This window comes from Lactuca sativa, chromosome 8 (genome assembly GCF_002870075.4).
Source record: "Lactuca sativa cultivar Salinas chromosome 8, Lsat_Salinas_v11, whole genome shotgun sequence".
In the NCBI taxonomy this organism is placed as follows: Eukaryota; Viridiplantae; Streptophyta; class Magnoliopsida; order Asterales; family Asteraceae; genus Lactuca; species Lactuca sativa.
This window is the reverse complement of record NC_056630.2, coordinates 109571218-109643306: the sequence shown is the minus strand read 5'-3', so window position 1 is coordinate 109643306 and position 72089 is coordinate 109571218. Positions and strand designations below refer to the sequence as shown.

General features: G+C 36.4%; 4 protein-coding genes across 7 annotated transcripts; 1 reads left to right on the top strand and 3 right to left on the bottom strand.

Moving 5' to 3' along the window:
* The first annotated feature begins 17171 nt into the window (after nt 1-17171).
* LOC111893164 (uncharacterized) lies at nt 17172-21577 on the top strand. Its single transcript, XM_052767117.1, has 8 exons — nt 17172-17894; nt 18627-18719; nt 18942-19031; nt 19161-19528; nt 19704-19826; nt 20481-20737; nt 20836-20989; nt 21105-21577. Exons 1-8 carry the CDS (start codon nt 17702-17704, stop codon nt 21306-21308), a joined length of 1482 nt encoding a protein of 493 aa, XP_052623077.1. The 5' UTR covers nt 17172-17701; the 3' UTR covers nt 21309-21577.
* Nucleotides 21422-31353, bottom strand: LOC111893163 (endoribonuclease Dicer homolog 3a). Of its 3 annotated transcripts, none has more exons than XM_023889226.3 (25): nt 30931-31353; nt 30792-30836; nt 30519-30702; nt 30127-30270; nt 29821-29955; nt 29660-29729; nt 29058-29122; nt 28823-28954; nt 28583-28735; nt 28377-28506; nt 28166-28271; nt 26482-26674; nt 26077-26237; nt 25787-26005; nt 25439-25701; nt 25068-25342; nt 24283-24808; nt 23961-24199; nt 23613-23822; nt 23042-23521; nt 22692-22964; nt 22224-22550; nt 21959-22136; nt 21767-21881; nt 21422-21688 (listed from the first exon to the last, which is right to left on the bottom strand). In XM_023889226.3, exons 1-25 carry the CDS (start codon nt 31026-31028, stop codon nt 21487-21489), a joined length of 4923 nt encoding a protein of 1640 aa, XP_023744994.1. In that variant the 5' UTR covers nt 31029-31353; the 3' UTR covers nt 21422-21486. The 3 variants fall into 3 exon arrangements, with proteins under 3 accessions (XP_023744994.1, XP_042752816.1, XP_023744995.1); XM_042896882.2 differs by having other exon boundaries at nt 29836-29955; XM_023889227.3 differs by having other exon boundaries at nt 21767-21878; nt 30931-31352.
* Nucleotides 31354-44450: 13097 nt separating this feature from the next.
* Nucleotides 44451-48601, bottom strand: LOC111893160 (uncharacterized). Of its 2 annotated transcripts, none has more exons than XR_002850824.3 (4): nt 48400-48601; nt 47185-47815; nt 44899-47072; nt 44451-44813 (listed from the first exon to the last, which is right to left on the bottom strand). XR_002850824.3 is itself a non-coding variant. In XM_052766004.1 (4 exons), exons 2-4 carry the CDS (start codon nt 47729-47731, stop codon nt 44810-44812), a joined length of 2658 nt encoding a protein of 885 aa, XP_052621964.1. In that variant the 5' UTR covers nt 47732-47815; nt 48400-48601; the 3' UTR covers nt 44451-44809. The 2 variants fall into 2 exon arrangements, 1 of the variants encoding a protein (XP_052621964.1); XM_052766004.1 differs by having other exon boundaries at nt 44966-47072.
* A 5749-nt stretch (nt 48602-54350) lies between these two features.
* LOC111893162 (polyadenylate-binding protein-interacting protein 7) lies at nt 54351-57641 on the bottom strand. The gene is made up of 6 exons (XM_023889225.3): nt 57352-57641; nt 56053-56823; nt 55536-55977; nt 55336-55406; nt 55085-55209; nt 54351-55012 (listed from the first exon to the last, which is right to left on the bottom strand). Exons 2-6 carry the CDS (start codon nt 56725-56727, stop codon nt 54694-54696), a joined length of 1632 nt encoding a protein of 543 aa, XP_023744993.1. The 5' UTR covers nt 56728-56823; nt 57352-57641; the 3' UTR covers nt 54351-54693.
* Nucleotides 57642-72089: the final 14448 nt, after the last annotated feature.

The window sequence follows — 72089 nt, the reverse complement described above, 5'->3', positions numbered from 1 at the left end:
ACGACACATCGTATTGTGTTCTTGCCCAAAATCCAACATAATATTAACACATATTATATATATATATATATATATATATATATATATATATATATATATATATATATATATATATATATATATATATATATATATATATATATAGGAATAAGTTCATGTGAGAAAACATTTTAAAGTGAGAACATGAGGACAAATATCAACAAATCAATATATATAATTTATTAATTAAAAAAATTATGTGACTTGGGCATTTCGGCTGTGCACATTATATTTAATGATAATTCAATGTTAATTTCCTACGATTATGGAAAATTTAATATTCTATAATTTACATAATAACAAACAATCCAATTAGAAACTAGTAATCTTATGATTTCCACGTTTCAAGCTTGTGTTATACTGTATCCATTTTCATCTTCAACGTGTTTTCCATTCAACCTTGTTCTCCATTATAAACAAGTAATTGTAATTCATAACAATCCATTTATGGATTTGTTATTCCCCCGCATACCTTCAAAACAGAATATATTCGCCTCAATACAGAATATTGTATCATGATTTTTATGTACTGCCAAAACTTCATACTCAAAATTACATACACTCTTGCATTCACTGTCAAATACTTGTTACTCAACAACTTCAAATAAATAAAAAATACAGAACCCCTAATTTCCAAATTAAAACATTCGCGCATATATATATATATATATATATATATATATATATATATATATATATATATATATATATATATATATATATATATATATATATATATATATATATCCTACTTAATAAATGAAGATCAATTTTGCCATTTGTCCTTCTCTCATAAAATTAGTCATATGTCATTTTGTCATAATTTAAGATATATTTATTTTCCACTTGTCATTACTTTAATTTTCATTTTCAATATATCATTAATTTAGTTTCCATAAATTAAACCTACCATTATGACTATTAATTTCAAATTCAATTTCAAATAAATTTACAGTTTAAACCTTTATGTTTAACATTTTGTTATAATTAACCCGTTTAGTACACACTAAACACATAATTTTAATTTATTTATTTTTTGCATGTTTTTTTTCTGATAATTTTCACTTATTTCAATTTCAAATTCAAATAAAATTTCTATTTAATCGTTCGTACTTAACATTTTGTTTTAATCAACCCGTATAATATACGGGTCTCACAACTAGTATATATATATGCTACAAAATTTGTATATAATCAAAACCCTGAGATTCCAAACTCAAAATAAGCTTCATCAGCTGATAACTTCACTTATATTTGAAATCTCAACAAAAAAATTTCACAAAAACCTTGTTTTCATAAACCCTAATTAGAATTCTTCAATAAATAAAAAAAACAAAACCTTTATATTACCTGACTCAATGAACAACACATCGACTTCACCAAGATCAACATTGAAAATCCGTTAAAGATTTTGTCAATCCTTGCTAACGGAATTAAAAAATATTTGGGGAGATTTTTGTGGGAGTGATTATCAAACGTACGTTTGACTTCTGCTAGAGTTACCTTCATTATCACAAATGTCATTTACATAATTACCCTTAAACGTCTATAAATATGTATAGAATATATTTTTATATTTAAATCATTATAGAATACAACTAATATCTGGTTCATTCATCGTTAATTAAAAAAATCTAGGGGATGAATTGTGTCCTCATATTTTCACTTTAAAGTTTGTTCTCACGTCCCATATATATATATATATATATATATATATATATATATATATATATATATATATATATATATATATATATATATATATATATATATATATATATATATATATATATATATATATATATATATCGTTTTGTATAATTAATCATGAATTAAATAAATTAATGGCTAGTTATCTTATTTCCGCCATGTATTTTAGGTTTTAATTGATTTTTTTTACATTAGTGAAAAGTACAACATCATATGACGTCATATTCTTATTATATAGAAGATTATATTAGTATGCCTATAGCTAAAAACACATCATGATTATATATGATTGTCACCCATGCTCAATAACCATTACAATTTCTAAGTCAAAAACTTTTTCTTTTGGTTTGTTTGCGTGAAATGTCAAAACACAACAAAAATCAACCATAACAATAAATATGTAGAAAATGACTCAATTTGGTGTGCACTTTATTTTCGTGCAGTGTACCGTAACACCTGGTTTTTAAGACATTTTTAACCATTATTAAAATTAAATAAAAGATAATAAAAATAAGAACCAATAGTGTAATTAAATAATATTAACAGTTCAAATATAAACATCGGGTCATATTTTAGGAAATTAGGAGTTGGTTTCCTTAAATTAGGAAAAACTAGGTGAAGCCTCATTTAGCTCATTTAACTTTTTTGGATTAATTTTTGAGTAAATTACACGAATGGTCCTTGTGGTTTAGGGTAACTTACATGTTTGGTCCCTAACTTATTTTTTTAACTTGGAAGGTCTTTATTGTTTGTTTTTGTTACGTGTTTGGTCCATGTCTTACCTAAACAAATTATTTTCCCCTTGATTTTTTTAATTTATTTAAATAAACACACCCCAACTCCACCCCCTCGCCTTACTTTAAATAATTGTTTTTTTAAGTAAAACAGGGACCAAGCGTGTAGCAAAAACAAACAGTAGGGACCTAGCGTGTAATAAAAACAAACAGTAAGGACCTTCCGAGTTAAAAACATAAGTTAGGGACCAAACGCGCAAATTACCCCAAACCATAGGGACCATTCGTGTAATTTACTCTTATTTTTTGTTATTAAATAAGTTCGGTAGGGTAGATTTAGTAAATATAAAAAAGCTAGTCATTAATAAAGGTTATATTTAGGGCCAAATGAAGAAAATAGAAAGTTTGAGGACCATAAGTGTCAAGTTGAAAAAGTTAAGAATATAAACCCCCGAACTCCCTTATATCTTTCTCATAACATGATTGGAAGACTGGAGAGTGAGTTTGGAGTGATGATATTGTAGATAAAAAGTGAATTAGTGAAACGTCCCAAAAATACGACCCAAAAATTTCGTTTTTCAACATAACCAAAAACCATAATCTGAGTGTCATGTCATGATGTATCTCAAAATAATAATAAAAACACTATACGGAAAACTGTATCATATCCATGTTATATAAAAATCAAGAACCAATCAACTCCCAGGATAAAAGCTGAAACTGTGGTGTGTGCGATGCCATCATCCCGAGCTCCTCTCTCTACAAGCGGAAGTACCTGAAACCAAAACCGAAACTGTAAGCACGAAGCTTAGTGAGCTCCCCCAAACTACCACATTCCATACAATACATATAAATCACATACTGGGCCTTGCCCACTGCATCAGACCGAGGTCTGGAACTAGCTGCATCGGACCGAAGTCCGGAACTGACCGGGACCTTGTCCCCTGCATCGGACCAGAGTCCGGAACTAACTGCATCGGACCGAAGTCCGGAACTGACTGCATCAGACCGAAGTCCGGAACTGACTGCATCGGACCGAAGTCCGGAACTAACTGCATCGGACCGAAGTCCGGAACACATAACACAAATATGCTTGAATCACAAAGACGTCAAGCCAGCTAGCTACTACATCAAACTAAAGACCGGAACTACTGATAATTACACGGGCCGACATTGTGGCCGTAGACCCGTTCCTACTAAAGGGAGACTCACCTCGTGAACTGGCTGCTGAGTGAATAACTCTGAGGGCTAACTGCTGCTGCTCCGGTATCTCCCCGGCTACAAGTTCATAAACATACTCAATCAAATACTAAACACTGCACTGGGTAAAATGACTCTTTTACCCCAGGTCAAAGTCAACTCTCAGACAAAGTCAACCCATAGTTGACCGGACTCGCCGAGTTGGGCCGCCAACTCGCCGAGTCCCTATTCTCACTCCACGACTCAACTCGCTGCTACTCGTCGAGTATGGCATCGACTCGACGAGTACTCTCCCGATCCAAGAACTCAGACAATCTTCATCCGACTCGCCGAGTCCTATGAACAACTCGACGAGTTGTTCTTGAGCTTAAGAAGATTGCCTTGGACTCGCCGAGTTGTATGAACAACTCGCCGAGTCCCTCCATCACTGAGTCTACTCTCAACTCGCTGAGTCCACTCTCTAACTCACTGGATCCACTCGACACTGATAAAAATGAAGGAATCGGGGACTCGCGACCCAACTCGCCGAGTCGTTCTTCCCGACTCGCCGAGTGGCCGCCATGCAACTGATTTTTACTCGATTTTGTTTGAATCCAACACATACAATTGATAGATCTGAGTCCAATAAGCTGATTTACCACGTAAAGTTTCCAACTTTACGTGTACAACCTCATGAATAAAGGAAATAAGGCTAAAAGATGCACAAAATGGGTAGATCTATGGTTAATATGCAAAGTAACTCCAAAAAGGCAGAAGATCTGGGCTCTACAACACCCAATCATTCAGATCTATAGATATCTCGACTTATTAAAGCATCCATGCACACATAAGGCTTGGAACAAGCATCAACTAGATCCTAGGAGGGCTCTAATGGAGGTTTAAAGCATATAACAAGAGGGAAAATCCGAAAATACCTCAAATAACTCAGATTTGCCCTTGGATCTTTGCACTACACCTCTTCTCCTTGCTCCTTGCTTCTTCTCCTTCTTCAAACCTTCACAAAATGGCACAAAACACTTAGCTCACACAAGGGAGGATTAGGGTTCTTTCTCACAGAGTTCTCAGGGTGAGGGAGGCGAGAATGGGGCTATAAGGTGACTTAAATAGTGGGCAACCCGGGGATTTAGGGTTTCACCCAGACGGATGGACTCGCCGAGTCAGGGATATGGACTCGCCGAGTCCCCGGCTCACACGTGCTCGAAGTCGCGACCCTACTCGGCGAGTCAGGCTATGAACTCGCCGAGTCCCTCTTGCAAAACTACAAAATAAATACCAAGGAATTACCATACCGGACACGGGTCGTTACAATTAGATGCTTAATTGAAGCTCTCTTGAAGCATTTACACTTTAATTATCAAAAACATTCATTGGTGTTGCTTGATATCAACTTCTTGAGTTGTTTTGACGTTCATAAGCTAGATTAATGAAATGGTAATCTATGATATAATGGAACCGATGATTAAATTAGATTAGAACTGTGCTTTGGAGTCTCATACCTAATAGAGGAATTAAAAAATAAGGCTAACAACTTCTAATTTGTAAAATGCATGAGTTCAAGCTAAATTTGGAGCTCATGAGTTCATTTTATGATTTTAAATCTAAATTCGCATATACATATGTTTGATTAGTTGGTTTATCAACCTATTTCACTAATTTAGTTTGAAGTTATTGTGACATCCCCAAAATCACGGCCAGAAAAGACCGGTTTGTTTATGCTTTGTTTAAAAATCAGAGTTACATTTTAAATGAAAGTGTTGCGGAATTTGTCCCAAAACAAATATATGATAAAGATTTATCAAAAGCATTTCCATAGAAATGTATTTCATTAAAAGACTTGGGATGTCATGTTCGTACAGATCAAAAGCATAAACAGTACAATATAAGCCTTACTACATTATTTCATATCTACAGGCCTATATCCGTAATCCCTCGTCCAAAACATCACACCTATGCTCATGCGCCACTACCTGTAATACATAAAACTGAGTGGGTCAGGCTTGGGAGCCTGGTGAGCACATAGGGTTTTCAACCCACAATAAATAAGTTTATTAATTTCATCAATCAACAATAACCCAATTACCCGTTCCCGTTATCCTCACTTTACGTCCCTAAACACCTATCATAAGGGACCTAGCCTAAGGATCATCATCGGGACGGACACTACTACTAAGGGGATTCCTCAGCAATAAATGTCCTAAAGGCAACCATGTGGGGGATGGAGTACACCGGTGAACACGTCGTTCACAAACACCTACAGGTTGCGAGCCTGCTAGTGTTCCACTGGACTGTCTAGAAGAGTCCGTGGTCGTCATCCATACTCCGCTAGATGACAGAAACAACAACATCAACATCGAGGCCTCTCATCATTTTATCACACATCAGCTATTACATCTACCCATGTTTTACCCCAACATTTTCGTAGATATAAAATACATATACAGTTTAAATCATTGAAAACATGTATAACAATGTTCATCCAGCATAGATAGCAAGTATTCAGATAATATGCACACATAGAGCGTAATTTATATAAAATACTTCATATCTATGTGTAAGCTGAAAGTAACTATGCACTCACCTGAAAGGTGGTGACTCAGCACTCGGACAGCGCTTCGATACTCTCAAAACGATATTCCTTCGATAAAACCTAGTACCAACACCACTAGGGTTTAGTCTAACGATAACCGCGATTAATTAATAGTCTAGCTATTATTATTATTATATAAGCGTTAAACGATACTTATATAACCCATAATAATAGCCCAAGTACTTATTATAAGGTCCTAATAACATTACTATATTAAAACGTAAGCTAAACTAAAGATAGGTTAGGCGTAGCTCACTTACAGCGAGTTTTCTCGAAAACCGGGCTTCGCTGGAGCAGCGTTCCCGAGCCGAAAGGCTCTTTTCTCGGGACTCCGGGAGCCTCGGGGATTCCTTCAGGTGCTAGGGGGTTTACCTAGGCTTTAGGGGGCTTAAGGAGGCTTAGAGAGAGAGTGTAGAGAGAGAAAGAAGTGGGGAAAGGTGTGAGAAATGAGAGAACCCGGCACTTCTATTTATGGGTGAAATCCTGACGGACTCGCCGAGTCGGTTCACTGACTCGCCGAGTCAGTGCCACGTGTCATCATCTGATGGCTTTCCTTGGGGAGAAAGCCTTGGCCCATATTCAGCCACGTCACCCCTTTTGCAGCAGCACTCTGCCAACTTCTAAACCCCGTAAATTTCGCATACGAGCTCCGTTTTCGACGTTCTTTTTTTCCACGCGTAGGTAAAAACAAGATCTACAACTTTCATTTAGACTCCGTCGGCTAATTCTCGACCGATCTCAAATTTAACAGTAAGAGGCGTTTAGACTGTTAAATGACCGCGAAGAATTCATAACTCCTTCATACGAACTCCGTTTTCGTCCATCTTTTTACCGTTGAGTTCCTATTAATGAGATCTTCAACTCTCATTTAGGTCGCGTAAGCCAAAAACCGCTCGAACAAAAATTCGAGTTTCGGGCCGTGCACTGCTAAGCCGAATCTTAGAAAAATCATAACTTCCTCATACGAAGTCAGATTTGGGCGTTCTTTTTATCGACGTTCTTAGTTTAACATATTCTACGACTTTCGTTTAGATCGCTAAGGCTAAATCTTGCTCTATCGTAAATTCACTATTTACGCTTCCCGGTGCCGTGCCGGTTTTACCGTAAAACTTCGACGGGTCATAACTTCTTCGTTATAACTCGGATTTCGGCATTCTTTATATGTACGGAAACCTTGAGACATATTCTACAACTTTATGTAGAGATATCGGGATTATCTTATACTTTAATTTTGACGCTTATTTTTATTCTTTATTAATTATACACTTATAATTAAATAATAAACACATAAACACACATAATTCACATAATACTCAAATATTTCATCTTTATTTCTTCAAAAAGAGTTACAAGAGTTGACCTAGACTATTACATTGACAAAAATGCTTAGCCCTGAAACCCGGGCGTTACAATTCTCTCCCCCTTAGGATGATTCCGTCCCGGAATCATGCATCAGCAAACAGATGTGGATAGCGACTCATCATGTCATCCTCTGTTTCCCAAGTGAGGTTCGGCCCATTCGAATGTTTCCATCGGACTAGCACTAAGTCGACCATCTTGCGTCGTAACTTCTTAGTCTTACGGTCAACAATTGCCTCAGGCTCTTCGATCAGCCTTTTATTGTCATCCATCCTTAACTCTGAGATTGGAATTATGTCGGGAACATCTCCCGTGAATTTCCTCAAATAACACACATGGAAAGTGTTATGAATACCATTGAGTTCTTCGGGCAATTCCAACTTGTAAGCTTGGTTCCCTATCTTCTGAAGAACTTTGAACGGTCCAATAAACCTTGGACTCAACTTTCCTCGTTTCCCGAATCTTATAAGACCCTTCCACGGTGAGACTTTAAGCAAAACGGAATCCCCAACTTCGAAGGTTATCGGTCGTCTTTTCTTGTCAGCATAGCTCTTCTGACGATCCTGAGCTGCTAACATTCTTTCCCTAATCACCTTCAACTTCTCAGCAGTCTCATGGACTATCTCGGGGCCCATAAACTGCTTCTCTCCGGCTTCAAGCCAACAAGACGGAGTACGACACATTTGTCCATACAAGGCTTGGTAAGGTGCCATCTTGATGCTCGAGTGAAAACTATTGTTGTAGGAGAATTCTACCAGAGGTAAGTGCTTGTCCCAATTCCCTTGGAATTCGAGGGTACATGCTCTCAGCATATCTTCCAGCGTCTGAATCGTTCTTTCGCTCCGACCATCAGTTTGCGGATGATAAGCAGTACTCAAACACAACTTTGTACCTAACTCCTCTTGTAGACTCCTCCAAAACCTTGACGTGAAACGACTATCACGATCTGATACAATCGTAAGAGGGACACCGTGAAGTCTTACAATTTCCTTCACGTAAGCATTTGCGAGCTTATCCATAGACCACTTCTCGTTGGCTGCTATGAAGTGTGCACTCTTGGTGAAACGATCCACGACTACCCAAATCATGTCGTGACCGTTCTTCGTCCTGGGCAGTTTAGTCACAAAATCCATGGTGATGTCTTCCCATTTACCCATGGGTACAGGTAAAGGTTCTAAACTCCCATACGGTTTCTGATGTTGTGCCTTAACCCTCGCACATGTTACGCACTCGGCCACATACTTCGCAACATCGAGCTTCATCGTCGGCCACCAGTAGTAGGGTTTTAGGTCCATATACATTTTAGTGCTACCGGGATGAATCGAGTACATGGTCTTGTGTGCTTCTTCCATCAGAAGATCTCTTATTCCTCCCGTCTTAGGTACCCAGATTCGATTTTGGAATACCTTCAGTCCTCGACTGTTTGTACCGAACACTAACGTTCTTCCCAAGCGTTCTTCCTTTCGGTCATTTTTCTCTAAAGCTTCTTCTTGAGCTTTCCTGATACTTTCCACAATCGTCGAGACGACTTCAATTCTTAACGCTCTTGGCCTTTTCCTTTCCAGATTGACTTTCCGACTGAGAGCATCAGCAACAATATTTGTTTTACCTGGGTGGTAAAGTATCTCACAGTCGTAGTCCTTGAGAAGTTCTAGCCAGCATCGTTGCCTCATGTTCAACTCCTTCTGATTAAAGAGATACTGGAGACTCTTATGATCAGTGAAGAGCTTGCACTTCGTGCCGTAGAGGTAATGCCTCCATATCTTTAAGGCAAAAACTACCGCTGCCAACTCCAGATCATGAGTGGGGTAGTTCTTTTCGTGCTCTTTCAATTGTCGAGATGCGTATGCTATCACCTTTTCTCTTTGGGTCAGAACACAACCCAACCCGACTCCAGAAGCGTCACTATAAACCGCGAAATCTTCGACTCCATCGGGTAGAGAAAGTATCGGTGCTTCACATAACTTCTTCTTTAGCTTCTCGAATGCCTCATCGTGTTTCTCACTCCACGTATACGTAGCTCCTTTATGAGTCAAAGCTGTTAATGGAGCAGCTATCGAAGAAAAGCCTTGGATAAATCGTCGATAATATCCGGCTAATCCTAGAAAGCTTCGAATTTACGTGGGACTCTTTGGGCGTTCCCACTTCATTACAGCCTCGATCTTTGCGGGGTCAACCATTATTCCCTCCTGGTTAACAACATGACCCAAGAATTGGACTTCCCGTATCCAAAAGTCGCATTTGGAGAACTTTGCAAAAAGCTTCTCCTTCTTCAATACTTCTAATACTTCCCGTAGATGCTTTCCATGCTCCTCTTGGCTTTTTGAGTAGATGAGAATGTCGTCGATGAACACTATCACGGATTTATCGAGGAATGGTTTACAAACCCTATTCATCAAATCCATGAATGCTGCGGGAGCATTGGTTAGCCCGAATGACATAACCAAGAACTCGTAGTGTCCATATCTCGTTCTGAATGCAGTCTTCTCAATATCCTGCTTTCTCACCTTTAGCTGATGATATCCTGACCTAAGATCGATCTTTGAGAAGTAGCTCGAACCTTGCAGCTGATCGAATAGGTCATCAATCCTTGGCAATGGATACTTGTTCTTCACCGTTGCCTTATTCAGCTCTCGGTAGTCTATACACATTCTCATACTTCCGTCCTTCTTCTTCACGAATAACACCGGAGCTCCCCAGGGTGATGAACTAGGTCGAATAAAACCGTTGTCCAATAGCTCCTGAAGTTGCGTCATGAGCTCCTTCATCTCCGTCGGTGCTAATCGGTAAGGTGCTTTTGCTATTGGTGTTGTTCCTGGTAACAAGTCTATACGGAACTCCACTTGTCTATCAGGTGGTAATCCGGGAAGATCTTCAGGAAAGACTTCTGGATAATCACACACAACCGGTATATTCTGCACCTCTTTCTTTTCTTTCTTAGCATCGATTACGAATGCCAAGTACGATGCGCATCCTTTGGACAAACATTTCCTGGCTTTCATCAGGGAGATGATTCCAGAATTCACTCTGCGTTGGTCCCCGTACACCATAAATGATTCCTTTCCGGGTGGGTTTACCTTTACTATCTTCTTTCGGCATTGAATCTCAGCATCGTTGGCGCTAAGCCAATCCATACCCAAAACGATGTCGAAACCGTTTAACTCTATGGGTAATAGCTCTTTATCGAATTCATTTCCGTTTAGGTCAATGACGATGTTCCTAATACGATTACTAACAGGTACGAATTTGCCACTGGCAACTTCTACAATCAGGGCATTATCTAGTTTTTCTACAGGCAATGCTAATTTCCCACCAAATTTATGCGACACAAAGGAGTAGTTGGCTCCGGAATCAAATAGTATATTTGCAGGAAAACCATTTACAAGAAAGGTACCTGAAGCGACGTCTGCTGCCTCCTTTGCAGCCTCGAGCGTCATCTGGAAGGCTCTCGCCTTCGGCTTCGGTGGTATGTTGGGTCTTCCTGTCTCCTTCTTCTTCGGGCAATCCCTTGAAATGTGCCCCTCCTCGTTGCACTCATAACAGACCTTCTTAGTGAACGTGCATTCATTGGCATAGTGCCCAGGCTTTCCACATTTGTAACAAGTGACCCCTCCTTCACACTTCCCAGAGTGCTTCTTCTTGCACTTGTCACACCACTTCGCTTCTGATCCTCCTCCTCTCGAACCAAACTTCGAGAATCTACCTTTCTTACCGGACCTTGAGGATCCGTCAAATTTCCTTTTCTCTCCCACTTCCGCTCTCTCCAGACCCTTCTCTCGTATCTGGGTCTCCACATTCTTAGCAGCCCAGATGGCGGCTTTCAGAGTGGTAGATTGTTTGACCATTGGACCGAAGTCCGCTGGTAATCCGAGGGCAAATTTGTTAACCTTGGAGAGTTCAGTTGGGACGAGGTGAGGAACAAGCTTCATTTTCTCAGTAAAGCTTGCAGCGTATTCCGTAACGCTCATTCTTCCCTTCTTCAGATTTTGGAATTCGTTGTTGATTTCCAGAAGATCCTGCTCAGAGCAGTATTGCATCTTCAAATGTACCAGAAAATCCTCCCACGACATCTTGCTTGCTTCCCCTTTGGGCATTGAGTCAGCTAGTAGCTTCCACCAGCTTAGTACTCCAGATTTCAACAAAGGAACCGCAAGAGCGGTCTTCTGCCTATTGCTACACTCGCAACTCTCAAACATTGTCTCCATCTCAGAGATCCAATTCATGACTTCCACCGGCGTCGGGCTTCCAGATAGACTCGGTGGCTTGGATGCCATGAAATCCTTGTATTTGCATCCACGTCCGTCATTTCCTCCCTCCTGGTGGTTTTGCCTAACTATCGGTGGGTTGGCTTGACCAACAGTCCCACTATAGTTTCCCTCCTCAGTCTGCCCTTCGTTCAACTCGGGCTGTTCGATCTGAATAGTCTCTTCCTCTCGATTTTGCTGGAGCAAACGTCTGGTTTCCTCCATTTGACGATCCAACATAGCCTGGATCATCGCTTGCACTCCGGCCATCGTGACTGGCTCAGGTGCAACTTCTTCTACAACAGGTATTTGTTGAACCACTGGGGGTTGGTTCCTATCTCCATTCACGTTTACGTTTCCGCTACGGGTCCTTGCCATCTTGATCTATACACCGAATAAGGTGAATTTAGATCTTTATTTAGGATAGACGTTTAAATCGTCCTTATCACTCCGAAACGTTTACATGCTAGTTCTAATATCGTAGTCGTACGTTTAGAATCCTAAACACATAAGGTTTCCAGATCCGGTCGGCAACAGACCATAGATCCGAACCATTAACAGCATATTATGCACAAAGCATTTAGCACATAAAAGCATTTTAGGCACAATTCCTAAAATAGGCTAGTGCTCACACCTCACAATCATCGCTTAGCATTCTAAGTTTAAGTCTAGAAATCCTACAAATTCCTAGTTCGCTTAAACTAATGCTCTGATACCAACTGTGACATCCCCAAAATCACGGCCAGAAAGACCGGTTTGTTTATGCTTTGTTTAAAAATCAGAGTTACATTTTAAATGAAAGTGTTGCGGAATTTGTCCCAAAACAAATATATGATAAAGATTTATCAAAAGCATTTCCATAGAAATGTATTTCATTAAAAGACTTGGGATGTCATGTTCGTACAGATCAAAAGCATAAACAGTACAATATAAGCCTTACTACATTATTTCATATCTACAGGCCTATATCCGTAATCCCTCGTCCAAAACATCACACCTATGCTCATGCGCCACTACCTGTAATACATAAAACTGAGTGGGTCAGGCTTGGGAGCCTGGTGAGCACATAGGGTTTTCAACCCACAATAAATAAGTTTATTAATTTCATCAATCAACAATAACCCAATTACCCGTTCCCGTTATCCTCACTTTACGTCCCTAAACACCTATCATAAGGGACCTAGCCTAAGGATCATCATCGGGACGGACACTACTACTAAGGGGATTCCTCAGCAATAAATGTCCTAAAGGCAACCATGTGGGGGATGGAGTACACCGGTGAACACGTCGTTCACAAACACCTACAGGTTGCGAGCCTGCTAGTGTTCCACTGGACTGTCTAGAAGAGTCCGTGGTCGTCATCCATACTCCGCTAGATGACAGAAACAACAACATCAACATCGAGGCCTCTCATCATTTTATCACACATCAGCTATTACATCTACCCATGTTTTACCCCAACATTTTCGTAGATATAAAATACATATACAGTTTAAATCATTGAAAACATGTATAACAATGTTCATCCAGCATAGATAGCAAGTATTCAGATAATATGCACACATAGAGCGTAATTTATATAAAATACTTCATATCTATGTGTAAGCTGAAAGTAACTATGCACTCACCTGAAAGGTGGTGACTCAGCACTCGGACAGCGCTTCGATACTCTCAAAACGATATTCCTTCGATAAAACCTAGTACCAACACCACTAGGGTTTAGTCTAACGATAACCGCGATTAATTAATAGTCTAGCTATTATTATTATTATATAAGCGTTAAACGATACTTATATAACCCATAATAATAGCCCAAGTACTTATTATAAGGTCCTAATAACATTACTATATTAAAACGTAAGCTAAACTAAAGATAGGTTAGGCGTAGCTCACTTACAGCGAGTTTTCTCGAAAACCGGGCTTCGCTGGAGCAGCGTTCCCGAGCCGAAAGGCTCTTTTCTCGGGACTCCGGGAGCCTCGGGGATTCCTTCAGGTGCTAGGGGGTTTACCTAGGCTTTAGGGGGCTTAAGGAGGCTTAGAGAGAGAGTGTAGAGAAAGAAAGAAGTGGGGAAAGGTGTGAGAAATGAGAGAACCCGGCACTTCTATTTATAGGGTGAAATCCTGACGGACTCGCCGAGTCGGTTCACTGACTCGTCGAGTCAGTGCCACGTGTCATCATCTGATGGCTTTCCTTGGGGAGAAAGCCTTGGCCCATATTCAGCCACGTCACCCCTTTTGCAGCAGCACTCCGCCAACTTCTAAACCCCGTAAATTTCGCATACGAGCTCCGTTTTCGACGTTCTTTTTTTTCCACGCGTAGGTAAAAACAAGATCTACAACTTTCATTTAGACTCCGTCGGCTAATTCTCGACCGATCTCAAATTTAACAGTAAGAGGCGTTTAGACTGTTAAATGACCGCGAAGAATTCATAACTCCTTCATACGAACTCCGTTTTCGTCCATCTTTTTACCGTTGAGTTCCTATTAATGAGATCTTCAACTCTCATTTAGGTCGCGTAAGCCAAAAACCGCTCGAACAAAAATTCGAGTTTCGGGCCGTGCACTGCTAAGCCGAATCTTAGAAAAATCATAACTTCCTCATACGAAGTCAGATTTGGGCGTTCTTTTTATCGACGTTCTTAGTTTAACATATTCTACGACTTTCGTTTAGATCGCTAAGGCTAAATCTTGCTCTATCGTAAATTCACTATTTACGCTTCCCGGTGCCGTGCCGGTTTTACCGTAAAACTTCGACGGGTCATAACTTCTTCGTTATAACTCGGATTTCGGCATTTTTTATATGTACGGAAACCTTGAGACATATTCTACAACTTTATGTAGAGATATCGGGATTATCTTATACTTTAATTTTGACGCTTATTTTTATTCTTTATTAATTATACACTTATAATTAAATAATAAACACATAAACACACATAATTCACATAATACTCAAATATTTCATCTTTATTTCTTCAAAAAGAGTTACAAGAGTTGACCTAGACTATTACATTGACAAAAATGTTTAGCCCTGAAACCCGGGCGTTACAGTTATCAAATGAAATTATCATTGGAATAAATCGCATCTATAGATGATTAATCATCTATATAATGAAGCTCATGGACTCACTTTAAGAAATTAGGAATCTAAATCACAAGATCTTTATTTTTAGCTTGTGAATCATTAGATTTAAGATGAATTAAGATGTTATCTAGTGTTTAAAACTAGTAACTGAATGTTAGCTAAACATATAAGGCAATTAGGAATAAAAAGAAGGAAGTTAGGATTAGTTTAGACATGCTTTAAGAGCTTAAAAGTTATTAAACTTTGAGATGTTGTGTCCGGTGGATCCACTCGATCGAGCAGATTTGCAAGGCATGATATACTCAACCAATTAAAAACTTGTTATTAATACTTGTAAATTGTGTAACTTTTGCATGTGGGATCCAAATCAAGTCTAAATTCTTTCGGTGCCTTTCTATGATCATATGAACGAATTTGAGACAATATTTGTTATTCGAGCTCTATAACGGTTGACTTGTGGTGCTAAGTATACTTAGGCCTGGCAATGGAGCGGGTTTGGAGCGAATCGGCCTTGATCCAAACCCTTTTAACAAATTTCAAAATTCGATCCAAACCCGCTCCGTAACCCGCAGGATTTTAAATAATCAGACTCATACCCTTATCCACCGAATCAACAAATATCCAAACCCGCCTCATAACCCAAAGGTTTTTTAAACACATTTTAATTAATTCCTAAAATAAAATTTCTTAATTAAAAAAATGTATACTATATCTTAATACTTAAAATAACATTTTTTTTAAATAAAAAAAATGATGTAGAAAAGGACATTACACACTCGAGAAGTTTCAATCGGAATTAAAAATCACAATTGCAACAACTTTGAATTGATTTATGGTTGTCGGTTGTAGTGATAGCGAATAGCAATTGCCAACTTTTTCATGTTAAAAAATATTTATTGAATTAGAAATTGATATGACAATTTTTTGATGAATATAAATTAAATGACATTATGATTCTTGATAGAAGTCTATAAGCTTAGAGACCGACTTATCAATTCTTATGTAAAAGCGTTTTTTCTTTGGCCTTTGCCCTTTGGACTTTTGATTGGAATTAAAATTAAACGTTAAGAAATATAAAATATAAATGTATAATTCAAAATTTTATATGGGGTGGATTATAAATGGAGCGGATCGATGATGATCCATACCCGACCCATTTAATAAAAGGGTTAGCAGGTACGGATCATTAACGGGTAAACGAATCAAAAACTACGCTCAAAACCCATATAATTCTTGCGGGTTTGGATCGGATCAGGTTCAAAACCCGTTCCTTGTCAGGTCTACTCTAATTGCAAAAAATGGTGACATTATGAATATATTACTTAATTACTTGATTTTTTTGCGGTTTGAATCCATTCAACTTACAAATTATTGGTAACGAAGTGACTAGTAGGGATCTCTGATGAACTTATGACAACTTCTAAGGGATAGTTATGTATTCTATGATTCGGAAAAGTGTTCTAATAATGGCAAAATGTTTGTGAAGAGAAACATACGGGGAATGGAGGGCAAGATAGAGGTTTCATTATACAAAATCAGAACATAAAACAGTTTTATTGTACAAAATAATAACATAATAGTTTTTTTTGTGCAATGAGTTATAATTGATTGCGTTTTTCTTAGGGTTGAACATGGGTAGGTTTTGGGGTAAACCTGAAACTAAACCGACAAGCCAAACTTTTGGCTTTTGAAACCCATTAGGTATTTAGGTACGATTTTTGAATGAGTTCGGTTTTTGGCTTCTTAGATCGGCTTTCGGTTTCAACCAATGGGATGCTGGGTTTTGGTTTTTCGGTTTCAACTTAGTAAGTTAGTATACAATAATTATTCATAATATATTAAACTTGTTAACTCATTCTTAAGCACTAACTTATGCTTCTAGTTCTAACTTCTAACTATACAATAATTATTAATAATATATTATATTATATAATGTATAGGTTGGTATCGTTTTAGCCTTTATGGTTCGATTTTATATATTGGGTGGGTTTCGGTTTTGTGTGTCGGTAAAAATCTATACCCAAAACCAATGATTTGGGTTTGGTTTTGATTTTGGTTTTGTCAGTTTTTATTGATTTCTCAGTTTTGCTAAGATAAGGTAAATATAAAGCATTTTTATAGGCATGAACATAATAATTTTTCACGTATTTAAGGATAATCGATTGAGTAGTAATCTTATTTAAAAGGTGGAGAGAGATTAAAAAAAAAGGTGGAGATTACTTCGTATTGATGAAACAAAAGATTGCCATGGCGTGATTCTGAAAAGACCCATCATAAAGTCCCTCACTTCCCTTTTTCCCTCACTCGTCGCTTCTAATACCACCCAAATTCTTCTTTTCTTGACCCGACACCACCAGAAAAAAAGTGTAAAAAGCATTAAGAACTCATGCTTACCATCACTTTGTTATGCAAATTTCTGAAAAATTGACACAAAGAGCCTTTCTTGGTTTCATAAATTTGAATACCAATCTCCAATAGATATTCCCTTACTTTCTCGTCTCCTTTTTCACCATTCCAACATTCCCTTCATTCTTCATTCTCTTTGTTTATGTGTTTTCCGTATAAAAAGCTTCCCCTTTCTCGATTCTTTTCAAAACCCCACTTCAATTTCATCTTTCTGTTTTGTATTACCTGTTTAAATCCTAAACCCATGTGGTATTTGGTTTAAGCTCAAAATCCCATGCCAATTATGCAAAAATCTTGAACACCCATCTCAGATTTGTCGTTAAATTATTGAAATACGATGGTTGGGAGTGGTATATCGGAGGTGATCACTAGCAATGGTTGTTCAAAGATGTATTCAGATATAAATTGTACATTGAATACTAATTCTTCCAGAGATCTTCATCTTCAACCTCCACGTCCTTCTCTTCTTCGTTCTACCTCAAATTCCCCATTTTCTGGTCTTGTTATTTGTGTTACTGGTCTATCCAAAGGTGATTCAATCTTCCTTTAATGATCTCTTCTTTTGATCTTTATCCATTTCTGGTTGATCAATCTGTTTTATTTTTTGTCATCTCTCTATCGTACAAATTTCAACGATTTAAAGTACTTATTATCTTTGTAATCATATTGATCTTGGTGTTCTTGGATATTTTGACTCGTAGTCAAACAATTTTAATTTTATAAAAGTTGCAACCTTTACGAACAATGAAATAATGTTTTATGATTTCGATTCGCTTCTTTCCCTTTTGATTCAACAACTTAAATATTTAGAACATGCCATGCATCTTTGATCTTTCTTTTTGACTTTTGTTACAACACCAACGAAAAACTTTGACTTTTGCTATGATGAAAGTTTATTTTCAAATTCACGCCTAAATGATTATGTTATTACTTTGAAATTTAAAACTTCAATATTTTCATAATCGAACACAATCCCTTCTTCTCTTTTTAATTTGCATGATGCTAAATTTTGAATGGTGAAATTGATTACTTTGACCACAAAAGTCGACACAAGTATGGTTTTTGGACTTATTAATGTTCTTGTTTTTCTTTACATCTTCCATTCTTGTGTCACCAAGTGCATTCATTATTAATTTATTTGAATTAACGAACTCTTCTGTTTGGTTTCACCTACCTGTCTTACATAAGATTTAGAAGAAGTCTTGCTGGCCATATCTTTGACATTTTCTATGATTTTCTTCTTGATGTTGACCGACTCACAGAAGCAAGAAAACAAGTGATGCATGCAACTGAGAGATTGGGTGGTCAATTTAGTTCCCATTTACATCCAAAGTGTACACATTTGGTGGTTCAGATATCCTTTTTTTCATTTTTAGTTTGATATTTATACCCAAAGTGTACACACTTGAATAATTATGCCAAATAACTACGTATTTCTCAAATTAAATATCTAACAAAAGGATCTTGTGAAGAACCCATATCAATATAATATTATCAGTTAATTTAAAAAAACTCTTTTTGGGAAAGGAAATGGAGAGAGTATATGATCTCGATGAGTAACTTAACGAATATCTACAGCTTCCATGAACGTAAATCCGCGTATGCATCAAAGCACGATCTCTTCATCGTTACACTTGGATGGTTTGTTGATAGCGTAAGAAAAAACGGTAAAATATATATATACTTCAAATTCAATTCTTCTTTGTGATGATTGGGCTTGTGGGCCGGCTCAAGGGTTCCCAAAAGAATAGCCCTGTTCGCAGAAACTAATGTTGCTCTGTTTTTCTTGTGTTTAGTGAGATTGAACGAATCATTATACGGTGTTAAGAGTTTTGGAGAGGATTATATGGCGAAGAAGGATCTAAACCGAAATTCTTGTCTTCCTAATGCTATGGTGGATAATGTTAAAGAATCTAAATTGATACAAAGATCAAGATTACATTTAGAGGAGAAGAAAAGAAGAGGTTTAATGTTTTCGGGTGAAAGCGTGTACGTTGATCCCGATGTTTCGGGTGAGCTGAGGAACAAGGTGGTGGAGGCTGCTCGGGAGGAAGGTGGTTTACTAGTGAACGAATGGTTGGTTGGTCAACAGGCAACTCATGTGGTATGTGAAGTTTCTTCTGTTGGAAAGTATCTCGGTCAATCCAACAATAATCTTGTTACTGTAAGTTTTACAAAATTTATATATATGATAGGTATATATAGCTCATCATCTGTATATATATATATATATATATATATATATATATATATATATATATATATATATATATATATATATATATATATATATATATATATATATGTTTTACTGATCACTACCAAATGATGTACCACAGCCATTATGGTTTCTGAAGACTGTGAAGGAGGCAAGGACACAAAGGCTTGTCCATTTGTCTGCTGACTTGGCACGCCACCTAGGAACGACGATGCGGAATGTTCCAGGTGGCAACGATGAAAAGGTATAAAATCCCAGTTTTTGTTGTATCTCCGTAGCAAAATGGTATTTTGATCAACTTACATTATAGACTTTCATAAATAGCATATCAATGCTTCCAGGTTCCAACAAGCCAATAATATTAACATAGGTCCCTACAGGGGTTAATAGTAGTAATTTAATTTACTATAAAAACTTTCAGAAAATTAAACTTGAGGTCCTTTTTTGAACGGCTACTAATCTACTTATAAATTAGCTCTTTGGTTACATACATCCTACACATTTTAATCATTTATACTTAGTCAAATATTAACATTGATACAATAATATTTTATTTAATTACTTAATAAAATTATTATTAAAATAAATAATAAAATCATGAAAAAATTATATATTTCATTTTTATTACACTTTTAGTTTAACCATAAACTAAGCACTTTTCTAGAATAAAAAGTTAGATATATAATTTCTAGAATCAATAAGAACGCTATGATAATGTTATTAAAATAAATTAATAATGATATAACAAAGTAATATAAAGTAAATGACTTGAATTGATGGAGTGACAAGTCTTTGCAACAAATGGTCACATGGGCAAATCAATTAAAAAAAGTAAATGTTAATAATTTCTATTAATAATCCCATATTGTTATTGTATGTGTAACTTGATGAGTTTTAGGATGGAAATATCATGAAATCTAGCCATAAAGAAAATCAAAGCATTGCAATGCATGCTAAAATGGGGGTTAGGAATCGACGGGCCCAGGCGATAAAACCATCAGCTCCAAGCGTCCTTCTGGATTCAATAAACTGGATTATGTCGGAGCCATCATCGACCGCATATATCTGCAACAACTCCTCATTCAGTATTGATGATGCCAACACATCTGTTCCAGATGCTTGTTTCGTCAACTTCTTGCAACCACTCTCCCAAAGGTTACTTTTCACATAATCTTTTCTTTCCTTTCAAGGCTTAGCCTATTTGTATCTCTATGTTATGATAATTTTTTTTTTTTTTGTTCTTTTTGGTGCAGGGAAAAAAGTGAGTTGATTTTTGGAAACCATTTCATTACAATATTGTTTCCAGTGGACCGGTTTGGGGAGATGGGCCTGTGTTCGAGGACGTTCTTCAACAACACAGGCTTCACATGTTGGCAGCTATTACATCACATCTACTCTTTTTATCAGGTAAACACTTTTCCCTATTGTATTGTTGCTCGACAATCTTGAGTCCAGTAACCCAACAGTTAGACTGAGTCAACTCATTGATTAAAACTCACTATTCAGCATTTGTTGTTGTTAGGAGAACATGTCAACATCTGAGATAGAGTTAGCCATCCACACTGATTCCCGACATGCTGAACAGCTACGGTCAAACTACTCCAACAAAGAAGCTGTGGAAGTCAAACGCATCGACTTCTTAGGGAGCCGAAGAAGGTTTCAAATGCTCAAGCGTGTATCCGGGGACCACAATAAAAATGTATACGAGTTGTTGACCAGATCATAGTTCTTGTTCCAATTTGATCTCATTTATGAGAACAAGACTTATTCTAGTAAGCTATGTATTATGTATGGATGTTTATTTTTTGACTTAATAGTGAAAATACGAGAGAAAGCAAGTTTTCCCCATTAAATCCTTTTATTTATTTATTTATTTATCTACAAACATGTCCACTTTCATTCTTCTAGCCAATTTTGAGCTTTCCAAGTCGTTGGAGCTCATAGAGCATGAGTAAGGCAGCAGAGTCAAAAGATGTCTTCTTATCTGCACGTGGGTCCCCCGTAAGTTGTATAACACCATAATCAGGAATAGTCAAGCTGATATGTGACTTGAAGGTATTAAACCCTGTTCTTTTCTCAGCCCCTTCCCCAATTTCAACCAGAGATCTGCAAAATCATGATTCTTTTTGAAGCTGTTTGTCTCATTCATGTACAAATAATATGAAGCATGCAAAATTTACTAACGTTGATCTTTGTTCTGATGCTGTAATATTGGGAATGGGCCACTGCATTTTCTTGCACAGCTCATAAAGTGCAATTCTTGGTCCTCCCTTCTTCATGTTGATACACTCTATCACTGCTATGCCATTCAAACCAACATCAAATTCAAAACCTGTTGTAGATCAAAACAAACGAACATCTATGATGATTGATTACCTGGAATTTCAACCTTGGAATTAGATTCTAATTCCTCCTCCATTGATGGCTGAGGATCAAACAGAGTTATCTTAGCATCCTTATTAGGACTTATCTTTGATGGGGTTATCTCATTTTTCTTATTCTTTTCCTTATCGCTTTCCCCATCTTGATTATCCTTCCTCAAAATCCCTCTTTTCTGTCGAATCAAATCACATAAACATGTCAAACACCATTAATAATGGCAAGGCAAAATGAATAATAAAAAGAAAACCCTAAAAATAACCTCTAGCTGCTTTAACAATTGAAGTGCAGCTTGACCCCTTGCAACTTTCCTGGTTTGACCCGTTCCATTACCAACCAATAAGGCGTCTTTGAGCTGCAACCTTAGCTCAGAAATTACCATATCGCCATTGCTTCTACACGTTTCTTTAGTGAAATAACCCATTGAGTCGCATAATTCCATCAACTCACGTAGAGGAGGAAGCTCAAGTTTATTCGGTGTTACAATTGGAGATAATAATGGCTCAAAGATTCTCCAAACTTCATCAAGATTGAGCTTGGTATCAACTAGTATAGCCCCAGCAATGCTCTCAACCAGGTCACCAAGTGCCTATATAAAAACAAACACAAACATCACAAACCAATTAAATAAGGGATCACATTTTTTCAAGAATGCTCCATTTGATTTAGATCAATCACTATTAGTGTCCAGTTTATGCAAGAAATAGAAGACGAGAAGTGGCAAACTGACCTTAGGGCTTTTCTTGGTTTGGAGAGAGTTTGTATCAGTGGAAGAGGTGGCAACAAACTTCTCATACTCTTCAATCTGAGTTTTGAGAAAGCCAGAGCGATACTGAAGGTGGTGATGAAGGCTGCGTCTGACAGCAGCATATGCAAAATTTTCATTATTAACCGATGCTGATCGTAGATCCGTTAGTTCTCCAGGATCAATATCTTTGTGTTTTTTGTACAGATACCAAGTAATCAGTATGTCCAACACCGAGTCCCCAAGAAACTCCAACCTCTGAAACAAAAAAGTTTAACAATACTATTATTATTATGTTGTTGTAATAAAAAGGAATGATATAGGAAAAATTGTACCTGATAACAGTATCCAACTCCTTGCTCCTGACCGGATGCATGAGTGATGGCTTCCAATAACAAACCCTTCACCACAAATTCATACCCAATCTTCGACTCTACACACTCGAGCACATCAAGTTTTGGGGTGTAAGCATGAAGCGAAGCCATTTTAATGGCTTCATTGATGCGCGATTCATCAAGCTCACAACTCAGACCCAACCATTTCATACAGTGAAGAGCCCCGGTCAAACCAGCTTCCACATAATAAGCTCCCACAAGGGCCTCAACACAGTCCGACACTGTCTTTGACCCCATCCACCTGTGGCCCACATCACACCACTTTCCAAGTAATGTTGTTTTCGTATCTTCACTCTGGTATTTGCTGTCGATCGGCACATCTGTCGTCTCGATGCCATGATCACACGGGTACAGTCTTAAAGGATGCTGACCTGGCGCTGTCCATCTAGTAGGATCAAATGCACTGTCTCTAATGAAACCCTGTAAACAATATTTCAAAAAAATTTCTTTCAAAGATTCATCGGGAAACAGAGATTTTGATAATATTATTAGCAATGGATTACAATCTTACCTGTAAATGAACGCTGATTCCCAAATCATACAGGGTCGAATTACAAACTTGCCATGATCTTCGAGAGGACAGCTGTCCTTCATGTTTGTTCGGGTATTTCAGATAAAGATCACAACTGACTGCATATTTCAGCACTGAATCGCCAAGCAACTCCAATCGTTCCATGGAGAAACTTTCATTGCATCGAAGAGTCGTGATGGCTTCCAAAATCTAAAAGGAGACAAGAATCATGATATTAATGGGATGGCAAACACTCCTTAGATATGCAGCTGTGGGTTGTACTCTCGGGGTGGTGATGTATGTCTAGAGTACAACCCACAAAGCTTCAATGAAGATAAAAGTACAAACCAATGAGCTGGAGACATGAATGTCAGTAGAATGGGAAGTGATCTGTTGACGAAGCTGACTAGCCAACATCAAGGACTCAAGGCGATGCATGAATGAAGGTAGCAAATAAAAAGGTTTCACAACATCAAGTCTTGCATCAATAACAACTAAAAGTTCAGGTGGTATACGTGCATTGTATCTCTGCCTCTCTGTATTCACCTTACAACTCTCAGACCGTATCTTCTTTCCATGTAAAATACCTAAAAATACCAACAAACAAATCGTTAATTAACAAATTCGATTTTATATGCTTAAAATCATCACATCGTATATTTCAAGAAACCTTCATTATTGAAGTCCACAAGAAGGTTGTGTGCCTTATGGCTTTGTTTTAGCAGCACCATGTGTTGTCCCGGGTGTTGTAGAACAATCCCATACTTTTTGTCAAAATAGTCAGTGAATGATGAAAACCTATTTCCATCAAAAGGACTATCAGCAGTTTCATTTTCAAGCACCTCAAGAACTGTGTAGATTTTCCCAGTGTGAAAAGCCAAAACTACAAGGTCCTTTATGTTATCTTTATGAACAGATTTGTTTGCAAAGTGAACAATCTCTGTGTGATTGGAATCAGTCATGACTAAATCCAAACTCTTTACTTCACTTGTGTCATTATGAGCCTTGATGAAGTCAACAGCAGATACACTGGAGTCAATTGCCTTCCAATTGATTGTTAAAGGTTCTAATGACTCCAAAGGCAACAATAAGTAAATGTATGATGACCTCCACAATGTTGTTTGTTTGGATCCGATATCCAACTTCCCAAATATTCCATTGAAGAATACTTCTTGGAAGCACTTAGCTTTTGATATCTAGTTAAAGAAACCAAAAACATAGCATTAAAAGATGGAGGTCAAGAGTTACCAAAAAAAAAAGATTTGTTAACGACTGAAGCATGTAAGCCCCATTTGTTACATACACATGATAGATTAGGATATGGCCTGGATGACATGGACTATGACTGGGACTGATGTCAATGGGACAAAAATTGCAGCTTTGTTGTCCCACCTAAAACCTTGCCTTTCACAAACTATTTTAAAGTGAGTGTTAAACATAAGTTTTTGCTCATACCTGTTCTCCATTGAGATGCAACTCCACAGATGAAGAAACGGTGCATTTCACAAATTTTGAAACCAAGTAAAGTTCAATTTCAATATTGCCAACATCATCATCTAGTTTAGATTCAACCAAAAGAACGAAACTTGAATATTGCACATCGACAACGCTACATGAGAAAATGATTTTGTAAGCAAAAAAATTCGCCTCATCATCAGTTTTGTCTCCCCAAGTCCCTGATAGTGCACGAATGGGTGTAGTTCCATGTAGCTCCTTCCTCTTTGTAGTCCCTGTCATAACAAAAATAATATAAAAAGATTTTTAAATTAATATAAAAAACGGAGCACAGAGTGAATATATATATACATTCATTATATAATATGCACCTGCACCAGAAGATGGTTCTTTTTCTTTAGTATTTTTAGAGGAAATAGGATCTTCATTGTTAGGAAGAAGATGGTCATTGAGTCCCCCCATTTGGTGTAACTTTTTACAGGCCTCCAAGCATACAAGCTGCTTTGAAAGATGTGAGGTCTTAGACCGAGGACCCGTTATGGTTTGAAATGCAGCATTGGGAGGTAAAGTCATTTTACACTCATATGAATCCTCCACCAGTAAGAATTGGAAATCTGGTTTTGGTGTGTAAAACCTATGGCACAACACAAGCAAGCAAAACTTGAGAATTTGAGACACAAACTTCATAAACTTTTTAATAAAAAAAGAATCAATCGTACTTGTCGCCAGGGAGTTTTGAGCAATATCTATGAATGAGGCTAACACTAGAATCTACAGTGACTGAAGCTCCAGTTGCCTCAACAAAGTATGCTTCTGTTTCTTTGAAGTTGCATGGCTCTACAACGCATGTGTTGGGGTCTCGTTTTTTGGAACTTTCCATTATGGTTTGTTCACTTCGAATGATATCACAAACATGCTCCCTTTGCTTTGCATTTCCCCTGTTAAAAGTTAAAGCATCTTATAAGAATATAAAATATAATTTCTTCATGATGATGATGATGATGATTACCTCTCAAGCATGATGATGAACTTGGAGTTGGTTTGACGAGCCCTTCCACGTGATTGGACATTGCTACGAACCGTTTTTGTGATATCAAAACGGATGACAGTTGAACATTTTGGCACATCAATTCCTTCCTCAACAACATCCGTAGCAATTAGTAGATTCACCTGATTCACAGAGAGACACCTCACTTTCAACTTTAAGATTCAAACCAAATGCACAAAATAACAAGTATACTTACAGCCACATTCATAAACGAAAAGGACATTAAAAGAGGTAAACATTTGCTATCATGGACTTGGATATCAAATGTAAATCTTATTAATGTAATAAAATTTATACGAAGATTCTACAGCAGTTTTTTTTTTTTTTTTTTTGAAAATGGAACATAATAGATATGAATATGTATACCTTCCCAGAGCGAAAAGAATCAAGAGTCTCCTTCTGCAGTTTTGGAGACATTGCATCAACTGATGTTGCACTACCAGTCAAATATGCAACATTCAAATGAGACAAGTCTTCAACTCTCTTCAAGATTATGTCAATGACTTTAGCTGTTATAATTCTTTCTACAAAAATGAGGCATAATACTTTTGTAGCTTCCCTGAAAGTAGAACCACCAAAATAGTTAATGGACTTGTTAAATCTCAATGTACTTTACTTGTTACCATAACAGCAACGTACTTGCATTTCTTTACGGATAATAGCAATGTACTTCATATTTTGCTTATTAAGCAATGTAGTTACATTTTTTTTTCAAAATAAACCCAACTTTAACCTATTCCTCATTGTTTCATTAATGGAGCTTGTTACCAACAAGTAAATTGGGTTTATTCTATAAAAGAAGCTATATTTAGCCTTTTTTCCATTTTAGACCTAAAACTCTATTTTTTTCAAATTAAATCTAGCTTTAACCTATTCCTTAATGGAGTCTGTTACCATCAGGTAACTCTATATCCTCTAAGTCATGTGCATCTTAAGTATCGATCACCTAAAAGAAGAACTTTATTCTAAAACCCTAGGTCATTTTTCTCATCTTCTTCTTGTACACCACATTGGCTCTCCTTAAATGAATTATTCCTCAAGCATCAGGAACCAAAACATAGTGAGAAATGTTGAAATGGAATTACAATATTGTGAGGATGAAGCTCCTATATGTACCTCCTGTAGTAAGGTTGTTTTCACAAGACTGAGTCTGTTGTCAAAGGCTATCCCTCGGTTGTTTTCACAAGTTCTGATGGTATGTTCATTTTAACAGTATATGGGGACTGTTTTGCAAGTAAGTTTGACCTTTAAACCCATTTTGACCTAAAAATGTTGCATGCCAGTTAATTTTTTTCCTAACAAAAAATAGCAACTTATTTGCAAAACAGTCCCAATACACTGTTAAATGACCGATGGTATGTTTTCGGATAGTTTTGTAAATAAGATATTTTTAGTTGGGAAAAAGATAAACTGGCATGCAATATACTTGGGACAAAATGGGTTTAAAGGTCAAAAATAGCAATTGCTTCTAAAACAATCCAGATACACTGTTAAAATGAACATGGCATCAAGCCTTTTGAAAACAACATGAGGACAACCTTTAAAAACAAACTCATTCTTGTGAAAATAGCTTTGGGATAAGAGGTAAATAGAGGAGCTTCAATCTCACAATAACATAATTCCATTTCAGCAATCCTTACTACGTTTTTGTTCCTGATGCTTAAGAAATAAGCATTTCAGGGGACCTAATGTGGTGCAGAAGAAGGAGGAGACACGTGACCTAGGTTTTAGAATCAATTCTTCTTTTAGGTGATCGATGCTTAAGATGCATGTGAGTTTGGGGGATATAGGCTTATCTGTTGGTAACCAGATCCATTAATGAAATAACAAGGAAAAGGTTAAAGTTGGGTTTATTTTGAAAAATAGGTTTACCTGTTGGTAACCAGCTCCATTAATGAAATAACAAATAATAGGTTAAAGTTGGATTTATTTTGAAAAAAAAAATAGGTTTAAAACTGAAAAAAGACAAAACGATAGGATCATATATGGAATAAACCCTTTATATAAAGATAGAGAGGCTACGTGATGAGCTGAGGGAGTATTTAATTACCCAAATGACAGGAATAGTTGCAAGAATTGATATAGTTTTGGTGAGATATAACCAGCTGCAACCATGTTCTTATAATCACATCCAGCATCAAATACATGTTCATGGCCTGAAGAAATAAAAAGAAATTTAAAAACTAATCATTCCACAAATTCATAAAATCATCAACTATGAAAGATGATATTCAAAGAATAAAAGGTGCCAAATAGCATACCATTTGGCAAAGATTCCTGGATGATAGACAACGCTTCCTCAAGAAAATAAAAACATTGTGAGCAGCTTTTCTGAAAAAAATCGCATTCTTCTACAGCTTTTGGGGCATGCTCTATACAAATTTTAACAGCCTAAAAAACAATAAATTAGATAAACTAGTGATTCCGGACTAGAAGTTTACTCTTTAAATTGCTTAAAAAACAATACCTCATAAGCACACAAAAGCCCCAACTCATCAAGACAATAAATAATCTTAGTGTAATCATTAGACAACCTCTTTCTCAGAATTTCATGCTTTTCATCCGTATCTTTGTAATTACTTTGTAGGGACACTTGCAACTCAAGCAGTTGTGCTTCAAACTGTCATTAAAACAGGGGAACAAAAGATTGAGATCTCAAGGTACAGTTTTTATTGTAAACAAATGTCTGTATTTTTAGAATATTCACCTTGAATCTTGAGGATTCCAGTTTAGCTTTTAGTTCAGAATGAGAAACCTTAGCTGGCTCATAGAAACAATAGGAATGTGAGGCAGATGGGGTGACATTCTCCAGCTCTGTTCTGTTTCTTATTGTGTAAACCTTCACGTTCACAAAACGAATTTTAATCAACAAATTTTCATATTCCAAATAACTTTTAAATAAAGATTTAAACTTGTGAGTTATGATTTGTGATTTCTACTACCAGAGAATCCAAGACGCTTTCAAGCATTGTGATTTGCGCTTCACAGTCTTCAGTCGAAGAGACACCTAATGTAGAAATTATAGTACAAAAGATGGATATAGTTATATGTTGATTACCTTCAATATTGGAAAATTTGTGCACAAATACAAGATTAACAAAAAACAAAGTATCTAAAGGAAATATGTCAAGAACAACATCTACCACCAATGTAATGACATGATACTCACGTTCTCAGCCTGCATCACTGAATATGATCCGTGTATTGCAAATCATATTGAGCAACGCAGAATGAAATGTAAGTTTCAAGCCAATCATGGATGATATATCTTGTTTCTTATTGTTCACTGGATAAATGATGTTAAAATGGAATTTGTTAGAAGTTAGGACTTAATGGGGAAAGACTTCTTTCCTTCACTTTCTCTATTAAGTTATTCTCTTTGCATTAAGATAACAAGAAACACTCATATATAACGTCTACCTTGTTATAGAATTGCAACATGATTTAGACCCCATGAGCGGAGAACTTGACATGCTTTTCCCCCATTTTTATAAATAATCTCAAAGTCTTTTGATGTAAAAGGTAAGAACTTAAAAAGCCTAACCTTTTTTAGTTACTGGAGATGCAGTCATGCCAAAGATTTTTGGCTTGTTAACAGCTTTGAGATAAAATTCCTTCAAAAAAGAAAAGATAATACCTCACCAACATATTTTTTTCATCACAATCATATATGTAATATATTAATAGTGACAGGTAATTAATTACCTTCATTATGCTTACATAAGGATGATTACCAGTAGCTCGGTGACACTCATCAATAATCAATAAACATATTCTTTCAAAGTTCACAAACGCATTCCTCAAGGCATCCAACAATATTTGAGGAGTCATAACCATTATCTGTGAAAATATAACAAAAACAATATGAACACCAGCACTCATATGCAAAAGCTTTTATTAAAATATAAGCAAATGATGATGTGAACTTCTAATCTTTTATAAAAATAGCTTCAACAGAAAATAAATAAATAAATAAATAAAATAAAATAAAAAATTTAGAAATAAACTCACTTGATTTTTACTTGTCTCGTGTTCCCAAATGGAAGCATCCCATTCATCAACCTTCTTTCCATCGATATTTTTATCAACTCCCACTTTAGTCCCATGGTAAAAATCAACCATGAGGTCTGTGTTTTCCCTAAGAACCTTACATTGCTGCAACTCAAAACAGATAACACTTATCTTCAAAATTGATTTGGATTTCATAACAAAATTTGTCTACTTATTAAAATTTTCTCTAAAACTACTAAAAGGATCCAGATCCACCACAAACTTGTTGAGAAGATTGAGCAGTTGACCTTAAGTAGTAACTCTATCTCTCTCATTTCTCTATCTTCAACTAAGTTAGCAGAGTTTAATAACCCTAAATTACCCAATATTTATAAATGGTGTTCATACTATACCTGTTCAACAAGATTACGAGTTGGGGCCAAGAAGATCATCAGTTTCTTTTCAGATGACTGGTTTGTAAGAGAATGTGCAACTTGTTTGATGATCATGACGGCGATCATTGTTTTTCCGGCGCCGGTGTCCAGATGAGCTATGGTATTTCGCCGCATAGCCACATTAAACACATCCAACTGATACCTAAAATTCAAGATTAGCAGAAAGGATATCAAATCAAATAGAAATAGAGAACTGCAGATAAGAAAACATAATCAATCCAAGAGTCTTACTCTCTGGGTGACAAATTAGTTTGGGGAATAATCACGTCTTCCGAACTTCATCAAATAAATCCACATTAATCAGAACATAGTTAGTTTCATATGATATCACATTTAGTAATATAAACTGAAGAAACTCAAAAACACTTACGGACTGGGTTGTTGGCTATTAGATGAATCATCCGTCATCGTTTCAAAACTTCTCTTCAAAGGGTTTGTAGGGTTTCCTGAAATCTCCGAGGAATGCATGTTTCCGTTCAACTGATAAGCGACTCGACTCGGAATAAATTTGGTGTGTTTTTTTGGAGGAAGACACGAAATCTGTGTGTTGTTTTTCTCGAGAAATCTGGCGAATATTGTAAAACTTCTGCAAAAATATCGATCACTGAGGTAGTGCGACGAATCAATCCACTGTACGTTTTTGCTGTGTTTTAAAGAGGGTTTACTTTTGAGGAAACTTGCATGAACATTGAGGATTCACGGAGAGGACTGAGTTTAAAGTACTTTCCCAAGTGAAAATAGAATCTCTTTGGCATTGGGATGATTGACAGGGTCGTTTTTCGCAAAGTCAAAAAATAATGTCTATGCCCTATGGTATTGGGATGATTAATGGAGGTGGTAGCCTCATAGGAGAATATTATTTAGAAAGGCATCTATTAATTTTATTAGGGTTAATGATAGAAAGGTAACGAAATTTGGTTTTTAATCACGTCAAGGTAATCATATTTTTTTCGTATAAATTTGATCATTGAACTTGTTTGACCTGTTTAAAATAAGGTAATATGACTGGTAATTAGAGATAATATTACCATATTATGAACATTATGAATAGATCAAACAAGTTTACTGGTCAAATGTGTACGAAAAAACATGGTTACCTAAATATGAACAAAAATCAAAGTTTCTTACCCATTTTGGTAATATTGGGTTCTTTATATTAAGTGCAAGTAGTCATAAGATCCATTGATGTGACATGAAATTGGGTTGCCCGATCTTTGTGTACGAGGAGATGGTTAAGTCTTGGGCCAACCGAGTTTAGGCCCAACTAGTTAGAGGTTAGGTTGTATATGCTTAAGGGGCTAGGTTGTATGTGTTTTTAAGACCTAGCAACATAACCTAGCCCATGACTAGTCGGGATTGAACTGGGTTAGACCAAGCTTAACCTAATTGTTCATTGATTGTCGGAGTCTGATCCCAGGGCACAGTCCTTGAGACGGTTCTTATCTAATATTACAAAAACAGGTAAGAAACTTTGGTTTTTGTTCGTATTTAGTTAACCATGTTTTTTCGTACACATTTGACTAATAAACTTGTTTGACCTATTCATAATAAGGTAACATTAAAGTAATTACCGATCATATTACCCTATTTTAAACAGGTCAAACAAGTTTAATTGTCAAATGTGAACGAAAAAACATGGTTATTTAAATGTGGACAAAGACCAAAGTTCGTTACCTTTCCAAAACATACAAACAAAAAACTATAGTATTTATATACACATGATTATTAAAGTTAGTTTGCTCAAAAACACCATATATATCACCGACAATAGTAGATTTTAGTCTAATTTTATCCGGTCAAAATAATATTGAAGAAAAAAAACTTATTTGCATTGATTTTAGGGACTTATTACATGGCCTCTCCCTTACCCCAAATCAAAACATTGGCATCTTCAATTAGGGTTTCTCTCAAGGGTTTCATGTTTGAGAAAAGTGGGTGTGTCCAATGAAAAGTTCATCACCATGGATGTTTACTTAAAAAGGGTTTTTTCTCACCAAGCCTATATATTGTACTTCAGCCCCTGGGTGGAAGTAGATTTTAGAACCATGGGTTTCAAGGAGTTGGTAAAGGGATAAGTGTAATAATGTCTACTATTATGTTGAAATTAATCCCTTGGAGATGGGTTGAGAGAAATCGTATATAATAATTATTATGCAATGTTTCTTGATGTTGGTTATGGTAATGATGCAAAAATCAATGTGTACAATGATCACCACAAATAATCAATTTTATAATGGAGTGGAAAGAAAAAGCCAAAGATGGAGGCACATAAACCGATAGTTGTGGCGATCATGTAGATTCACTCATTTAAATGACTTATGAGTAGATCATGAAGAAGATGATGATGTTATACAGTGAGATTATAAAGATGATGGCAACATAGAACTTCTTTAATATCATGTTTGTGATTCTAGCTAGAAATGGGATACAATGGTACCCAACTTAGGTATGAGATTATGTGATTGTTTAGAACTTAAACAAATATTAGTCAATTATGTTGTTGCTAAAGGTTATAAATTATGGTAAGAAAAAAAAAGCTAAACAAATTGTTAGTCATAAACATGAAGCAAAGTCATCTTGCCCTTTTAGATTATGGCTACTTGGATAAGTAAAGAGAAATCACTCAAATTTATGTCATTAATTTATAAACACATGTAACATCCCAAAAATCATGGCAACAAATTTCATTTTTAAAACCATTCCAAAATCCACAATATACACAAAATATAGTTCAAAACTAAAAACATGAATCAGAGTATCCCAAAATCATAATTCATATAAAAATACAGGATGATGTGAACAATCAAGCCTTCGTCTTGCCCCTGATCTCTAAAGTACCTGAAACCATAAAATAAAACTGTAAGTCAAAGCTTAGTGAGTTCCCCCAAAGTACCTCACACCACCAATGTAACATCCCGGATTCCCAGGTATTATTTTATCCTTTTATTTTGGGTGATTTGTGAGGAGACTCGGCGAGTTGGAGTCCAAACTCGCCGAGTAGGATCGCGGTTTTGGGCGCGGGTTCGCGTCTGGACTCGGCGAGTCCACGCTGTTTAATGAAACCCTAATTTCCAGGGTTTGAGACCTATTTAAAGGGGCTTATGGCCGTCATTTGCGGCCACCAACCCCTAGAGAGAAACCCTAAAGAGATTTGAGAGTTTTGGGAGAGAGAAGAGGCCATTGTTAACCTTTGAAGCTTTGTTTGGCAAGGCAAAGGAGATCCTAGCTAAGAGAAGGCAAGGGAGGTGGACATCCTTCGATTTTGGAGCTCAGAGCATCATCTTGGAGGTATATTTTGGCTCCCTTTTCTGTTATTATGTTAAACATGGGGGTTTAGGGTTTCTTGGCCCCTTTGTTGGTTAGATTTGATGTCCATTTCGTCCCTATTTATGATGAGGCTTGAGATGAGATCCATAGAGGTCCAGAGAAGCTTTATTCCTTAAGCTTTATGAGGGTTCATGAGAGTATTGGCCTAGAGTTATGAGATATGGGGCTAAAACATCATTTATGAGCAAATAGTTGTTGTTTGAGCACCAAGGTTTGGACTTTACGTGATTATCATGCCTGGGGAGGCCAGATCTATGATTGTATGGAACAGATCTGACCTCATAAGTGAGTTTGAGTTTATGCATGGCATGGACTCGTCGAGTCTGAAGAACAGACTCGGCGAGTAGCATGAAGTTTGCCCGTAGCCACTCAGCGAGTGGTCTTGCCGAGTTGAGGGGTCGACTCGGTGAGTCAGGGAGAGTCAAGGGGGGGCTGAGTCAAGCCGGAACTCGCCGAGTTGTTCTTGAGACTCGGCGAGTTGAGTCGTGGTGGCCCCGCGATTCATGCTAGGTGGAACTCGTCGAGTTAGGGAAGTACTCGACGTGTCAAGAGAGGATCCAAGGGAGTCAGTGGACACGTATAGACTCGTCGAGTCGCCCTAGTGCACTCGCCGAGTCCGGTCAAAGTTTACCGTTGACCTTGTTGACCTTTAGGGTTGAGTTCAGTTGTATTTATGGGTGTATTACTTTGTGTGATTAGGCGGAGGCTAGATCACATTTAGTCCGAGACAGATATTTACCGAGATACCCGAGGTGAGTCTTCTCACTATACTTTACCTAGTGTGGTAATAGAGTTCAGAGACAGAGTATTATAGAGTTATATGCCAGAGTGATTGCATGTTATTATGTGTTGTGAATTGTTGTGATATGTGATACGCATGATTATAGAGTTACAGAGTTGGGACTTTCGGGTCCCTAAAGCTAGGGCCAGAGGGCCCACAGAGAGTTGGGGCTGTAGGGACCCACTGAGACACATTGACCAGAGGGTCAATAGAGTTACAGCCTCGAGTGGCTATTATGTGATTAGTGTGGTATTTTGGGGAAACTCACTAAGCTTATGCTTACAGTGTTCAATGTTATGTGTTTCAGGTACCAGTGATGACCGCGGGAAGGCGCCAACTTGATTCGTACACACCTATGGGATTGGATGTATTTGATCTTGGGAGATATTTGTGATTCGAAAACTTGATGTTATGACATTTTGTGAACGAATTGTTTAATTAAAAATGTGTTTTCAAAAGTGAAAAATTGTTTTAATTTTTACGGTGTTACAACCAAACAAATAACAACATGCATACATGAGCCTTCAACATGATTGGACCGCTTCGCAAGGCCTACAACCTATGTGGATGTCACACCCCCGAACCGGGACGGTGGAAACGTTCGGGAGCGGGTGACTTCACTTGGTAATATCATCACAATGTATATAAATGAATCAAAGACAACATCATCACCATACATAAATTATACCAGCCATCTTAGTGTTACATCATTGTATTTGTTCATAACAATACATCTGAAACATTAAGTATGGTGAGAAACAAAAACACAGCAAAAATCTTCATTCCTTATCGGCCAACCTGTTTTAACGTGTTCCTGAGAATACAAGTCATTTTGGAAAATCATCAACATATAAAAATATTGGTGAGTTCATAAGCATGATGTATGAAAATTTTTGTAGCAGTTTGTAAACACCAGAAAATCCGATATTTTCTGTAAAAGTAATTTGAGAGTTTTGTTTCAAATCTTGTGTTAGAGCATGTGTGATTTTGTTTGAACGTGTATAAAGAAAGCTTCCCAAAAAATCTTATAATTTGTGTATAATGAAAAAGTATGGTCTTAACCCTAAGACCTAAGTGGTGAAAGTTTAAACGTGAAGGGTAACTGTATAGTTCATACTTTGTATCATGAGTATAGTATGTGTATTCCATAAATTTATTTGCTTGTTATTCTCCATGTGAGTCGCTATAATCATACTTGATATGACTGATATGTCTGTCATGACGTTCTTCAAGCATCGGTTACGGTAATATATTTGTCACCCTAGACTAGCATGTCTAGCTGTAGCGAGCAGCTCATACGTAGGGTGTGTCATCCTCGTATAGATCTATACACAAATTCTCGCTCTCCCTCCAGGAGACTGTAGTTATAACTACAGGGCTTACGGTGTACGCTAGGTAGGTACGAATGAAGGTGTGTCTCACAAGAGCCTTAACTAAATTTACGCGAATGGTGTATCCCATTATTTAACGTTATAAATAATGTTGCAAAAGTGAATTTTGACTACAAACTAATAGCGATAAAAATATAACTGTTTTTATCTAAAGTGTAAAAATATTTTTTATTATCGTGAATAACTTCCAGTTATCCCAAAGTATCGAGAATAATTCGAGTGTATTAGAATTCTCACTAGCGGCCCGATTATTCTAGTATTGGTCATAAAATGCCCAATTTGAATGTCATTATCACCATGGCCCAATAGGAATGTCAATGGGCTTATAAGGCCTAATTAGAGTAAAAATTACCATGTATGGCCCAATAAGTATGCAAATGGGCTTATAAGCCCCCATTTATAGTAAACATGTCGTAACAAGTCTGTTTGTTATCAAATAATCGTTTTAGCTCAAATAGTACCAAAAATGACATAAAAGGCCCACCTTTATTAAAAATGACCATTTTGGCCCAACAACACCGTAATTGACAATAAAGACACACTTTTGCCAAAATTTAATATTTTTGGCCCATTAAAGCCGAAAATTACAACAAATGCCCATTTTTGTTAAAAATGACATTTTAGGCCCAATAAAACCATGAGTTGTCAAATAAGGCCCATTTTAGGAAAAAATGACATTTTTGGCCCCTAAAACCGTGAGTTGTCAAATAAAGCCCACTTTTATGAAAAATGACATTTTTGGCCCTTAGAACCGTGAGTTATCAATTTAGGCCCATTAAAATGCAAATGATACTTAAAAGCCTGTTTTGTTTAACTTTATTGTCAAGTGTGATCCTTTTGTGTACTTTTTTTAGTTTTTAAATAACTTTTGACATGTTTAATCTTTTTTAAACATCATAAAAGTTACTTCAAGTAGATTTCTTACTAATATCACTAAGTCTTGGATGAGATTTCGAAGTTGTGAGTGTTTAATATGTTTTCATGGCATATTCACACAACATAACATGAAAAATATACACATACATGCATAATATTAAGATTAACCACAAAACTAGCTTGTATTCTCCCTTAAAAGATAGTAAAACTCGAAAACAAGGGGTTATGAAGCTCACGTTGGTGTTAGATTGGTTTTGAAGAGAAAGGAAAGATGATTTTCGGCCTAGCTTGCACCTTTGAGAAGAGTTTCGAAACTTTGATGGTGTTAGGAAACTTGAACACGATATGAAGTTATGTAAGGAAGAGTTCTTAGTGTAACATGGAATTAAAAGGCTTGAATACTAAATGACTTACCAAATATATGAAGCTTGAAGTGAACTTCGGGTTGCATACACTCAAAGCTCACGGTTTTGGAGCAAAAGTGAAGAGAGTTGTTTGAGTCTTTAAGAGGAAACAAGACAGATGTGTGAGTTTTGGGATGAAAATGTGGAGAGGGATGGAGGGTCTTTGTGACATCCCCAAAATCTCGGCCAGAAAAGACCGTTTTCATTTATGCTTTTTAAACATTTTCAGAGTAAATCCTTTTGATTTTAAAAGAGATGCGGAATTTGTTCCCAAAAACAAAACATGATAAAATAGATCTTTTATCAAAACATTTCATAAAGAAATATAATTTCATTTCATAATCAAAATCGGGATGTCATGTTCCGATACAGACCATAAAGCATAAACGATAACATTACAAGTCATTTAACAAATATATACATATACAGACTTGTAAACAAAACAACTTGATGATTCATCCATCTTATGCCCTTGCGCCACTTCCTGTAATACAAATAAACTGAGTGGGTCAGGCTTGGGAGCCTGGTGAGCATGTAGGGTTTTCAACCCACAATAAATAATTATATTTAATTCAACAATCAACAATAACCCAATTACCCATTCCCGTTATCCTCACTTTACGTCCCTAAAACAACATCTATTATAAGGGACCTGATCTAGGATTTTCATCGGGACGGACATTACTGCAAAGGGGCTTCCTTAGCAATAAATATCCTAAAGGCAACCATGAGGGGGATAGAGTACACCGATGAACACGTCGTTCACAACACCTACAGGTTATGAGTCTGCTAGTGTTCCACAGGACTGTCTAGAATAGTCTGTGGTCGTCATCCATACTCTGTTGAATGACTAGAATAACACCAATAACATCGAGGCCTCTCATCTGTTTATCACACACCAACTATCTACTCATGTTCTACCCAACATATTAGTAGGTAAAAATATACATTTTTATACACAGTTTAAAACCTGTATAGCATGCTCGATCAATACATTTTTTCCACATAACAGATGAGGCACACACACATAACACGTATTTCATAGAGAATAAATCAGATCTATGAGATAGAAGAAAGTGAATATACATTCACACATAAAATCAACAAAGTATACACGTAACACGTATTTCGTATAAAATACTTCATAATAATGTGTTAGAAGAAAATGATTACACACTCACTTGATCAGAAGATGATCGGGCAACATTACGGCTTGCAGAAGTAGTGTTTCTCCGTAGATCTAGAAGATCTTCATGAAAACCGGGCTCCTCGCGGGCAGGGCTTCGGCTCGGAAATCTCACTTCTCAGGATTCTTGGGGCTTCGGAACTTGCTTCGGGGCTCAGGAATGATACCGGGGCTTCGGGATATGATTGGCATGCAAATCGAGGCAAAAACTAGAGAGAAGAAAGAGTTTGAATAAGATAAAATGGCTGATCTTGGTTTCTATTTATAGGCTGCTGAGTCTGGGATTACGCTAGGCGTACTCAGTACGTTGGGCGTAATTAGGTTACGCTGGGCGTACTTTAACGCCACTGCGTGCGTCAATTGGTGGCACTCGAGTATTGGTCAGACAAGTTGCACCCCTCTGAGTACGTTGGGCGTACTCAAATTACGCTCGGCGTAATTTGACTCGTCAAACTTCTAAATTGCGTAACATTCGCATACGAGCTCCGTTTTCGACGTTCTTTATATCCACGCATAGGTCAGACCATACTCTACAACTTTCATTTTGACTCCGTCAGCTAATTTTGACTTTTATTTTTATTATTTATATTTAGAAGACCGGGACAGAAAAACTTCGTTATAAATTCATAACTTCTTCGTCCGACGTCCGTTCTCGCCTAACTTTTCATCGTTTCGCTACTAACAATGAGATCTTCGATTCTCGTTTAAATTGTTTCGGCTAAAAACTACTCGATCTCAAATCGAGTATTCGGGCTGCATACTGTCAAGTCGAAACTTTAGAAAATCATAACTTCCTCATATGAAGTCAGATTTGAGCGTTCTATATATATTCGGAAACCTCGTTTCGGCCACTACAACTTTATGCAAAGATATCGACTTTATCTAATATTTCATTTTGACGCTTATTTTTTATTTTTAATTCAATTAAATTATCATAATTAAGAAAACACACACATAATTCACAAATAATACATTTTTATTATTTCAAATTGGGTTACAAAGGTTAACCTAGACTATTACATTGCTAAAAATGGCAAGCCCAGAAACACGAACGTTACAGTCTTGACCGAAGATATGGAGGAGACGTAAAGAGAAAATATTAAGGGTATTACTTAATGGTTAGTCACCACATTGCTTAGATATTTTCATAAGGGATTTCCGAGAATGCAATAGCCCATAAGGGATTTCCGGCCGGAGATATGGAGGAGAGGGAGAGAGAAGTGTAATGTGCATGTTTACATGCAAAATAATATTGAGGTGTCACAAATCTAGCTAATGCCACATTTTTCTCTTTTTTTATATATATCGGCCCAAACAGAATGAGAAGGAAGGGTTTTGGGCTTGGGTGAAGGATAACCGAGAATGCAATATCCCATAAGGGATTTTTGGCCCAAGAAGGCCTATTTACGGGTTTGCAGCCTAAAAAGGCTAAATGGATGAGTTTTCGGTCCAATAGGGCCCATTAGGATCTTTCAACTTTGGGAGGGCCAATAAGAGCTCCAATATTATTTTACGGCCCATAAGGTTCAAAGAAAATGTTTGCAGCCCAATAAGGCCCATTACGTGACTTATGGCCCAAATAAGTGTTAAATGATCAATTTCGGTCCACTAGGGCCCAAATGTGGGTTCTTGGCCCCAAAAGACCAATTTGAGAGATTTTCGGCCCATTAGGGTCCAACAAGAGTGCCCTAGCCCATTACGAGGTTTGAACCGGGAAGTTAGGGTTACAAGTCGTTCATTTTTGAATGAACGACTTGTATAACATCAAATTTTGGGTTACAAGATCCATCTTGAGTTATTTACACATGAACAGAATTTCCTAGCCCTAAATGCTAGTTGTGGCACTGGACCACGCTCCGAGCCTTCGGCCTGACTGGACCGCCTCACAGGGCCTACAACATATCTAGACTGCCTCGGGTATCTTGGCCTTCAGCACAAAGCAGGACCGTTTCAACCTAACAAACCATAACATGTCGACATATACAATAACAATCAATAACCAGGAAGTACAGGTAATCATACATATATACCAGTCTAACACATAACCATTAAACACAGGTAATCATACGAATCTATCAATCTATTATATAACCAGCATAACATCATCCAATATACCAGGATACATAATCTAGTAGGTCAACATTGGTGACTTCGACTCACAAGTACAGTCAGGAAAACTCACCTAAACACTCGACAGAAGCCTATCAGCTACCTCATTATCAAAACAGTTAATCCAAACTTCCCAAAACCAAACTGAGACCAATCCTTAATCAAATACTCAATTCTACCTAAGTTTGACCAAAAGTCAAACTTGTCAAAAAGTCAACCCTCAACTTAGTCAAAGTCAACGTCACGTCGTGACCATTCCTTGGTCACCTCGTGAGAATGAAACGACAAACAATTGTAATTTTGGGCACCGTCACGTTGTGACACATCCTATGTAACGTTGTGACTTTTGGTCAAAAGGCCAAAATCTTCATTAAGTGCTTAATCTCTTCAGATCAAGGCCCATAACTTCATATCTAGTTCATAAATAACTTCATAATCGATAAAGTTTCCAACTTTATCCATTATGATGGTCCAAACAACACATATCTAGTTTTTAAGTCTCAAATGGACCAATAATGCATCTTTCTCAACTTGATTCATTAAGTCCATGTGTCCAACCTTCATATCTGAATCAACATGATGTTTAGATAGATAAAGTTTCCAACTTTATACATAATAATGTCTCAATCTTTCAAGATCTAAACTTTAATACACCAAAATGATATAAATGACCAAGATAACCTGCATGTCCGAAAGGGAATGCAAAAGGTCAAAACTTTCCTAGTCCATGAGGTCCAAGAAGCATTCTAAACTGACCAAAAGGTGTTGGAGTCCAGATCTGAAACATACAATGTTCTTAGGACCTTGGATAGTAATAAAGTTGCAAACTTTATTCCCCACTCTCACTCAAAACTTATTAAAATGGACAAAAACACCAAATACACTTAGATCCAAGATGAATATGTAATAAAGTTTAGAACTTTATAACTTACAAAGGTCTAGAAGGTAGATGAAAGTTGAGATCTTCAATTGTCAAGCTTCAAGGATCAATCTTTCATGAAAACATTGCTTCAAAACCACCAAAAATGGATGAGAGATGAGAGGGGAGACTCAAATCTTGAGAATGGAGTCTAGAGTTCTCCCAAGGGGTTCTAGATATAATGGAGGATAAGAAAATACCCTAAAACATGAATCATTACCTTTAAATACATTGAAAACCCTAAAAATTATGTAGGATTTGAGCTGAACAGTTCTTATGTCGTGAGAATATATTCTCACCTCGTGAGGACTCTCTCATCGTAAGAATTACTTATCACCTCGTGAGGACAGGTTTTCACCAAACTTCACTCTAACTTCAAACAGTCATAACTTCTTCATTTCAACTTTGTTTTCGGTGATCTTTATATGCACGGAAATGTATTAATGAGCCCCACAACCATATCTAATTACTTTTGACTTAATATTTGTCGAACTAAAACCATAATCCATGCAAGAAGCCTAAAATTTTACTTTTTCCATTTTACCTTTTTTCCTTCCAAACATAAATCGAAGGCTTTAATCACTTATCCAACATTATCATCATCTAATAAGGTCTAAACCTTATTCCCTTGAAGCCCACGTCTTTACTTGATCCATTTATTGTCTACAATCTCGAAATAAGAAACTTCTCGAAACAGGATGTTACAACACAAATGTCGTAGGGCCCTTAATTTAGGGTTAGTTATCACATATGCTAGCATATTGGAAAATGATTATGCTTAGTTAAGGGAAAAGGAAATCATAAGTCCTTAAAAAATTTAATCTCAATGTTAGTGTTGGTCAGCGTAGAAATGCCAACAAAAATTGCACTATATGAGATAGAGGTTACTTGGTGGCATACTATGAAAAGTTAAGGAGTTGTGATAAAGAGCTATTGAAGTCTAATCTAAGTCCAACAGTCAAAATAGATGTGGATAGTATGTTTGATTCAATGATGTATTTTTCAAATATATATGTTTACTTGAAGGGTGTCAATGATGGTTGGGTTGAAGGGTGAAGAAGGGTGATTGGTATAGATAGATGTTTTATGAAGGGTATTTGTAGACGTTGGCTACTTAGCTGTTGTCAGGAACTCCAACAACCAAATATACCCTATAGCATGGGTTGTAGTTGCTATTGAAAATAAGAAAACTTGAAAATGGTTCGTAGATCTATTACTTGATGACATTGAAATGGGACATAGTAAAGGACTAACAATAACTTCTAAACAGGAACAAGGTGTGTTATTTAACTACCGCTAACTGATTTTTAAATACTATTTCATTAAATATTTTAATATGTATCTTGATGACATTAAAATGTTTTAATCTTTATCTTGTGGGGTCTGATTGAGGCAGTTAAGAAAAGAGTACCAAAATGCAAGATTATGTAATATGTTGCGCACATCTATGTCAACTTTAAGAAAAAAAATTCACATGTGTTGAGTATATGAAGCTATTTTGGATTGCTACAAAGGACAAAATTAGCCAAATATTTGAAGGAAATTAGGTTAATTAACAAATATGCTTATTATCACTTGAGGAAAATATCCAAAAACATGGTGTATGACTTTTTTAAAAGATGATTGGTGTTTTTGATGCCATAGAAAATGGGATATCGTAATCCTTTAATGCAACAATTTTAAAGGATAAGAAAACACATAATAACAATGTTGGAAGAAATCATAATGTATTGTATATCATAATCATAGATTTTGAAATTGATTTCAAGAACAAATCCCTTAAAAAAATAGATTTCTATGTGTTCATTTGTGTGCGTGTGTCTCTCGGTGTTCATGAGCCCTAATTTACCATGTTGTGTATTCTTCTCGACCTCAAATATTAGTCTTCGATGGAAACTTCATAACGTTTGCAAGAAAATTCATATTGATTGCTAAATCTACGAGGAAAAAAAACTTAAATGGTTAAATATATACACGAAACAAAGCTCGTTACCCTTTAAATCATTATCCGGTTCTATAAAAATTAGATAAAACCCTAAGGATGTACTCCATCTTTACACTATCATTGCCGTTTAGATTTTAAAAATTAAAAATTTTAAAAAAAAAAAAGATAAATTTTTTTTTAAAAAATTACCAAGTTCGTGGATTAGACCATCTTGGCGCTTCTTTCAAATTCCTTGCAATGCCACTTGTACCAACTTTAATTAGCACATCCACTTACCTCTTTTAACTTTTGAAAGCATTGCAAAAGAATAGTGACTCGTATTTCTTAATAATTAATTATTAACCTATTATATATATATATATATATATATATATATATATATATATATATATATATATATATATATATATATATATATATATATATATATATATATATATATATATATATATATATATATATATATATATATATATATATATCTTAAGCTATGCAGAATGGTTTTGTGATTCTTATCCATAGGAGATGACCACATCAGCCCACCTCACCTCCATTAACATCTTATCAGCCTTTAGAATATGGTATATTCATCGGTGGAAGAGGAAGATAGAGTGAAGAAGAAGAGTAAGATAGAGAGAGGAAAGAATGAGAGAGATTGTGAGCAATCGTGAAGCTGACTATGGATAGTCACACGTACACACATTAGGGGTGGTGTTTGAGAGAAAGTCACGCATGACTTGTGGCGCCAATTCAGATTACGCGACCACACACTCCATATAGTATGAGCTTCTGAAAACCTTGCAAAAGAGCAGGGGCCCACTCCATATAGTATGGGTGCTCTTACATTCAATGATTAACGAGTAGTCGATAGGTTTGAGGTGGGGGTGAAACCGAAGTGCAATGATTAGAAAACAAAGGATAAACGAATCATTGTTGAGTGTAGAAGATTAGATAGATGATAGCTTAATTCTCATATATCAAACTGATGTGAAATGATTACAAAAATATAGCCACTAGCCAATACATTCCGATCACAATTCATATAGATATTAACTTCAAAAAGTTTATATGAAACAATTTTCCTGTTATAATGATCGTGCAATCCTTTGTCATATTATTTACTCGTAAATGATTGTTGTCACCTATTTCTATCATGTATATTTCATCTTAACTTTTTAGACAGGTGACAAGTGGCAACAAGATCAAAAAATTTGTTTGCACTTTGCACGTTCATAAAAGTTTCACTCATCATAGTCATCATATGCATGCAACCCTTTAATCAAATGCCTTAGGCTCTCCTCTCCTTGTTTTTCATCTGAAATATAATATAATAATAGTTAGAAAATTTGTATGTACATGTATAAATAATATAACAACTTATATATTTATTAACTTATCACCTTCAAGTTCTTCCAATGCTACTATTGTTTCTGATAAATGGAAACCACATTTAAATTGAAGACTTACTTGTGGATATTAGATTTAGCCATGTAGTCTTGATAACAACTAAAACTTTTTTTGAAATTGGAATATTGCCTCTTAAGTAACTTGTACGACTTCATTTCTTTTGGCCCAAAACTCGTAACTTCTTCATTAAATTTAAATTTCAAAGGGCAATTCGAGTCAAAAATCTCTTTCGCATCCTTTTGACCAATCCTAAAAACAACTTTTGTATGCTTCTCATCTTCAAAATCAGAATCCTCCATTTTCAACTTATAAGACCCAAACATTTCTTGATTCTGAGAACCATATAACACATCTTCATTATCATCAGCAAGTGAAACAGCAGTGACATTATAAGCTTCAGATTCTGACTCTGATGCAATGACTTCATTAGCCACCTTCATTACTTCATCACACTCTCGATCGATTTCAGAATCAGCAGACATGTTATCAGCTTTTAACATGTGGGTTTTATGAAAAGTTAGCAAAAATGGGATTGGAACAACGGGTCCCACTAAAGAATTGCTTGGCTTTTTCTTGTCTGACCACTTACTACTTCGAAATGAAGGTGATCGAAAGAAAAAAGGAGGTAGATGAGATTGATGACATTGAACTTCCAAAAACTCTAAAGGTAAATGTTTTAGTTTCATGGGTAAATCTGGAAGATTTGAATAAGTAGAGAACCCAAATCGTAAATATTTCTTGGGTAGATTGGCCCACATCCTTCTTAAAGCAATCTCATGTATGCTAGTTGGCAAGCTAACATCACGAAACACATCATGAATATTCAAAGATCCACCACAACGAAAAGTCTTAATCTTTTGGCATATAACTTCATGAAAATCATCACCAAAAGAGACGTTTTTTTGGGTTTCTTTATTCAGGTTCTTAACTAGTTCTCTACTCAAGATTCTGGAAAGATCAGATTTCAAGTATCCATCAAGCCAATCAAGTTTCAAATACTGAAATTGCTTTTTAAACTTGTAATCCTCTTCACCTGTTTCATACAGAAAAGAATCTTCTAAATCCTGAGAGTGTTTTCCATGCCCATTTTCTGAAGCTTGTGTAGAATAATCCCATGAAGCACAATATCGATGTGATTCAAGATTCCCTAAGGACGTTAATGTAATTAGTGTAAACCCACCAAACCCATCAGGTTCAAACAACTGAGAAGAGATTTCACTATCAAGAATCCCAAACCCTAAAACAAATTCTTTCTTTTGTTGCCAATTGATCCAACTAGGAAGCCTATCCTTAGAGAATTCCTCTTTCACAATGCAACTACCACAACGACATTCATTAGGGAGTAGTGAAAGATCAGAAGGGAGTCCCCATGCATAAAGACAATTACCAGAAGAAGAAGAAGAAGAAGAAGAAGGTGTTCTAACATCTGGGCCATAGCAAAAAAGACTAAATTCACAGTTCCAAAAAGACCCTAATAAAATGGCGTAACCTGATTCAGAAGCCCAATTGTATGTAGTATCCTCAGATTGTGACCTAAAGTTGGATAAACTTGAAACAATAATGTAGCTAGGGTTAGCAAGATAATGTGTCCAACGAAGAAGTGGAATCATTGGTTTTCTTATATCACAAAGGAAAACTGTGTTAGTGGATGCCAAAGTGAAATAGAAACGATCAGGGGCAGAAATGGAAAATGCAAGAAATATATCATTTGTTGCATGCTCAATGCCAAGTTTCAACAAAGGAATGATAGTGCACTTTTCGGGGCGTGAATCAACAAGAAAAACTACAGTAGAGTGAGCAACAATCAGAACTCTTGGATGCCAACTGAAATCACAGCTCAACCATCCACCTTTCTCAGAAACAATAGACTCATCCCAAGAAACTTTGACTTTTTCACCCTTTAACCTTGGAGATGGTAATGAGGGTCTGGAGAAAGAATCCAGATCAAATAAGAACAAATCCCCATTATCTAGCAATACAAGACTTTCTTCAGGTAAATGTGGACTCCAACAAGCATGCACAACTACAGATCTTTTGAACAAGTTATCAGCAACTAATTTCAACAATGGTGTTACTTTACCAGAATTCTCCATTGTGATTCTGATATCGTAGTAATGAACTGAATACATTGTTGAAACCAACAAATACCCAATGGTAGTAGAATCACCTGAAACAAATAGCCAAGTGAGATCAGCAATTTCTCACAACTCAAAAGTCAAAACCTAATAGGTGAAAGGTTTATATAATCTAGTGTCCAATTGATAAAACAAAATAATTACCTGGATTACAATCACAATCAACAAGAGGGCTAACTGAAATCTTGACAATCCGATGATTCAATGCACTTTTTGTGGTAAAAGCTTCGGTCCCACCATGATCTCCTCTGACTTTCAATTGAGAATTCTTAACAGATAACATAACATATCCAATTTTATCCGAATTGGAACCAGTGGGAAAGAATGCAAGAGTCGAATTCGAACCAGGGCATCGCAGCAATTGAAGGGAGTTGAATGCAAGAAGTGTTTCAGGGTTTGAATATGATGAGGGGAGTTGTGAGGCGATAGAAGTGGTTGTGGAAGGAAGGATAGATGATGATTTATGGAGGAATCTAGAGAGGGAGAGGTTAGAGACAGGTGGAGGGATGTGAGGAACAGAAGGTGAAGTGAAGAGATGATTGTGGGTTTGTGATTTGGGAGAGGGGTTAAAGATCAAAGGCCCAATTTTTTTGACACCATCGGTTGTGGTGGCAGGTGAGAGGAGAAGGGGTGGTGAGTGTACAGAAGAGATTGACCACAAGGATTTCCATTCCTCTGAGGTGTTCATCATCCCACAATCATTCACCCACTAAAGAAGGTGGTGATTGTGGAGGCAATTGTGGTGTAGTGGTGGTTCTGGAGACAAAGAAGAAGTCTGAAAAGTAACAGGGAAATCAGGGGGTTAATATACAAAAAAAAAAACTTTAATTACTGCATATTTAAGTAATACAATCAATTCTAATTATAAGCATTGTTGATAATATGGGTGAGTGGAAATTAACATTGTTGGTGTCCATAACCTAAATTACATTCAAGGTATCATATAAGCATCATAAGAACATCATTCAAAACAACAGGAGGCATGCCCAGGCTTGACAATAACAGAATTGAACAGATAATTTGGGTGCTACTGTTACAGGTTTAACATCTAGGTTCAATTGCTAATTGAAGCACAAACACATACACAATTGGACTTTTTCGATCAAACAGACCAAGCTGGAGATGTTACAGGTTTAACATCTCGGTATTTCATTCAAAATCAAATCCAATTTCACATTCAAAGATAAATTACTTTCATTACAAATGTTTTTATTTTACAGCTCTTTTATGAGTTATGCATCAATTAACATAAATTCAGAACTATAGCTTCAATGCAACGGATAAGAAGGGAATAACAGAAAGTCGGGAGAAGAAGGAAGACTGACAGCAGGAAAAAAGAAAAAAAAAAAAAAAACGAACCTGTAGCCGTGAGGTCGAAGTCTCCGGTGTAGCTGTGGGGGCGACGGTCTCCGGCCGGTGGCTTCACAGGGGAGGCGCTGGTTAACGGCGGCGAGCAGGGGAGTCGTCGTCGCTTGAGGAGCCAACGATCGAGAGAAGCAGCACAATGGAGGCGTCTGTGTTAGTGTCGCTGTGTATAATAATGTGTATAAGGATGGAGGGCTTCCTCTCAACATGAATAAAATGTCGTACTTATATGAATTTAATTTTAAAGGGAATATTACTTGCTAAGTTAATTAATTTTTTCGGTATGTCATAACCTGTTTTTTTTATATATACAGGTAACAAATTTGTTGGAAGTGTTTACATATTACCATTATGACCTGCTATAGCAGATTAAATCCTAGATGTGAACGCTTTCAACAACTTCATTACCAAAATAGTTACCCAAATATGAACAAAACGAAAAGTAAAAATTAAATTACACGAATGGTCCCTATAGTTTGGGGGAATTTGTGTTTTTGGTCCCTAACTTATTTTTTTTAACTTAGATGGTCCCTACTGTTTATTTTTGTTGCGTGTTTGGTCCCTGTCTTACCTAAAAAGACTATTGTGCCCTTATTAATTTATTTTTTAATTAATTTTCTTATTTATGTATTTATTTTTTACATTTGTATCTCCTCGGATGATCCCTACTGTTTATTTTTAATTTATTTATTTTTTAACTCGGATGATCCCTACTGTTTATTTTTGTTATGCGTTTGGTCTCTGTCTTACCTAAAAATACTATTTTTCCCTTATTAATTTTTTTAATTAATTTTCTTATTTATGTATTTATTTTTTATAAAAAAAAAATTAATATACCCCACATATATGTATCTCCTCACCGTAAACCTGAAACCATATTTGAGAAATTTAATTTGGGTCTTACCGGTCACCATCTCATCTCTCATCCTCACCATCTTCTATTTCTTTTCCATCTTTAGTAACATCGACGTCTTCACCATCCATCTATTTTTGGTACTTCAACTCTGGCGAATCAACACCATAACCTATTGTCTCTTCATCTTTAGTGGGTTGTGGTGTTGATTCGACGGAGTTGAAGGACCGAAAAAAGAAGTGATGATGAAGACGTTGATATCACTAAAGATGAAAAATAAATAGAAGTTGAGAAGGATGAAAGACAAGATCGTGAGGAGATACAGATATGTGGGGTCTACTAATTTTTCTTAAATATATAAAGCATAAGTACATAAACAAGAAAAATAATTAAAAAAAATGAATAAGGGCACAATAGTCTTTTTAGGTAAGACAGAGACCAAGTTCGTAACAAAATTAAACAGTACGTACCATCCGAGTTAAAAAAATAAATTAATTAAAAAATAAACAGTAGGGATCATCCGATGAGATACAAATATGTGTGGTCTATTAATTTTTTTAAATATGTAACAAATAAATACATAAATAAGAAAATTAATTAAAAAATAAATTAATAAGGACGCAATAGTCTTTCTAGGTAAGACAGGGACCAAACGTACAACAAGAATAAACAGTTGGGACCATCCAAGTTAAAAAAAATAAGTTAGGGACCAAAAACATAAATTCCCTCAAACCACAGGGACCATTCATGTAATTTAATTTTTACTTTTCGTTTTGTTCATATTTGGGTAACTATTTTTTTGTACACATCTAGGTAACGAACTTGTTGAAAACGTTCATATTTAGGATTTAACCTGCTATAGCAGGTCATAATGGTCATATGTGAACACTTCCAACAAGTTTGTTACCTACATGTGTACAAAAAAAAGATAGTTACCCAGATGTAAACATACAGAAAAATTAAATACCTTAATAAGTTATAATCCCAATTTTAAATATATTGGTTTACTTTAAAAAGAATATGATCCATATAGACTAAAAGTGATGGAACTACAAATTGAGAAAATATTTTTCTATGAATATGTTCGGGTTTTGAATTGTTTTGTTGAAATGAGATGACAAAATAAACAAGAGAAAAATAAAACAACTAAATGTTCTATTCCTTGGTTTTTCAAAAAAATTAAAATCAATGATGTCAAGATCGGGTCTACTTAAGATAGCTTCGCGTTTTGCAAATTATGATGGTAAGATATAATCAAGATCTGAAGATATTACTAAAATGAACTAGTTTTCAAATTTGATCCCAATTTTTTTGGTACAATACCAATTATAACTTGATTTTTATTAATACATCCATACTAGAATTAATGTAAGTCTCAAAAATTCAAGCCAAAATTTCCCTTTAAAAATATAAGTAAACCACTCCAATTGTTTTTATAAAAAAGATTAAGTAATAAATTGTTTCAAAACATCATCATGTCATAATACCAAAACGTATCAAATCATCAAAACAATGGAAGTCTATAATAAATCAGTAGCGATGCATGTATCGTACAGTCAAGCTAGAGGTTTCCCTCGATCAGAGGAACTATCTGAAAAACATTAAATCAACAAATATAAGCGGAACGCTTAGTGGGTTTTTCGAAATACCACATACCATAATACACATACAATGCATACACACAAGGCTCTCAGCTCTAGTGTCGATCCACCATACAAGCAAAGGCTTTCAACTCCGGTAACGATCCACCCAGTCAATGGATCTTGACTCCAATGTCGATCTACCATCAACCTTGTATATATAGGCTCTCAAGTCCACTGTCCCATCAACCCTGAGTATCTAGGCTCTCAGCTCGAGCGTTGATCCACTATCAACCCCTCAACATAGTATGTCGATATATCATACAATCAAACAGTCAAACCAATCACATAATCAATAGACGGAAGACTATACTAGCCTACTTGCCTAATCAGCATACTACAATACATCTACACCCTAACACACAAAAGATATATACTATAACACGATATATAAAAATATAATTTAAATGGAAACATATGTGGTTTACAATTTAAATGAAACCAATATATAAAAATATAATAATAATAATAATAATAATAATAATAATAATAATAAAATACTAGTAGCAGGTTAGATCATATAAACAAAAAAATAATAATAATAAAGTTCTCATAATTGTAGTCTTGAAATATTCACAACTATATCATCACTAATAATATCTAAAACTATTTTTCTATATATGAAACTAAACGATTACTTTATAATATTAATCACTCTTTTTTTTCAATATGTGACACAAATATCACTCAAAAGTTGTATTGTGTTATTTTTTAATGGGTAATTAAGTATTTAGGCTATTAAAAAATAAAAATTGGATTTAAAAGTCTCGATTTATGTTAATTTCTTTATCAAAAAAATTAAGATAAGTTACTAGTAAAATTTTAGATAGATCACAAATATATTTTATATATTACTTATAACAAATAAAAAAAATAGGTGGGTCAAGTGACCCGCTTAGATAATTTGTTTACTTGTCAATGATAACACGTAGTATAGTGAAATAATTCGTCTGAACTGAAAATGGATGAAACACAGGTACACGCTCAAACATGTAAGAATCAATCTCACCAACCACCTAGATAACAAACTGAGGTCAAACCTCACCCTACAACTTAAGCTCACCAAGTTTGACAAAAATTCAAATTGGTCAAAAAGTCAACGGTTAATGGCTAAATGGTTAAAGTCAACGGCCACGCACCACAACTATTACCCAGGTCACATCGTGATCACTAAGTGAAAAAATAGTCGCAACTAGCCACCACGACTCGCATTGCAATCCCCCTTATAGCCACCACACTCAAGGCCTTGCATGGCTCAAAAGGAAAGATAAAAACTAGAGTCTTACACTCCCATGGGTCCAGAAGACCCCAAGACTCAAGATTTTGACCTAAAATTTTTAGAACTCCCCATAAATATCATAAAATGGTCCATAATAATGCATAAATTTCTAGATCTAAACATGTAACTACATAAGCACAAAAAGCTCCAATCTTTAAAACTTACAAAGGTCCAGGAGATGCAGAAATGATTGGATCTTTCTTAAATCAAACTTCTTTGCACTATAAGGCTCTCTTTTCTCCTTTGAGATACACAAACAAGAACACAAGGCTCAAGAATACAAGAGGGGAGGCTATAGTTTGCAATGGATGTTGTTTGGAAGTGGAGGCTAAGGGAATGACGAAACATTAGAAGTTTGTGTCATTAAATAGGCCTAAATTTCAAGGCTTCCAAACGGTAGGCAACCTTCCCCACCCAAGCAACGACCCTGAAATGTCTGATATACATGGGGCCTAACTCGCCCCATTTCTGAAACCGGATGACACCTTTTCAAGGCGGCACCTTCAGAAACATAAGGTACCCCACTTGAAACTCAAGATTTGATCGATGTCAATCTGTGTAACTCTTCTGCCGACTCTGTGCAGTCTGCAGTCTTCTACCTGTATAAATCAAGAAATTCAACCATAAGTTTTTTTTTGAAACCCAATTTTTTGTAACTTGCGGGCTAAATACTTAAAATATAAGTTCAACATTAATAAATTCAAATTAATGAAGTAATCACCACCAACAAATAATATCATATAGATATAGGTTAATGCTAATGTCATAGAGGCTTTACAAATCTGTCATTTTGTTTTAAAAGATCCATAATACTTTTTTATAGTCCAGGGGCATAAACTTCGTTTTACCTGTTATTTTAGCCCTTAACCTATTATAGAAGATTGTAACGTCACTTAAAAAAATATGGATGAACAAGCTTAGATGAATAGGTTTGGAGATGAATCGTATGTGGAGGAACATGAAGTATCGCTCTGGTCTTGGATTTCCTTAAGTAACGTGTTCTCATTTCCCATCAACGTTTATTCATTCTTCGCGTATAAGGCTAATCCAAAATAAGTTTCTGTTAATTTCGTAATGTTTAAGCTAAATTGCTCGAATCGTTGATCCAATAATCATTTTGTCTCACATCACTAGGTTACAAGATGACTTGTATGTTCTAGAAAAACACTCATGAATATATTCTTACACCGTAACCTTTAATTCTAAATTTTCAAGATTCAATACAAGAAGATAGCATATATATATGTGACCCACACTGATGATAGAGAGCTAGGTAGAAGGGAGAAAGAAGAATTAATTTTTATCATGTTTTATTTTTATTTATGGTTGTCTTTTCGGTTGATGTTTTTAACTAATAAAAAGGTTGGGAGAAAGGATCATGAGATTGATGTCAACTATTTATTCGGTTGTCTTTACGCAACCAAACAAGTTTACAAACTATAGTGAGGGGTAGAGAGTTTCTCTTAATTTCCTTATGTTTCAACTCAATTGTTGGTATTGTTTCTCATCCATGAAAACGCTAAATAGTATGATGGAACTTTAGTGAGACCTAAACCCGATTTGAACATCCTCATGTTTGCTATGTTCAATTAAAATACGAGGCCAGTACTTTTATATATGATTTGAGGATGAAGACGAGAGCGGGTTGGAGGGTACGTCGCGATGTGAGGTGGGCCATCTCAATTTCAAAATAAATAACATACAAAAGGAGAAACCTTCATACATGTTCATCCATGTGGCTATCTCACTAATGACAAGGCAAAGGTAACAGTAACCTTTTTTTCTTAAAATGATTTTTTTTATAGAAAAATTAACTTTAATCCCTTTGACAAAACAAAAGAAAAAAACATTATGGACCTTCTAAAAGAATTGCCAAGATTCGTAGAGCCTTAATGGCATTATTCCTGTAGGTTATTCTAAAGTGATTAAATGACCTTTTCATGATTTAGATACTTATAACATCAAAAATCGAGCATTATATTTTCAAATCTTTTACACAACACACTCCATAAACTACTTCTGGAGACAAGACTTTAACCCTCATCGTTTGACTGAGTGGGCCCCTTTACACCACCACCTTCTGTTTTCAAATATGATTAATAAGATAACCACTTTCAACATGATTCCCAAGAACAAATGACTGATTTTTGGAGAAATCTATGATATAAAACAATTCTATCAATCATCATACATTCATTACATCTGCAAAGTGCAAACTGTGTAACAAAAATTACAGTACAGTTGAGTTGAGTTAACAAAAAATAAGCAACGAATCCTCCCTCCTACCCAAAACCAAAACACATGGTTACACCTTAAATCATACACAGATACACTTTTTTCATCTTCTTCTTTTTTTTTTTTTCTTTTTTCAGGCTACCAACTAATCTCTTTCTTCCCATATACAAACAAATACTTCCAATTTTCATGGGGTTAAAGCCTTTTTTTCTTTTTTAAATCTTTTTTTTTATTGTGTCAAAAAGAAGTAGTATATAATACCTGATGGCTGGTGTTTGTCTTCAATATAGCAGGACCCGAAGGAGCCCAGGCTGGGGCTCAGAGTAGTCAAGCCCCTCTTCTTCAAGCAGGTATCTCTGGACTGCAACCGGGAGTCTAGCTGGCGTGCGGGTCCCACGGGTGTGGTGCCCCGTCCCAACACATATGTACACCTGTACATGCTCGTCTGCTGACCTGGCAACGTTTCTCAGCATTGTGAGATCTCGTTTCAGGACATGAATCGCTTCTGTGACATGCAGCCCATGAAGGTCTATCAGCCTTTCCTGTGATCCTCCTCCTCCTCCTCCCCCTCTTCCTTGCATACTTGGACTCACTGGATTCCTGCCCTCCAAGAACAAAATAATTACAGAACAACCGGGTCAGGAATTGAAAATCAGAAATGACGAAATTAACCTTTGACGATATATGGATTCTTGAGCTTTTCCATGAGCAGCCTTCATTTGCATGTTGTGTAGTTGACCCTTCACACTTAGTTCCTTGGCTAAAGCCTTGTATCCAACAAGGTAAGCTTGTCTAGCCTAAAATTATGTCATTAAATTCATTTCAATATATTAACACTTTTTTTATTTAAAAGAAAAAATTATTATTATTATTATTATTATTATTATTATTATTATTATTATTATTATTATTATTATATATACCTGTTCAAAGTATGCATTGCGAAGACGTGCATGATCACGAGCTTCACCACGCATCTCAGAATACATATTTGCTGTCATGTCATGTCATGTCAATAAAGTTAAAAAGCATTCATTCATACAACTAAAAGAAACTATTTTTTAACAATTATTATTATTATGTTTAATCAAAGAAAAGAGAAATAATTATTATTAGTTATTACCAACAGCATCTCCAGTTTCAAGCCAAACAGGGGCTGAGCGGTTTGAACTCCGGCCACCCAATCTATCTCCATAACTGACCCTACCATGTCCACCATTATTATAAGCACTGGCCAAGACATGAGAGCTTCTACTTGATCCAATGGTGGAATCTTGCGAAGGGTTTCTGTTATATTTCCATATGCTTGAGTCCTGTGAAGCCATTTTTCTAACAGCAGAAGCAAAATCTGTAGCACCACCAGATGGAAGTGGAGCACCACCTGATGAAGATTTGAACATCAGCAAGTTCTCTTTCTCTAAAGGACGATAGGGATTAATATGCTGTTGGACACCATTTTGATCATCTGTAGGAGAAAGTGCAGGAAAATCCATAGCACTAAGATTTGGAGAAGATAGAGCCTTTGAGTTTAGATTCTGATTTAAGCCACCACCATCTACTTGAAGCTGCAATTAGAATGTGAAAACCATTAATAAAAATATTTACATCAGAAATTAAAGGTAGGAGGATATAGGATATACCTCAAGCTGAGTAAGCATCTCAATTGTCAGATTCAAGTCGCCTCCATTTGCAAAATAAACATCTGCAAGACTTTCAGCTGCAAAACCTGCAAACTGGGAAGCCAGAAACTCAAGAGGGTTTACTTCTGTTCCTTCCATCTGTTGTTCATTAAGCATATCATCTAGGTACCCATGGACAGGATCACCATTGTAGGAAGGCCCGTTGTGTAGCTGATCACCATGAATGTCCCAGGGTTTAGCAGGTTGAAAACTAGCTGAGGAAGATGAAATGGGATACCCCATCTTTTTGTTAAAGCTATTTCCATTTGTTTCATTGACATCTGCTAGAGATAAGGTTGAGAAGGGAAGTGTATTGATTCCTTGAGGATCTTCTTCTCCTGCAACATGGAAGTCTGGAGTGATGTCATCAGGTAGCTGATGACGCCAGTATTGGTGAGCCTCATCATCTGAATTATTTGATACAGATGACTCTGATCTGTCTAGTACTGCTTTCCCTGGTGTTGTAGCACCAAAATTACCAAAACTTGAAGATGCATCAGGAGCAGCAACACTTGCAGAAGGTGATCTTAGAGCAAATGGAACAAATTCTGCTGCATCTGGATTTAAACGAATTGTTTTGCCTGTTGTGATAAGCTTTTTGTCAATGGCGGAAGCCCCTTGATTGGACAAGCTCATTATTCTTCAAGGTCAATAAACAGAAAGGAAACTAAGGGCATATAATATAACACTCTGAAACTGAAGCAGCAAATTGCAGCTTTTATTACCCAAATCCTGCAAAACGCATATCTTAGACCATAAACCAAACAAAAAATCTAAAAATTGCATTTCACAATTTCCGTTATCCAAACAACAAAGCAAACCAATGCAGTCAACATGCTATTCAATACACATATACCATATGATTCACCAAAAATAAGATAAGCTCCATCGGAAACAATCTACTATAGACTTAAGATGAGTAAACCTTCAAAAAACTCGAATGATAAGAGCCAAGACGATATTTTTCATAAATTACAACATTATCGATAGACCAGATCCAACAAAATTTCCTTCCTAGAACTCCAGATTACAACGTAATTACAATTAACTAAAATTACAATGATTTGCCGTTCATAACCTACTGTGATAAAAACACACGAAGCTAACGGAGCTCAGGAAAGGAAATAATCATAAAAAAACAAAATCAGCTAAAACCACAACTTCACACATTATTAATTCACCAATCCAGAGAGATCTCATAAAGTACAGTAAATTCGCAAGATCTGATTGTAGCACAAGCTGTATGTGCTGAATTCATACCTTTGCGAAGCTCGATGATTGAAGAAACCATATAATATGGATCCATCGCCGATTACGAAAAGATAAAGATAAGATGACGAAGATAAGAGGTGTGTGAAAAAGGAAAAGAAAGAAAAAGAGAAGAACAGAGAGACAGAAGTAGAGAGAAGATTTGGGCGTCTCTGAAGTTGTGAAGGCTGTATCTTGTTCTTCGTTGAAAAAATTCTAGGTTTTCTTGTATGGAACAAACCCTCTTGACCACCACAAAATGAAGAGAAAAGAGGACCTTGGCCTGTTTATGTATATCTCTATCCCAAGCACACACAAATCACTTGCAACCTCATACGTAGATGCTATGCTTAAATATTTTTAAGATTAATTAACTCATTTAATTATCTTTTAAAAAATAATTATATTATTATTGTGTATGCTAAACTCATTTTATTTTTTAATCATGTATAAAATAATATTTTGTAACCAATAAATTCTTAATGGTTATTAAATATTTACGAATTTAGAATAAGACTTGATTATTATCTTCTAATACGCTAAAAAAAATCATTATCTTATTATTTTGTATAATAAAATCATTTTATATTATGATTTTATATAATAAAACCATTATTTGTTCTGATTTTGTATTTTGTATAATAAAACCGTTTTAAGTTTTATTTTTATACAATAAAACATTTATTTTTCTTTTTGTGTCCTATATTTTTCTCTTAGATAAATGATATTTGATAAATTTTTCATTAATTCCACAAATGAATTAAAATAACTCGGCATAGGCCAAACCATATCTTTAAGAGGGTGTTTGACTAAGCTTTTGAAAGAGCAAAAGTCCTCTTTGGAAAAGTTGTGAAAAGTCAGGTTTCTATGACTTTTCCAAAAAGTTCATTTTCCTTATATAAAAAAATAGCTTTTACAAGATTACCAAACATCTTTTACCTTTTTATCTTTTCCTAAAAGTTAAAAGATGTTTTAAAAGATTAAACAAACACCCCCTAAGATTCTTGGCCCGTTTTAAGCTCGTAATCATTGCAAAGCTAAGCATAATTGTAGTTCATTTATTAAATCAATGAGACATTTGTTAATTATCATTATATCAAGGATTTAGTAGTTAATCTCTCTCCTAAATATTTATCTTCCTTCTTTGACCTTTTTCTCTTTCTATTCCTGGTATTCTTTATGTCGTTGCCTCCCTCTTCCACGGCCATAAGTTTGCTATGTGTGGTCCTCATGAGCTACACTTTCATTCAATGAGATATAGAGGTGACAATTTTTGACCCAACTCGTTAAACGAGTTTATTTTAACTCGCCAACCTGTTTATTTAATGGGTTCGGTTGGGTTACATGTTTGGGATCGCCATGGTCAACCCGCCAACTCGATTATATATATATATATATATATATATATACACACACACACACACACTCTGTAACATCCCAACTCCCAGTTATAAATTTGAAGCTTTTATATTCATATTTTTAGACCTACTTGACGAGTTGGTTGCCCCAACTCGCCATGTAGAAACTGATCCGGCTGTGGAGATTATGAAGCCTACTCGACGAGTTAGAGGACCCAACTCGACGACTTGAGGTTGTGCATGAAAACCCTAATTTTTAGGGTTTACACCCTATTTAAAGGACCTTAAGTCCTCTCTCCAACCACCACCCTATCGTCCAGAAGAAAACCCTAAACAAGCTAACCTTTCATTTTGAGTGTGTACAAGGCCAAAGAGTGTGTGTTTGGTGTATTTCTTGGAGAAGCTTGAAGGTTTAGGAGCTTGGAACGAGAATGAGCTTATAGATCTGGCATCTACAGTTGTAGCAACATTTTGAAGGTAAAAAGTCGTTACCTTGATCATTTTCTTGTTAGATCTCTCCATTCAAGAGTTTAGGGCCTTTTTAGCCCACTTTGGATCCATTTTTGGAAGTTGAGCATGATTTGAAGGTATAACTTCATATCTGGACTCCTCTAGGCCCCCATAGTCATAAAGTTATCGGCTTTATCTAGTCTTGGCCTTTTTCCATGCCCTAAACCTCTTCCTAAGACTAGTTTTGGGTGTTTTAGCCTCTTAAGGCCTTGCATGCACGTAAATTTGGCAACTTTACGTGGTAACTACACCCTATGAAGTTAGATCTACAGTTTGGAGCCTTGGTTTCACTTAAAAGTGTCTGAATGAGAAAAAAGGCTAAACGAACTCGATGAGTTGCATAGCCAACTCGACGAGTTGGATAGGGTTTACTCGCCTTCTGGATTATGGGTGAACTCGGCGAGTGGGTGAGATGACTCGGCGAGTTGATTAAGGTTATCCCGGTCCTCTAGACACTGAAGAACTCGGCGAGTTACTCAGGTAACTCGGCGAGTTGACTTGAGTTTTCGGTTTTTGGGTTTTAAAGGAACTCAACGAGTCAGTAGATGAACTCGACGAGTTGTGTCAACAAGGACTGTTGACCTTGACCGTTGACTTTGGCTTTGACCAAGGGTTGACCAAGTTTAACTTCCAAGGGTATTTTGGTAATTTGGGATTCTAATGGAATCAGTCATATGGGGATTACAGGCAGTGAGTTTGGAGATGAGAGTTGGGATTTAATCTTCTTGATTCAGCATTACTTGTGAGTGTAACATCCGGGAATTTGGATGTATCTATTTAACCCTTCTTCTTCTCCAAGTTGTCAAGTTTAGTCCATAAAAGAGGAGTGTGGCAGGAGAGTATGTTGGGCGTACTGAGGAGTACGCTACGCGTACTCGTGGGATGGTTTTGGACGTGGATGCTGCTAGGTACGCTGGGCGTACCAAAGATTATGCTGGGCGTAGTCGGCCCAGATGCAAAACCCTAAATGAGACGTGTGCACTATATAAGGAATGATATGGCCTTATCCTCAGCCACCATTTCACAGAGAGAAACCCTAAGAGAGCACCATCATCGTTCTAAAGTGGTGTATGAGTGTTTTGAGCTATAAAGAGCCTTTATGTGATGGTGAAGAAGAAGAGGAGGTCTTTGTGGAGGCTAGAAGTTGGAGTTCAAGTTTGGATCTGAGCTCTTCAGAGGGTGGAGCTTCTTCTAGAGGTAAAAAGCTCATAGCTTTCCTTATCATGTTTGTGTTGTGCTTGATGGACCAACTTTTAGGGTTTTTGGTCCCAAGTTGGAGGCTTTATGAGCAAATGGTCTCCATAAGCTAGAATCTGCCTTATTTCAGTGTATTATGAGTTGTAAGTTCGTAAAAATCCAGTCTTGGTCGTTAATATTAAGTCAAGCTTGAGTTAAGGACTTAATGAGGAAAGAGGTTAAGAGTTTGGAGAGGTTGGTGGTCTTTATAGCTATACAAAGGCTTAAAGGTTCCGACTTTATGGCTTAAGAGGCAGTAGAGGGTCTAGATCTGTGATATGATCCCGTGTCTTAAGCTATTCAGACCAAAAATATCGAAAGGATGAGTCTGGGACTTACGCTGGGCGTAAGTCTCAAAACGCGCAACATAGTGGGTTGAGGTCCCCGATCAGTTCCATGCGCGTTTGGGTACGTTGAGCGTACCAAGGGGGTACACCCCGCGTAACTCCTTCTGGGGGTTTTTGGGCTAAGCGTTATGTTGGGCCTTGAGTTTTGGGCCTGGAGTTTGGACTTCATGCAATGGAGTCTTGGACTAGAGAAGTGGATATATGTGTTTTGGGCCCTTGGTTTGGGCTTGCCTCTTAGGTTGGGATTTGGGTCGTGTGAGGGCCCATTTATTATTGGGCCTTGGTGGGCCTAATGGGCTTAGGGCATTAATGGGTTGGTAGGTGGTCTATCTTTAGACACAATAAGTGAGAGGTTGGACTTAACTCCTAATTGAGATAATTGTGGGTTTGGCACAGGGTTAGAGGCAGGTGCATAGCAACAGTGTTTATAGGAGTTGTTCTTCACCCGAGGTGAGTCTTCTCACTATACATTACCTAGAGTGGTATTTATGTGTAGACCGGAGGGTCTTGTATGCTATGTGTATGTATGAGATTATGTGCACTGTATTATATGTATGCTATGTGTTGAATAGACCGGGCCGGAGGGCCCAACGATATAGACCGGACCGAAGGGTCCAACGACACACACTGGACCGACGGGTCTGACGAGTTATGACCGGACCAGAGGGTCCAACGAGCTACGGGACTGGAGGGTCCCGCTGAGACACATCGACCGGAGGGTCGTACTGTAGCCTCGTGTGGCGTATGTGTTGTATGAGGTATTTTGGGGAACTCACCAAGCTTCGTGCTTACAGTGTTATGTGTTATGTGTTTCAAGTTTTCAGGTTAGCGGGACGACACCGACTTGATTGTACACACCAGAGGAAGAGCTACGTTTTGAGGATCCTGGATTATTAATATGGAGTTATGTTTTGAAAATCGAACAAATAAGATTGTTTTACAAAATGTTATAAAAGTATGCATTTTAAAAATGAAAATTTTGTTTTAAATTTTCACGTCGTTACAGTGAGGTGAGTTTTCCTCACTATACTTAGGGGTCAAAGGCACCAAGGCCGACCCATTGGATTTGATATCCTAGTAGTTGATGATATGTTGAGTATAAGTTAGTTATGCATGCTAGTTTGCTATGCTAGTTTGGTAGATCTGTAGGACTACCTGTGGTACTGTCTGATTATCTGTATGTGCATTTAGATGTTACATGTCGACATGTTGTGTGGTTAAGGTTGACGTTGTACTGCTCTGTGCGGTGACCAACAAACCCTGGAGTATGCCAAATATGAGTTGAGGGCCGATAGAGCATGCCAGACTCATATTGAGGACTCCCAAGCATTCCAAATGCGAGTTGAGGGTCAGGTGAGCATGCCAGACTCTCACTGAGGGTTGATCGATTATATTCCAGTCTTAGGACTGAAGGAGCAAGCCAGTCATAAGTTGTGGGCTCGAGAGCAAGCCAGACTTATGTTATGGGCTCGGGAGCAAGCTATATGTGAGTTGTAGGCCTGAAAGGCAAGCCAGACTCATATTGTGGGCTCGGGGGTGATCTAGTCTGTAGAGTTGTGGACCCATTACATGCTATTATAATGTGTGATATTTGTTATGTATCGGTATTTTAGGGGAACTCACTAAGCTTCGGGGGCTTACAGTTTTGGATTTTTGTTTCAGGTACTTTGGATGATCACGGTAAGGAGAAGGCTTGATCGTGCACCTCCTCACATTTTATGATTTTGATTTATGGGATACTCTGATATGAAACTATTTTGAAAACATTTTGTAATAAGTAATGGTTTTTGGATGCTTGAAAAACTTTTAAAATTTTTATGAGTTTTATATTTTTTATCAATTTTATTTTCATCTCCATCGATTTATCCGAATCGTATTACTACATGCCCTAACTGAGAACTCCACACTCACGAGTCATGACTCATATATTGGCGGTCGCTCATCGTTGGTCACCCACTTGTTGTCGGCGATCACACGGTCATCCACTCATATCATTGATTGTCGCCCTCCACCAACTGATCGGAGAAAATCCACTACTCATCGTTGTTGCTCCTATGCTTATACGGGTTATGCAGGTTGGGTTTGACCCAGTGACCCGCAAACCCAAATGCGTGCTATGTGGGCTGGGTTGTGTTGATGTTTCCAACCCGCCAACCCATATATTATATGGGTTGGGTTGGGTCAATGTATTATGACCCACCAACCCGAACTCAATATTAGTGTTTCTGGAATATTCTTGATTGCTGATAGGTATAAGGATTTGAATAGATTAAAATATTATTATTTTAAAATTTAAATCAGGATTTATCCTTGTGATCCCCTAGCTATAAATATGATCATTTGGCTCATTATTTTCGTTCATACCTTTACCTACAAGATTAGGAATGAAGATTATATCCCTCTCCTCTCTGATCTTCATTCTAGGGTTTTTATGGTTTTGGGTACAAATCATTAGAGGCACTAAACTTTTGGTGCTTGCTTTCCAAGGTTTTCAAGAAGGATATTGGTGTGATTATTTTATATAATAATCAAAATGTATGTAAAACCTGAATCTATGTAAATTTCAATTATCAAAGAGTTCCCTTAAGGTTCTTGATGTTTATAGTTTATTGTTATCAATAGCGAAAACATAGATCCAAATAGGTTGCATGTGAACTTAAGAGTTAAGCATTTTTTTCCGCCTCATGTATAGATTTATAACTTATAAAATCCATCAATGGTATCAGAGTCATAGTTTTCTGTTGATTGTGCATAAAATGAATAGATCAAAGAATTAAGGTTTATTGAAAAAATAAACCCTGGCCCATGAGATTTTCGACTTTGCTAGGGGTTCCTGAAACCCCAGCCTCCCTAACCCTGTTTTCAAAAATTGGGGGGGAGGGGGGGGGGGTTCCTTAGGGTTTATTTTGTTTTCATAATTATTATTTTAAATACATTAAATTTTAAATAATTAAAACCTGATAAACCTAAACCCTAATTTTTGAAAATTAGTAGGGTATTGGATAAGGATTAAATTTGAATTATTTTATTATTAATTTAAATAATTATTTAATCCTTAAATGATTTGAATTAATTTAATTAAGTGATAAATATTAAATCATAATTGATAAAAATTAATTTAATTGATAGTTTAATTAAAAGATAAAGATTAAATCATAATTGGTTTAATATTAATTAATTAAAGTTTAATCCAGATAGTTAATATCTAAACCTTGTATTTTGAAAAATTTTAAAATACATCTTATAATTTAGGGGTGAGCATGGTGCGGTTTTCGTGTCAAATCGAACCGCAAACTGCAAGGTGCGGTTTCTGTAGGGTAAAAACCGATAGGTGCGGTTTTTGTTTTGGTGCGGTTTTACAATTTTACATGTGGTTTCGGTTCCATTCAGTGCGGTTTCGGTTTTTAACCAAAAAAATGTGTTTGTTCGGTTTTGTGGTTAAAATGGTACGGTTTAAATGTAGAATTTTGTGGACTTTATTTTATGTTCATATTTGTGTTACAAATAATTAGCATTTTGACAAATTTAAATGTATTTAATATGCCTATGAGGTAGTTTTATGTTACTTGGTAAATTCCTATCGAAATATATATATATATATATATATATAGTTATTTATGATATTAGGATTTTGAGACTTGCATTGTATGTTGCCTTGCAAAGGATTTGATTTTATAATCTCAAACTACATTGCTTAGTCAATCATTATTGTTTATATATATATAGATTTGTCTTTTAATTTGAATTGCATTATGGTTTTCATAAGCAAAATGAAAAATGCTAATGGTATGCAATTGATACGAATGCTCAAACTATAAAGCAAACTAGCAAAGCATAGTTCTTATATAGTAGAGAAGAACAAAGATTTTTTAACAAAATATTTTTTTATTAAATCGATATATATATATATATATATATATATATATATATATATATATATATATATATATATATATATATATATATATATATATATATCGGTTTTTATGGTGCAGTTTGACAGTATAAAACCGCACCACACCGAAAATTGCAGTTTTTCTAAAATTTAAAGCCGCACCATCAGTTTTATATTAGGTTTTGGTTTTTCGGTCTAGGTTTTTCGGTCATTTTGCGGTTTTTTGCTTTGCGGTTTGGTTTTTGCTCACCGCTACCTTATATATATTGTTAAAAGTTTAACTACTATATATAAGGAAAGTCAGTCGAATCAATAATATGTCTCATTCACGAAACCATGCTATAAAGAGGGTATAAGGAAAGAGGCCTATAAAATAATCGTTGAATGAGTGTCCTTTTCACCGACCACTCTCATGTGTGGTGGAGGGGCGTTAGTCGAACAGGTTGATAGAACATAACCTCATTAAAAGTATAATTATATAAAGTACTAAAATTTTCTTTAAAATCTCATTGTTGACACTTTAGGAAAAAATGTGAAATTGTATGATAATCAATGAAAATGCAGATCATTCTTTATATATCATTAGTGGAGCATACATGGCTAACCGACACACTAATTTGGGACTATAAAGTTGAATGATGATACAAATCGTAAATTATCATTGTTAGTGGAACATGTATGATTAACCGGCACGTCAATTAGAGATGATAAAAGACATCGATGTTGTCAAGCGGGTTTGCATGGTTATTCACATCTCATTTGTGATCCTCGACATCCCAGTCACAAAAGCGAGAGCATAATCCGAGATTAAACATGTCATTGATAAGATCCAATGAATCTCAAAAACTCTAGGAGTTTCATAAGATTGAAATTGGTAAAAGCTTTATCTACCTGAAAAAATCGAAAATATGGATCCTAGTCTTAATTTAAATTTTGGGTTAATAATTAAGGATTGAAATCAACTAACTTGAATTCTCTCTTTTCTTATTTTTAGATGGCTTATGAAGATAGAAATGGTCTTCCTAATTCTTATGGAAATGGTTTTACTCAATCTTCTGGAGATGGTCTTCCAATTTCAAGTCAAGGTGAAATTGTTTTCCTTTCCTTAAGAAATGGTGGAACTAGACATCATGTTTCTTCGAATCTTCCACCTCCTCCTCCTATGACTCTCCCAACGTCATGTTTTCCTCAAGTTGAAAGATATGAGACTACATAATCCCTATTGGCATGCATACATCAAGATGGAAACTTTGTGTGTGCGCATGTTCTAAAAATGAAATCGTACATTGACAAGTTGGATAGAATGGGTGTCGTTTTCCCAAGGGAGTGAGCCATGGATTTGGTTCTTCTCTCGCTTCTAAATTCGTATGATCAGTTCATTGAGAACTTTTATGTGATGAATATCGATGTGACCCTAATTGATCTTACCCAAATGTTGATGGTTGTTAAAGCGGAAATACTTAAGAACACATCTGAAGCAGAGATACTTATAAGGTCTAATTCTAAGTTTTCCATGGACATTGACAATGGTGGTCCAGAAAATATTTCTCTTCCCAATAGAAAAGGGTCGTCCAAGATCAAACCGTTTGACCATATGGTAAAGAAAAAGGCTAGTTTTGGGATCGTTCCATGTGTTACCCCAAAGAGTCCATTTGTTTCTAATGGCAATCGAAGGGACATTGGTTGCGAAGCTGTCCAAAGTACCTGAAGGATCTCAAAAATGGTAAATTCAATCCATATGACTCTACGTCAGGTACATCCATTATATAACTCCATTGTTTTATAAGTTCCTATTCATAGACTGTTAATACATAATGTGATGATCACATTTTGATGATATTGCATGATCCAAGAGAAAGAATGAAGCTTAAGCAGAATGAGCTAAATCTGATCATAAGAGATGGACTTTTGTCACATGTTTCGATGGTTAGAATTTGGAGATACTATTAAGGAGTTAGGATAATTTAATAAATTTTTATTACTTTTCAAATATGTATAGAAACATAGTTTTCTCTTTATGCATTGTAAGGACAGGTTCCAATTTTCCTTTTCAATAAAATGAAGTTCTAGTTCATCTGGTTTATATTTCCCTGCAATGGCATAAATGAATATGTTTTCTAATAATGGCAATGTTAATTGTGGATTTGATCCTTATGAATTTCTTTGTGGTACTGTCATAATCAAACAAGTGAAAAGATATCCCATCACCAAGTTTCAATTGGACAGATACTTGGAATCATATAATTCAAATTGTGCGATGCATGAGAATATTGTTCGTTTGAAAATTATGACTAAATTCATTTTACACGTTTATATGAGGCAAGTGAAAGACTAATGGATTTAGTACATATTGATATGGACTATTCAGATCCGCCGCAAAGGACGATAACTATATTTGTCATGATTTACTGATGATTCAGTAAATATTTTTTTGTTTATAAGATTAAAAAATTCTAATACTTTGAAAAGATTTAAAGAGTAGCAGAACGAATAGAAAAATATATTAGGCAGAAAGCTAAAAAGTTTCTCTAGTCTGAAAAGAAATGAAAAGTACTTTACTATCGTGTTTTATGATCATCTTAGTGATTGTGGATTTGGGACCTAGAATCATAAAGTTGTCATTTTTGGTGTTGAAATCCACCCATGCATGAGTTAGGGCCTCTTTCATGAAAGAAGAATGTTATACTTTGAGTTTGGATCCATTTGGGTCTTGTAAAGTCACCAAGTTAGTGACTTTATGGGTTTAGACGTTAAATAGAACTCTGATCTGTGATTTGGACCCATGGTTTGAAGCATTAAGTGCTTAATAACAAAAATGACTTAATAGAGAAGTACGTTGGGCGTACAAGCTGGTACGCGCAACGTATAGGTCATGAAGCCAATACGCACTGCGTATAGCTAAGTACGCCTTGCGTACTCAGTTAGAGTGGGCTTCGCACATGTGGGCCTCGGTTTGGGCCATTCCTTGGACATTGTTGCTTTGGGCCTTAATGGGTCATCAAAAATCGGACTTTTGGGCTAAGAATATGTTTGGGCTTTAGGGTAACGCCCATTTGAGGAGTTTGGGTCCAATTTGGAAAATTGGGCCATAAGTGGGTCATTAGTGGACCTTGGTAGATTGCTGAGTGTTGGGCCTTTTATATGATGGATTTGGGCCTTAGCCATGGATTAGATTAGGCCCTGGCTAAAATGGTCATTTTACCCCAAGAATGGATTATTGGATATGTAACATTCATAAAATTATTGAAAAATTTAAACTTTTTAAGCAACTCAAAAAACAACATTTGTTTACAAATTGTTTTCAAAATAAGTTTCACATTAGAGAAATCCCAAAATCGTAAAACAAAACATGAGGAGGTGCACGATCACGCATTCGCCTTCGCGCGATCCACTGATGTACATGAAACAAAATCCAAAACTATAAGCCCAAAGCTTAGTGAGTTCCCCCCAAAATACCAATACATAACAAACAACACAAATATAATAACAACATGCAATGGGTCCACAACTTTACAAACTTGATTACCCCCTGAGCTCACAACATAAGTCTGGCTTGCCCCACGGGCCCACAACTTATGTATGGCTTGCTCACCGGCCTGATCAGTCAACAGACTGAATACCGCTAAGCCCTCAGTACGAGTCTGGCATGCTCTGCCCGACCCTCAGCTCGTATCTGGAAGGAATGCTCATGAGTCCTCAGTATGAGTCTGACATGCCCTCCCTAGCCCTCAGCTAATATCTGCTATACTCTAGGGTTTGTTGGCTACAATACAAAGCAGTACTACCTCAACCCATCCACATAATATGTCGACATATAATAGATAATATCATAATTAGATAAACAGGTAGTCCTATAGATCTACCATACTAGCATAACAAGACTAGCATGCACATCTATATCATACTCATCATATTAGCAATATCAGGTTATCAACCCAATGGGTCGACCTTGGTGCCTTCAACCCGAAAGTATAGTGAGGAAGACTCACCTCACAATGTCGAACCGAACTGAAACCTCCGACTGCCGACTCACCAAAAATCCCGAACTATCACAATAAACAAACACCCAATCAACAATTGGAATACCACTCTTGACTAAGGGCCCCAAACATAGGGTGGTTGTGTTGGGTTTTGAGCATTCTAACACTCCTAAGTGTACATGCAACCCTAAATACCTTGGATCTATGTTTTCTCTATTATACATGCAAATAAGAACTTCCAAGGTATTATCCTAATCTAGCATACAAAACAATAACTATAACAAGATAGAATACATACCTCTTTGGTGTAGAAAGTCTTCATGAAGCTTGAGTGCCTAGTGCCCCAAGTGTGACACCTCAAATGGAATCACAATCATCAAAACACTTGGAATAACTTGAGAGAATTCTTACAACTCATGAAATCGGCTAGCCCTCTCTAGAACCCTACTAGTCGCCAATTTTGCCAAGAATAATATCTTTATATAGTGTTACAATTAGGGCAAACCCTAATTGTCATGACTTTCCATTTCCTTGGATCCATGGGTTCAAATACACCATGGAGCATCCATGGACCATCCTATGGGTTTTAGCCCAACTTGATTATCCATGGAGCATTAGCCCACTATACAAGTATGGATGATTTACACAATCAACCCATATATTTAATTAGTCTTCTTTTGATCACTTAATTAATCCTAGATTAATTCTTGATCAATACTAATTAAATAATCTCATTATTCTTATTATTAATATACTAGAACTTATAATATATTAATAACCATAAGTGTCTTATTTCTCTCATCCAAGTGCATGATGGTATGCAACCCAAATGGACCATGCCGGGTCGGGTCAAGTCTTACCAAATATAGTTATGGACTTAGACATTAATCCAACAGGTTGTCCATTTACCTTTTCTCTAATTGGGAAAAGGCCCAAGTCCAAAATTTTACATCTAAAAGTCCCAACTATTTCAAGGCCCATTATTGGCCCAATTTTCCAAATTGGGCCCAAACCCCTTATTGGACCTCACCTAAAGATTCAGTCCTCTAATTAGTCCAAAACACATTTGTCCAGATGGTCCATTAGGGCCCAAGCATCAAAGCCCGCCAAACGGACCAATACCCAAATCCCAAAGTAGCTAAACCTAACAAGTTGTACGCGTACTCAGCTGTACGCTCAGCGTACCCACCTTGACCAGAAAGCGTGACACTGACCACCTACTCCCGGTGTACGCCTTCGTACGCCCAACGTATGTTGTGGCCATGCAAATCTCCATTAAGATCTTAATACATCACGTCCAGACATCCAAAGCCAGATCTACACCCAAAAAGGTGTCCTAAACCAAAATTTTTCCAACTTTATGGTTATGCATGCCCTATAAGTCCCTAGACTCAAAACCATTGCTTGTATTAACCACTTAAGACCTTTATAACATTGCATGAAACCACTAAATGGGTGAAGATAGCATTTTTATAACCTAAAATACCCTAAATCTCCAGAAAGGATAGATCCTTTGGTCTTAGAGTAGCTCAACTCATTAAGACCAAGAAAAGGGACTTAAGCACACATAAAACTTTCTATGCAAGATCTAAGGGAAAATACAAGTAAAGGTAAAATCTTTTTACCTTCTGTAGCTTCCCAAGGAGATGAAGGTCTTAGATCCAAAGCTTGAATCCACACCAAGGCTCTTTAAGGAATCTCGTCTTCTTCTCAACACAAAGAACCCTCACACACACAAACTCACACACACAACGCTAGGGTCTTGGAAAATGTCTCAAAGATATGGAGGCTAAAAATGTTAGGAGAAATGAGCTATAAGGACACTTATATACCACCCAAATCCTAAATATTAGGGTCTTCATCTAGACATGAGTACGCCCATCATACACTAGTGTACGCCATGCATACTAGGGCGCACCCTAGTACGCTTAGTGTACCCTTATGTACGCGTAACGTACTCCTCCTGACCAGAATTACCAAAATTGCCATTAGGGCGTCCCATGGCTACAACCTTCTATTCCTAGGGATAAGAAATATCAAAAATAATAATCAAGGAAGGATTTGGAAATACTAAAAACCTGGGATATTAATGGATATTAATTGGGACCCAAGTATTGATTGGGTGTTATTTTGTACTTATAGCTCGAGGAATCGTCAGGACAGCGGCTAGGGATTTCTTTCTGTGAGATTCAGCATCTGAGGTGTGTTCCCTCATTGGGCTATAGTGGGTCTAAGACACCAATTCTGGCCCTTATTGGTTATGCTAGGATGCTAGGAGTCTACGTGACCCTTGCATGTGTTATGTGTTGCTATGTATACCGAGCGGGGCTCGATGCCAGGCGAGGCGTGGAGATTGGAACATATACTAGAGTTTATGATTGTTATATGTATTAGTATGACTATGTGATATTGATTGAATTTGTATGGCAGACGAGGCCCAATGGCAGTCGAGACCTAAGAATAACAGATCTTAAACCGAACGGGGCTCGATGCGGGGCGGGGGCCCAATATGTGATTTATTATGTGTCGGTATGAGTTAGTTTGGGGAGATCACTAAGCTTTGTGCTTACTATTTTCAGTTTATGTTTCAGGTACTTCCGGTAGCAAAGGGAAGAGCTCGGGTTGACTGCATCACACACACCATTGGGATTCCGTATATTATGTGTTACTCTGATTTTTATGACATTTGATACATTGGATATTTTAGGATGTATGGATGACGTTTGGAAAATACTATATTATCTATTTTAAAAAATGAAAATTTTAGGACCATATTTTGGGATGTTACAAGTTGGTATTGTTGGATAAGGTGTCTAAGTCCATAACTATTTCGGGCTTGTACTTGACCCGACCCGGCATGGTCCATTTGGGTTGCATGGCACCATGCAATTGGATAGACTAAATGAGAGAAATAACACTTGGAGATTATTAATATATTATAAGTTCTAATATATTAATAATATTATTTGATTAGTTGATCAAAGAATTAATTTGGAATTAATTAAGTGATCAAAGGATAACTAATTAAATATATGGGTTGATTATGTAAATCATCCATATCTTGTATAGTGGGCTAAGAGGCTCCATGGATTATCAAGTTGGGTTCTACCCATAGGATGCTCCATGGGAGTTACAAACCCATGGGTCATGGAAATGAAGAGTCATGACACATTAGGGTTTACATGGTGTAACCCTAGATGTGACAACACTATATAAGAAGCATATTCTCCACCAAAATCGGTTACACTAAGAAACTAGAGGGCTTGGCCGATTTTGAGAAGTGTGTGTTATCTCAAGAGTCTTTCCAAGAGCATTTGGTGTTGTGTGAAGCATTTGAGGCATCACACTTGGGGTGCTAGGCTCACAAGGTTTCAAGGAACACAAGCAACAACAAGGTAAGTTATTCTATCTATGATTCAAGTTA

Excerpts from the sequence above, each read along its gene's own strand:
- LOC111893163 (XM_023889226.3), bottom strand. The coding sequence starts at position 31,028 with ATGCATTCCTCGGAGATTTCAGGAAACCCTACAAACCCTTTGAAGAGA. Across the intron at positions 26,675-28,165 it reads CAACTATTCCTGTCATTTGG|GGAAGCTACAAAAGTATTAT; the intron begins GTAATTAAATAC and ends TTCTACTTTCAG. Across the intron at positions 24,809-25,067 it reads TGCATCTCAATGGAGAACAG|ATATCAAAAGCTAAGTGCTT; the intron begins GTATGAGCAAAA and ends TTCTTTAACTAG.
- LOC111893160 (XM_052766004.1), bottom strand. The coding sequence starts at position 47,731 with ATGATGAACACCTCAGAGGAATGGAAATCCTTGTGGTCAATCTCTTCT. Across the intron at positions 47,073-47,184 it reads TGATTGTGATTGTAATCCAG|GTGATTCTACTACCATTGGG; the intron begins GTAATTATTTTG and ends TATTTGTTTCAG.
- LOC111893164 (XM_052767117.1), top strand. The coding sequence starts at position 17,702 with ATGGTTGGGAGTGGTATATCGGAGGTGATCACTAGCAATGGTTGTTCA. Across the intron at positions 18,720-18,941 it reads TACACATTTGGTGGTTCAGA|GCTTCCATGAACGTAAATCC; the intron begins TATCCTTTTTTT and ends CGAATATCTACA. Across the intron at positions 19,529-19,703 it reads CCAACAATAATCTTGTTACT|CCATTATGGTTTCTGAAGAC; the intron begins GTAAGTTTTACA and ends GATGTACCACAG.
- LOC111893162 (XM_023889225.3), bottom strand. The coding sequence starts at position 56,727 with ATGAGCTTGTCCAATCAAGGGGCTTCCGCCATTGACAAAAAGCTTATC. Across the intron at positions 55,978-56,052 it reads AGATGCTTACTCAGCTTGAG|CTTCAAGTAGATGGTGGTGG; the intron begins GTATATCCTATA and ends TTCTAATTGCAG. Across the intron at positions 55,013-55,084 it reads GAATCCATATATCGTCAAAG|GAATCCAGTGAGTCCAAGTA; the intron begins GTTAATTTCGTC and ends CTTGGAGGGCAG.